Below are 70,707 nucleotides of genomic sequence, written 5' to 3'. Positions count from 1 at the left end.
TATTGGTGAAGCTCTACATAAAGTTTTTATTTAAACTTGTTCTCATTATCTTAGTCTGATTTCCATTTTGTTGAGTTCCTCTTCTACATCATACACCAGTCCCCCTATTTCACTGGGCATCTGTGTTTTCTTGGGGTACTTTCAAGGTTTTTTCTTTTCATTCTTTGAAGAGACATATTCGTCTTCTAAGCTCTTCTTCTAGGATTCCATCTAATTCATTAGAACCAGAGGCCATTACTATAAGATTGATTTTGGAAGAAGTTAGATTTTCTTGACTCTTTTACACTTGCATTTTTATGTTAGGGAGCTAGGTCATTTGTTGAATTTATCATGTATTAACTGATTTTTTTTCTTTCAGAACAAATATTTAAACTGTTGGTAATATACTAGGTTGTTATCCCTGGAGGCAGGGATAGGAGGGAGGGAAGGACACTCACCTGGGTTATGCATGAGGCTAGAAGCCTCCTAGGTATTGTTTTTACTGGAGTGACTGGTAGAACTGATGTGTTCCAGACACATTAACCTCACAGGGCTGTGCTCTCCTGTGCTGTGGTGCGTGGTGGTGTACGAAGTCTTGAAGATACACTGAGAGCAAGCACAGGGGCAATGGCCTAGACTTGCACTTTCTGGATACCACTGTGCTCACCAGAGTGCTTGAGGCTTCATCTTGGACAAAACTTGCTGTGTTGACACATGGGTTAGAGCTCTTCTTGGAAAGGCAGGACTGAGACTCAGATGTGCAGTCCCCACCTGGGTGACAGGTAGGTCTCAACTCTCACAGGAATGCAGTCTCCTTGGGACAATGGGCAGGTGAATGGGTGACCCCAACCTAGCTGTATTACTGAAAAGTCTAAGACCACCATGGGTGTTTACATCCCCATGGCTGTGTGGATGGAGTCCCCACGAATCTAGTGGAATAAAATTCCTTGTTTATTTGAATTCAATACTGAAATCAAGTTCGGCATTAAACTCTTTTGGAAAGTCTTCTTGGTGTAAATCATTTCTAGTGTTTTATAGTTAAATTTTCCCTCCCAGACTATGACTCCAAGGGCATATATTCATCCAGATAATTTTGTCTTTACTACAGTGCATAACACTATACAGCATTGATTTGATAAAAACCTTATTAAATTTGACATTTTTATAGTTAATCTAAAAATCTGCAAGTAAAACTAGGTTTGAAATATAAAGGCTTTGGTTTGACTTAGATGTACAATGTCTCCCATAGGCTAATGTGTTTAAATAGTTGGTTCTCAGCTGGAGACATGATTGGAGGAGGTTGTGAGCTCTAAGAATTTGTGCCTTATTGGAAAATGACTTACTGCTTCACACCATGACCAAAGTCACATTTACTAAAGGCCAAGGAATATTTAGGTGACTGTAGTCTATAAGAGTGAATGTTTTCTTACCTGTCTCAGAAAGAAGCTCTAATATGTGTAGGTCATCTGACTTGGAAGAAGACCCTTCAACAATAAAAATCCATGCTGAAACTTTTTTTAATGGAGTGTAAGAGATACATTAGGTGTTTATTATAATACAGTTTTTTAATTTTGCAATAGCTAACTTATCATAGAAACATTGGGTATATTGTATAGTTTTTGAGACAGCCAAATTTTGCAGGAACTAATCTACTGTATCCTACAGTGGTTTTAACTCAGAGACATCATCTTGCCTCAGCTTTCTTTGTGCTGGGATTTCAGGGATGTGTCACCTTTCCTTGCCTTTTAGCTTTAAAAAACAAAGTTTTAATGAGATTATCCCACCCACAGCTTAAAATAATGAAATGAGGTTAAAATGTTCATCTTCGGAGCAGCAGCAGCGGCTGGTCCAGAGGAAGGGCCATCAGTAGTAGAACCAAGTGGACAGGGTCCAGGCAGACCCTGCGCCCACGACTACTGGCCATCGCTGGCCAGCCAGGCTGCGAGCAGCGGAGGATTTACGGCGCCTTTCACCACACAGAAGCCACATCAGAACTCTGCCTCCCGCCAGTCAGTTACGAGGCCTCCATATTGGTTCTCGGTCACCAGAGAAATCAGACTGAGGTACGCAAATATAACCCGAGACCAACATCGCGGGGGTCTAAGCCCGACGGGCGTTGGGGCCCTGGGCTGATGGGGGGGGCACGCGGTGCAAAACCCAGCCAGGAGGTCCCCCCCCCCCCCCCCCCCCCCCCCCCCCCCCCCCCCCCCCCGCCAGCGCACCGCCGCCATTTTGCCTAAGGGAAGCCAGAGAGACCTAGCAGGCAAAACCAAACCGGCTAACAGGCATAGCCCGAGGCGGACATAGCAGGGGTCTCAGACGGTCAGAGGCCCTGGACTGCCCCCAGGTCCTGGGCTGCTCGGTGGGCCATCTGTGTGCCGACCCAGCCAGGAGCTTGTTTGCCCCGGGCCGGTGCACTCCGCTGCCATTTTGCCTATGGGAAGCCAGAGAGACTAGCAGACAAAACCAAACCAGCTAACAGGCATAGCCCGAGGCGGACATAGCAGGGGTCTCAGACAGTCAGGCCCTGGACTGCCCCCAGGCCCTGGGCTGCTTGGTGGGCCATCTGTGTGCCGACCCGGCCAGGAGGTTGTTTATCCTGGCCAGTTTGCGCACCACCGCCATTTTGCCTACGGGAAGCCAGAGAGACCTAGCAGGCAAAACCAAACCAACTAACAGGCATAGCCCGAGGCGGACATAGCAGGGGTCTCAGACGGTCAGGCCCTGGACTGCCCCCAGGCCCTGGGCTGCTCGGTGGGCCATCTGTGTGCTGACCCCGGCCAGGAGGTCGTTAGCCCAGCAGACTCTCCCAGCACTCTCAGGGAGCGCGCCCACGCCACCATCCTAGCCACCTGACAGACCCAATTAACACTCACAGCTGAGGGGAACTTTGCTCCGACATTGGCCTGCCAGGCTTTTGCCTAGACTCAGGGCCTGAGCAGCTAGGCTAGCCTTGTGTGCACCAACCAGGTTGGGAGTTCTGCTGCCCAGCAGAGAGATCAGCACACAGAAAAGGTCCCTGCAGCATACAGCCTCAGCGTTCCCTGAAGGAGCAAACGGGCACCTTCTGGCTCACAGACACAATCTGGGGCAAAGAACACTAGGGCTACAAGGGCACCCAAGAGGAGGAAAGCACATCAGCAATCTGCAAAAGGGAAAACCCTGCCCTCCAGTGTTGCAGAAATAGCCCTAGAGCCTCTCAGGAGGCTGTAACACCAGCCGGAGACAAGACCAATTAGCTCTAGAGAACAAGATGGCAAAGGGCAAACGCAGGAACGCTACTAACAGAAATCTAGGCAATATGGCAGCATCTGAACCAAACTCTCCAACATCAGCAAGTCCTGGTTATGCCAACACACCAGAGAAACAAGATTTGGATTTAAAATCACTGTTCATGATGCTGCTAGAAGAACACAAAAAGGACATGAATGAATCTCTTAAAGCAATACAGGGGAACATGAATAAGCTAGAAACCCGTTTAATGGAAACACAAAAAACACTTAAAGAAATGCAGGAGAATAAGGCCCAAGAGATAGAAGCCAATAAAGAAGAAAGGCAAAAAAAACTTAAAGAAATGCAGGAGAACTTGAGTCAACAGGCAGAAGTCATGAAAGAGGAAACACAAAAATCTCTTAAAGAATTACAGGAAAACACAGACAAACAAATGATGGAAATGAGCAAAACCATTCTGGACCTAAAAACAGAAGTAGAAACAACTAAGAAATCACAAAGGGAGACAACTTTGGAGATAGAAAACCTTGAGAAAAAAATCAGGGGCCATAGATGCAAATATAAACAACAGAATACAAGAGATGGAAGAAAGAATCTCAGATGCCGAAGATACTATAGAAACCATTGACTCAACTGTCAAAGAAAATGCAAAATGCAAAAAGCTTGTATCCCAGAACATCCAGGAAATCCAGGATACAATGAGAAGACCAAACCTAAGGATTATAGGTATAGATGAGAGTGAAGATTTACAACAGAAAGGGCCAGCAAATATCTTCAACAAAATTATGGAAGAAAACTTTACTAACTTAAAGAGAGAGATGCCTATGAATATACAAGAAGCCTACAGAACTCCAAACAGACTGGACCTGAGCAGAAATACCTCCCGTCACATAATAATCAAAACCCCAAATGCTCTAAACAAAGAAAGAATATTAAAGGCAGTAAGAGAGAAAGGCCAAGTAACATATAAAGGAAGACCTATCAGAATCACACCAGACTTCTCACCAGAGACCATGAAAGCTAGAAGATCCTGGGCAGATCTCATGCAGACTCTAAGAGAACACAAATGTCAGCCAAGACTACTATACCCAGCAAAACTCTCATTCACCATAGATGGAGAAACCAAGATATTCCATGACAAAACCAAATTCACACAATATCTTTCCACAAACCCAGCTCTGCAAAGAATAATAGGAGGAAAACTCCAATACAAGGAGGGAAACTACACACTGGAAAAAGCAAGATAGTTACCTTCCTTCATTAAACCCAAAAGAAGATAACCACTCAAATATAAAAAGAACATCAAAAATGACAGGAAGTAATAATATTCCCTAATATCTCTTAACATCAATGGTCTCAATTCCCCAATAAAAAGGCATAGACTAACAGACTGGATAAGGCAACAGGACCCTACAATTTGCTGTATACAGGAGACACACCTCAGTGTCAAAGATAAAAACTACCTCAGAGTAAAAGGCTGGAAGACAATCTTACAAGCCAATGGTCACAGGAAACGAGCAGGAGTAGCCATTCTAATATCAGATAAAATTGACTTTCAACCTAAAGTCATCAAAAGAGACACAGAAGGACATTTCTTGCTGGTCAAAGGAAAAATCCACCAAGAAGAACTTCAAATTCTGAACATCCATGCGCCAAATCCAAGGGCACCCTCATTCGTAAAAGAAACCTTACTAAAGCTCAAAGCACACATTGCACCTAACACAATAATTGTGGGGGACTTCAACACTCCACTTTCCTCAATGGACCGATCGGGAAAACAGAAACTAAACAGGGACACAGTAAAACTAATTGAAGCTTTGGATCAATTGGATTTGACTGATATTTATAGAACATTTCACCCTAAAGCAAAAGAATATACCTTTTTCTCAGCACCTCATGGTACCTTCTCCAAAATCGACCATATAATTGGACACAAGGCAGACCTCAACAAATATAAGAAGATCGAACTAATCCCATGCCTCCTATCAGATCACTATGGAGTAAAAGTGATCTTCAATAGCAATAAAAACAACAGAAAACCCACATACACGTGGAAACTGAACAATATTCTACTCAATGATACCTTGGTCAAGGAAGAAATAAAGAAATTAAAGACTTTTTAGAACACAATGAAAATGAAAACACAACATACCCAAATCTATGGGACACAATGAAAGCAGCGCTAAGAGGAAAACTCATAGCCCTGAGTGCCTCCAAAAAGAAAATGGAGAGAGCACACATTACCAGCTTAATGACACACCTGAAAGCCCTGGAACAAAAAGAAGCTATTTCACCCAGGAGGAGTAGAAGGCAGGAAATCATCAAACTCAGGGCCGAAAATCAACCAAGTAGAAACAAAGAGAACCATACAAAAAATCAACAAAACCAGGAGCTGGTACTTTGAGAAAATCAACAAGATAGATAAACCCTTAGCCAGACTGACCAAAGGGCACAGAGAAAGTATCCAAATTAACAAACTTAGAAATGAAAAGGGAGATATAACAACGGAAACTGAGGAAATCCAAAAAATCATCAGATCCTACTACAAGAGCCTGTACTCAACACAACTGGAGAATCTGGAGGAAATGGACAAATTCCTTGACAGATACCAAATACCAAAATTAAATCAGGACCAACTAGACCATCTAAACAGTCCCATAATGTCTAAAGAAATAGAAGGAGTCATAGAAAGTCTTCTAACCAAAAAAAGCACAGGACCAGATGGTTTCAGTGCAGAATTCTACCAGACCTTCAAAGAAGAGTTAACACCAATACTCTTCAAACTATTCCACAAAATAGAAACAGAAGGAACACTACCCAATTCCTTCTACGAAGCCACAATTACGCTGATACCAAAGCCACACAAAGATCCAACAAAGAAAGAGAACTTCAGACCAATTTCCCAATATATATAAAGAACTCAAGAAGTTAGACTCCAGAAAACCGAACAATCCTATTAAAAAATGGGGTACAGAGTTAAACAAAGAATTCACACCTGAAGAACTTCGGATGGCGGAGAAGCATCTTAAAAAATGCTCAACTTCATTAGTCATTAGGGAAATGCAAATCAAAACAACCCTGAGATTTCATTTTACACCAGTCAGAATGGCTAAGATTAAAAATTCAGGAGACAGCAGGTGTTGGAGAGGGTGTGGAGAAAGAGGAACACTCCTCCACTGCTGGTGGGGCTGCAAATTGGTACAACCACTCTGGAAATCAGTCTGGCGGTTCCTCCGAAAACTGGGAGGAACTTCCAGAAGATCCTGCTATACTACTCCTGGGCATATACCCAGAGGATTCCCCACCATGTAATAAGGATACATGCTCTACTATGTTCATAGCAGCCCTATTTATAATTGCCAGATGCTGGAAAGAACCCAGGTATCCCTCAACAGAAGAGTGGATACAAAAAATGTGGTATATCTACACAATGGAGTACTATTCAGCCATTAGAAACAATGAATTCATGAAATTCTTAGGCAAATGGATGGAGCTAGAGAACATCATACTAAGTGAGGTAACCCAGACTCAAAAGGTGAATCATGGTATGCACTCACTAATAAGTGGTTATTAACCTAGAAAACTGGAATACCCAAAACATAATCCACACATCAAATGAGGTACAAGGAGAAAGGAGGACTGGCCCCTGGTTCTGGAGAGACTCAGTGAAACAGTATTCGGCAAAACCAGAACAGGGAAGTGGGAAGGGGTGGGTGGGAGGACAGGGAAAGAGAAGGGGACTTAAGGGACTTTCGGGGAGTGGGGGGCTAGAAAAGGGGAAATCATTTGAAATGTAAATAAATTATATCGAATAAAAAAAAATATAGAAGCTAAAAAAAAAAAAAGTTCATCTTCTCCCTAAACTCTCGTCCCCACTCACTCCAAGTTCCTCTGCCCTTCCCTGTTTTTCCCTTCCTAACTCCCTTGCCTTAACCATTTCTACCTTGGAATGTGAGAAACTTTAGGTCAGGCTTTGAGCATAACTATTGAGGCTACTTCCAAGCTGGTGCCTTGGGAAAATGACTTGGGAAAAAGATGATCTTGGTGGAGAATGTAGCCTCTGTGCTGACAACCACCAGACTGCAGCCTTGTTTCAGCTCCTGAGAAGAAATTGCCACTGACACTACAGGTATCCAGGGTATTGGTAACCTATGTCATGTGTGCTCCCATTGCATAGTGTGCTATGGTGTAGTTACTGTACTACAGTATATAGGTACAGTATATTATTATTCTGTATAGTAAGTAGTCTCTAATAGTTGCAGCCTCTGCTTATCTGACTGCTATTAAATTTTCCTTGTAACCAGCTTCTTAGATAGTTTAGCTAGGTATATAAATATTGCATAATGATGCTACTTTAACATCCCACTGCTTGTTGAAATGAAATAAGAATCTAAGATTAATTACTAATACATCATTTTATTGGTAAATATGATTTCTGAATAATAAGCCACTTAGAGTACCACACAGGCCCACATTTTAATTTCTTTGAGCCAAATAAGAAAAATTGCAACATGTTTTAGTGTAAAAATCAATTTATTATACAACAATCACACAGAATGCTTTTCATCTAAAAGAAAAATGGCTTCTGCCTCCCTTTCCACCCGAGTCATGATACTGTGTTCTTCAGATGCCATACTTTCAAAGGAAAACAAAAAGTCCCCAATTTCCAAAGAAGCGACCTCTACTAACATTCTTAAATGACACAGGAATGTTTGGAAGGACTAGAAAAGAAATGGTCTCTAACATACAAAATGCTCTTCTGCCCATTTTGGTAAAAAAAATAATTCTCTGATGTGGGAAGACAGGAACTTATCCACCAATATGTATAAATATAATTCTGATGGGTTGACATTGTCTATGCTTAATTCATTTAGCAAATATTCCATTTTATCTTAAAAGTTGGGGAAATTAAGGTTTTATAGTATCCAAGTACTTTTGTTCTCATGAATAAAAGGGAATTTACTTGGGAAAATACAGTTTTTTATCAGATTATAGAGACAATTTTTTTATTCTATTTTAGAAAATTCACACTAAGAATGAATGGGTTGAAATCTTTCCAGATCTCATTTTCTCAGTGCAGATTTCAAGCTCTGCGTGGTTTGCCAGCCCTTGGGTGGTTTAAGGCTTAGTGCTGCACTGAGCTTTGCTCTGAGAGGTCTAAAGCTGCTGGTACTGTGAGCTGCCATTGTTGATCTGCCATAGGAAGACAACACCCTTTGTGCTACACAGATGTGAGGTCATGAAAACATCCTAATCTGAAGGTATGATGCATAGTGAGACTTTAGTGCCTATCACTGGCAAGCAAGAACAATCTGGTGCAATGACCAGTGATGTCTTGAATCTCATTTTTACCCAGAATTCATTTTAGTTACAGATCTCAGATTGTGTTTGAAACTAAAGCTGAACTCCAGATTCACCAAGGAGTTTGTTCCTTTGGTCTTGTTAAAGAAGGACAATAACATACTCAAAGCTAACCCTTAAAATGAATTCTTGGGAAAGAATAGCACACCAACTTGAGTCTCAATCACCAGAGATGGTGGTAATAAAGCACCTGGGAGCACATCAGTTTGAGAAAATTGCTTAGAAAATGCATTGACGCATAGGTGGTCACCAGACGGGGAGTCTGTTCAACAGGAATGACAGAAATGGCACAGGACATCGGACTTTGTGTGTTTTTCAAAATGCACAAGCAAGAAGGGCATGTATACTTACGAGTTTAAAACATCAGTACAATTTTTAACAGGGGAAAGTTAAAATGAGAGCTTGCCCAGAGAGGGAAGATGGGGTGGGCAGGCCCACTGTTGGCACTCGAGGAAAGCCCACCTGGTGCCCATGCGCTGGATGCCAGTGCCGTGAACCAAGGACATATTTGCTAAAATGGAGGGAAAATAGAGTAAGTTGTGGTTTGTGTATGTTTTGGAAAATGCGCTTTTTCACGCTTGGTATAGTTTAATAGTGGTGATCCATCAGTCTGAGCAGAAATAAGTAATCCAGTGCCTTGGTCTGCCTCTGTACAAGTTTCTCCGTAGACTATGGTTTTAAGCAGGGGAGAGCACTGCCACTTGGGGCAGACACATCATTATAGCTTATTCCCCGCCCATGGGATCTTTCCAAACTATTACTATATCCTTTTCTCCTTTCTGAAACTTAAATTTAACTCATGAAGCTTGATAGCAACTATTTGCAATAATGTTCATGAGCAGACTCAGCAGCCACAGTTGATAAATACGATGTCTATTTTTCTCCTGGGGCTCTGTTGATGATGATTTTTAAGATTCCAGTTGCATTTCTGTGCCAAGGAGAACTGCAAATGGACTCCAGCCTTTGTTCAGAAAGGGTGTGGCAGCTGTATGTAGACACTGGCTTGGGACGTGGGGAACAGAACTCCAGGAATCCAGACTACCAAGGGAGGTAGACGGGAATGGATGCATAAGGGGGCCAGCTGGCACTGAGACACAGCTCTGTCCGGAGCCCCTGAGCTATGATGATTTGGCAAACTTTTTTTTTTTTTTCTGGTTGAGACATGGTCTTGTGCCTGTGTACCCCAGGCTATCTCAATACCCAAATGCTGGACTCACAGATGGGTGCCACCACACCTAGCCCAAGAAGCTGCTCCTTTATAGAATGACTAACCTCCAAACTATGTTGAAGACGAACGAATTTCATTACCACATCACTAAGTGTTAAATCAGAGGTGGTTTTTAAAAAATGTAGCAGATGAGACAGACTCCTGGCTTGAGAGGGGGAGGGGTTTTGCTGGATTCTGTCTCGCTAAGGGTCCCACTTTAATGCGTCCTGGGGCTGCTGCCTCAAGCAACAGTGGACTAATTGATTTAAGCACTGACACTTATTGCTTGACATAGACTAGAACAGACCCTGACATTTACAATACAATTAACATTTTTACACATTTAATCTAAAGAAAATTAACTCTGAAGACTTGCCATGGAAAAGCCCGAGTCTCCTGGTTTTCTACATGAATAAGGCATTACAAAGAGCTCAGGAGAGGGGCTGCGCACCTGGTCTGAGGTTTGTAGAGGTCAGGTCGGCATCGCTCCAGTTAATAGAGTAACCTAATAGCAATATATTATAATACATTCTGGGTACAAATGATTTACAAACTCAAAAGGAATTAGTTTATGCTAAAACATACAACTTTCAATTCAGTCTCTGCTTTAAAACAAGCTCATCTGTCCTGTGCCGCCTCAGTTCCTGCTTCCGGCACTTGAGTTTATTGCGCCTTCTTGTCCATCATGCCGTTAGCCATGAAGCGGGCTTTGGGGAAACCATTCTTCACTTCTTTCCCTGCAGGCTGCTCCTGCAGCTCTTTCTTCGCTGGCTTTTTTCGGTATGTCTGTCAGAGTGTCATCAGGAGAAAAAGCAGGGGAGAGGTTTTAATAAGGCCCCGTCTCTAACCTCCAGCATAGCACGTAGCTAAAGTACTACATGGTTTTCCTTGGCACTGGACCTTCTAATAAGGACTTTTTCACTTTTAAGCCTCTGCTGCAAAGCTCAGGAAAATGACCCACACAGAAACATGACTGTCAGTCAAGGTTATTTCACTTTATCTGTGTGACATAATTTGCTAGTTCGAATCACATTAGTTGTTCACTTGGAAAAACATAACTTCCTTTAAAATTCAAGATAAAAGGGGCTGTTTTTTTTTTTTTATTATTTTGAGATTGTAACTTAATTACATATCCTGATTTTGACAGGGCCTTAGTACTGCAGATGGAATGCAGGGTCTCATGTGCATTAAGTACTCCAACGGCTGCAGAACTCTGTCAGCCTCGGATAGCCCCCTCTGTCATTCTAATGAAATACCTGGTCTGTCATCTCGTGTTTGTTTATTGAGACAAGGTCTCATACAACTCAGGCTGGTCTCCAACTTGCTATGTAACCCACGGTTACCTTGATCTGCTTCTACATCCTTGGTACTAGGATAACGGCATTTTTACAGTTTAGAAAGCAATGCTGGCATTAGCGAGAGCCAAGACTGGAGTGATGAGATCCGAACTAAGATTAGGCCTAAACCAGTGCGTGGAGAGAGCTTTTGCAGCCTTGTTCCTTTTGTGTTCTGATGTGCATGCATGGGTCTGTTTGGTCCTACTGAGGGTTCTTTCTTTATACATCCTCAAAGCAAACTTATTTGTTACAAGAGGCAAAGGCCAGTCAGTCCAGTCCAGAAGCACAAAATTTGAAAGGCTGTCTAAGGCCCAGTTCCCACAGCGGTCCTTCATATAAAAAGCACCATGGAACAAAAACTAAAAAATAAAAGTAATTGTCTGGAGAAGAAAATAGTTGAATAGAACTTCAAAGGTACTGTTTTAATACAACTTTTTTGTTTGTTTGAAGCAGCCTTTCCATTTCTCTAGCCCAGCAATTTAAAATCCATAACTACCTGAGACCTTTCCTACCACAGCCAACGATGCCTTTTATATAACAAAGTCACTTTGAGGGACTCATTTAAATTGTTAATTGAAAAGAAATGTCACTTGACAAAGAAAGAGACAGCATGCCCTTTCCATGCTGGTTTGCCTTAAAGGAATTTTCCCAAACACTGTGTCTAAACCTCAGAGCAGATGACAGAGGCTTTCAGATTATTAATTACCATTGTTCCAAGCCTTTCTCTGCTCCAGCTTTCTCGTTCTGTGTCACTATACCTGTTCAGCCTTCAGATATCCGATTTGGTACCATGATGCCAATGCACATGTAGACATGACACAGTCTTGCCGGACAAGTAAGGCCAACTGAACTGTTAGCGGACTGTTCTTGGAGTAGGAAGATGTGGGGAAAGGACTGTGGAGGTGCTCCCCCTCCTCCTGGGCACACTATTATCGTCCACAGTGCAGTGGGCTATCTGATCCACCGCCCTGAACACTGGAGTCTCACATACCTGAATATAGAAGTTTAAGAAGAGGATGACCAGTGTCATCATATAGGAAGACTGGAAGATGAGACAGCCAAAGGGGAACCCGCAGGGCTTCACCACGGCACTCAGGGTGTGTGTGATGGTGAGTACGAACTGCACCTGGAAGGCAGAGAGGCTGCAGGTGAGGACAGGCCCTGTGGTGGGGTTCTAGAGGTCTACATGTGACTAACTGTCTCAGTGCCCACTGCCCTGCTCAGAAACCTCATTTGAAATTATATAAGTACATATTTGTCTATTTTCTCATGGAAAAGGAGCAGTTGAGATTATTTTGATAAAAATGACCTAAGTTGTACATTAAAGTACTACTTCAAAGAAGAAAAATTCCACTGGAAGCTACTGGTACACACAGAAGATACTCTAATGGCTGAAGTGTGACTCCTCAAGGTCGCGATAGAAATGGGCAACCTTGCCACAGAGACACCCCAGTTGCCTGTTCCTTCACTGTCTGAGAGCCACATGGAGAATCGAAGAAAGGCCGCCGTACCAGCTGAGCCTGCGTGAGGTACTTCTTCCACCAGAGGTACTTGTGCATGGACGGGAACACGGACAGGCCGTAGTAGGAGTACATAAGGATGTGGATGAAACTGTTCAGGGTGGGTCCAAAGAAGCCTGTGGCAGTGGAGAGAGAGAGTCAGTGTTCTCAGAAGAGAGCGCTCCTCCTTCCCCATTATGTGATGGTCTCTGTATCCTGACTAAAAAGGGCTAAGAGGTCTAGACAGTCATGCAACAGCATTCACATAGACACAGCCCTAACTGCTGCCACCTCTCTTATAAAACCACCTAGGCACGAGGTGTGGCCTGGAAGAGGTGTTCAGGCAGACGAACCAGCTGCTCAGTGTCTGCAACTCTACAGCTAATCAGGGAGGCAGAGAAAGATGAGCTTGCGTGTGGCTGGGGGAGTGGCACAGTGTTGTCTAGTGGTTAGTTACATGCTTTTGTAAGCTATTTTCTCATCTTGAAATCTCAGTTCAAAATCAGTTTCCTATTGTACTTCCCCCCCCCCTTTTTTTTAAAGATTTATTTATTTATTATATGTAAGTACACTGTAGCTGTCTTCAGACACACCAGAAGAGGGCATCAGATCTCATTATGGATGGTTGTGAGCCACCATGTGGTTGCTGGGATTTGAACTCAGGACCTTTGGAAGAGCAGTCAGTGCTCTTAACCGCTGAGCCAACTCTCCAGCCCCCCCCCCCTTTTTTTAAGAACTGAAAGCTAGTACTTTAGTGGATCGCACAAAGATGTCTTAATTTTTCAGACTCTGAAGTCAAGAAATCCGCAAGAGCTCAAATGATTAGTGTGTGGCCCATTGAGGTGGTGTCGTGGCAGGCGTTGCCTGAAGTGGCATGGGCCGCCTTCTGTGGAGTTGGCTGGCTCTGCCTGAGGCCGTTGTCTCCATGGCCCTCTGACAGTTGGTGCCTGGTGAAGAAGCAATTTCTTAAATTTAAGGTCTTGATGAGAAACCCAGACACTAGCCACTGGCCAACTGAGCTAGCTGCCTGTGGTGACATGACTTTAGGGGCTCCCATCTCTCCTGAACAGCACATAAGAGGTGAGCTAGTGGCCTTGTAAGACTCATTCATTCCCCAGAGCCAAGAGTTACCACAGTGACTTACTTTGACCACAAGGTATCCAGTTCAAAACACACCACCAGATGTTAAACATGGACGCGTGGTGATAGACATGAAGGAAGGTGATCTGATTGGTCTTTTTTCGAAGAACAAAGAAGATCGTGTCCAGGAACTCCACTAGTTTGGAGAAGTAGTACCACCACAAGACCTTGGCTACCTGTACAAGTTCAAGGCGGGGAGAAAGGTGAGGGCGTGCCGAAGCTCCGCCTCCCTCCAGCCCTCAGCGAACACTGCCAATCTGCTGTCTCCCCCTCAGTTTCCTCTTACACTGCAGTCCTGCCCTCTCTATGAAGGATGGGGTCTTTCACAAACATTCATATGGCCAAGTTACTCCTCCATGCCCACAAGCTGTTCATCTGTGATTCCCACCGAAGCACAGAACCCCCCACCAGCATCCTGCAAGGCTTCCGGTGAGCCCTGAAAGTGGTCTCCTCAGTCTGAATCTGTCCCCCACTGCATCTCAGTGTGGGCCACCCTTCACTAACCCTCCTCTTAGCAGTCACCTCACTCAGGAGCCTTCGCCAGCTGGCTACCCCCAGGTTTTTTCCTCAGAACCTACTCCGTCCCAGGCTGCCTTATGTGCAGTAACGTTGTGACTCCATTAGTATGTTTCACAGCACCAGAGGGCTGCCACCTCATTCAGATGATAAACATTTTTACGAAGTGATGTTCTGATTCGACTGTGACTTAGACATCTCTTTTCTAACAATTTCCCTCTTGTGTATTTGGGGAAAAAAAAATCACATATAGAGACGAGATGTATGCTTAACTCTTTGCCTTAACTTTTTCCTGCAATGACGTGGTGTCATATCAACTTTGAAAAGTAGCACCGACGGTCCCTTCTTCCTTCTAAGGCCTGCATGCACTCCGTGTGGTTGAGCTCATCCCAGGCAGTGGTTTTTTCTGATGCCTGAACTGTCCTTGAGAGCCAATGAGAGGGAGTCTTTCGTGAGTGACCCCAATAGTCATGTGGAGTTCTTTGCTGACGGTCACAGAATGTCCTAGAGTCATTTTATATTTCCTGACCCATACCTGGTACTGGCCATGCCCCTAACAATCCTTATCCCTATGTTAGGTGGCAACTCTGTAAAGTCACGCTGAGTGCTTTCGGCTGTCACAGACTAAAGAGGCCTTTTCTGCAGATAAAGCTATAAAATATGTCTTCTTCCGTGAGGTTAGCTCTGACATTCCCAGTGTGCATCTGTGAATAATGGGTTTATTTTTCACTACTTGAAAAAGGAGGTTTCTGTTTTTTAAAGAACTAGGTTTCACTTGTTAGTTTATTACCCACTTTATCCTTCAGTATCTGCGGCTGAGAGCAGTAATGCACTTTTATTAATAATAGCAACAAAGCACTCTGGATTCTGTCAAGATGCTGCCCACCGGGCGATCCTCTCCATACAGTAAGTTCTGTCAGGCACCTTCCTGTGCATGTGAGTTTATTTACCGTAACCGATTCTAACATTTGGAGGAAGTAACTTGCCTTGTTTCCTTTTAAAACTTTTTACAATTTACATAAGAGAATGATTCCAAAATCAAACACAGCACACAGTGTGCTGAAGGCAGTGTGGCTTCCATCTTACCCCTCACCTGCTGCTTCTACCACCATTTCTCTTTTTAAAATGTGAGTAAATATAAACACTTTCCGTTTATCAGGAATGCTTTGTGAGAGTCTGCAAGTGGCTTGTTTTTAGTTAAATATTTCCTGAGGCAGCACAGGTGGTTCTGAGGCTACCTGCTCTCACTGCATTTGGGGGAGGTGCCCGTTACAGGGATGCGCTCCGGAAGCTCATCACCTGTCATTTCTCAGACATGTGTGTCACTAAGTCTCTCGATGCAGGCCCAGCCTCCCCCTGCACTGTGTGTGTGGCCTCTGCTCTTTCTCGATGGCAATCGTCTCAGGACTCACCCGGACGTCACCTTCTCCTGCGCTGTCGAGATTCTGACACTGCAGGTTGTAGCCTCCTTCCCAGCTGGAGAGGATGAGCTGCCAAAGCACCAAGAAAGGGAAAGAAATGAACACGAGGATGCAACAATAGCAAACAACACTTCCTAACTAACGTCACTTCGCAATCGGGGCAGAAGCGGTCCAGCATCCGCAAGGGCTCACCGCTCACTGCTGGGCGGATCCCAGTCCGCGCTTCTACTCCTTAATGCAGCTGCCTTCTAGCTGTTCAGGTCATCCAAAAGTGAGAGGATCTGCCACATTAGTAAGAGTTATTTAGCTGTCTGTCTCTACAATATAGTGTAGTTTCCTCACATTTGTTTAATTCTAATCCCTTCAGTTTCAACAATTCTATGAGATGTACATTGTAATTTTATAGATATTAAAAGGGGTCAGAAACTTCTTGTATTTCTTCAGTGTCTGTTACTTGATAATCAAATAATTTATGTGACTGACTCATACCTTCCCCACTATCCTCTAATAAAAAGCCGCCATCTACATATCCTTGTCCCACTCCTGGAGATCTCGAGGCAGTGCTGAGCGACGTGCTCAGGGGTTCAGCCAAGGAGTGTGGACACATCACTGTGATTCAGAGCTCCTAACTCATTCTGTTCTGTAACACGAGAAAACAAATCTTAAATGCCTCATCGAAAATTCTACAAAAGCGGTTCTCCCCCTGCAAAAATTTTAACTTCGGAATATAAAGTTTTCCAGGACAAGGCTTAGAATTTCTTCTGCCTTAACGATACTGATGTCTAAGTAGCTGGTGTTTGGAGCCTTAGCCTCTTCACTGTTCTGATGGAGCTGGTGCATCTCCTAACAACAGCACCTCGGGTGATGTGGTTCTGAGGACGAGTGAGGCCAGGGTCTGCAGCAACGCTGGCCAGGTTTCCCAAGGCACTCTAGTGTGAATCGGTGCTGGCAACCTCCTGGGCTTTATGCTCACGTCCCTGAAGCCTACCTGAGGCAGGCTGGAGACCCGGCATCCCAGAAAGGATAGGTACATTGGTCTGTGTGCCGGTACAGTTTTCAGACTAAGAAAGCTACATCGCATACAGATATTTAAACCACCGGAAGGATGAAAGTTGTAGCTGAAGGGTTAAGAATATGCATGTGCTTTCTATACTAACAGTGCCACGTGACCTTAGCGTGACCAGAGGACACTCTGTCAGGCTGTCACCAATCCTGTCCTACCTTTCTAACCACTTAGTAACTGTCGCAGAATTATGATGCAAGCCTCAGGAAGCTGCCTCTTGGGCTGTTCACAATTCTCTAACTACACTGTGTACCACAGCCATTTAATCTAACCTTTATACTGAAAGAAATTAAGCTTGTCAAAGAAGAGTAACCTTAAGCCAGTATGGATGAGGTAACTCCAAACCTCGCCTAAAGTCAGTCTATCGGCTTCAGCCCTTCCTTTCCACCTTAATCCAAATCACTCTCACCCGCAGCCTGCAATGCGGTTGCTTCCAGCCATGTAAAGAAACTAAGTCTCGCATGGCGACACACTTTTATTCCAGCATTAGGGAGGCAGGGGTAGATGAATCTCGACGAGTTCAACCTGGTTTACATAGTGAGTTCCAGGATAGCCAGAGCTACATAGGAAAAGCCTGTGTCAAGAAAAACTAAATAAATGCATCACTTTATCTGACCAGCGTACACTTACCATGCTAAATACACTTTACTAAAGAACCTAAACTTGCCTTTCTGTGTCAGAAGGCATGGCGGGCCCTGTGTGATGAGACACTGGGACTGCTTCCACAGCTTTCTTCTCCTATATTTCCACCCACCAGCACTTCATCTCCGCAATAGCTAATGGCTACTATTAAAATGGTGGACATTAGCTAGTGCACAAAGTCAAGTCACAGTGAGAGACCTGCATTTTAAGACAAGCATGTACCACCTTCTAAAACTCACGGACAGTGGAAAAGTCTGACTTGCATCATAACTAGACATTTATAACCACTTTGGAGGGATGGTTTTATTCTATTTTTTCCTTAAAAATGACTTTTTCTGTCTCCTCTTTATTTTTGCTAGAACAAGTTGAATACTTTTCTATTTCTCTTGGCATTGGGCAAAGTGACCATTACTTCTGCCTTTGGTCTGATGCTTTGCAGGTTGAGAAGTGGGTAAAGGCTTGGTAGGCATCTAGAGCCAACTAGCGTCACGCCAGTCTTGCCAGCACATTCCAAAGGCTGGGCAGGACTCTGCAGGGGGACATCTACATCCCTGTACATGAACCTGAACACTACCTGCAGGTCAAATTTGACTTTTACAATACAGAGGGACTCTTCTAGGCCTTAGAATCATACAGTATACAAGGGAAGAAAAGTGTAAGACATGACCTTCCAAAGTCCTTTTAAGCCAAATCATGACTCTACTTTTAATTTGGCTACAGAACACAGAACCAGGCCCAAACTCGAGGGAGCACAAGGGCTTCTGACACTTTGCTTAGGCAGAGTACCAGTGCAGGAACAACTTTCTCAGGTTCTGGCAGGGCGGTGCAGCACTAACTGCTACCTTGCACAGCTCCGGAAGGTGTGCCTACCCAGCTCTCTCAGTCTGACACTGCTGAGGGAAGCCAGCGGAGTGCATGCCCACGCACTTACCTCCACCAGCATATATGCAGAAAGGAGTGTGATTCCGAGGTTGTACAAGGTGAGGATCCCCCTGAGGGACAGAGCAGGCCTGTTCTTCATGTACTTGTTGCCCAGCCATATCGAGAGCAGATACAGGAGGGTGAGGATGAAGGTGGGAAGGTAGGAGTCCAGCAGGAACCACCCTCGAACTCGAGAGTCTGCAAAGAAGGTTTGCAGTGAGGAGCCCAAGGAGTGATGGTCCCCCATGGTTAGCAACTCCGACACACATGCTCGTGTGTACAGGGGGCGCCGCATCGATGGTGCACATCCCGGTCTCCAGTGAACACAAGTCCTGTCCTCACTGAGCACTCGGCGTTTGAGATGAACTCAGGTTAAGTTGCTTTTCCCTGAACAAATTCTCAGATACCCTGGTTCCTTCTCAGCGTTTTCTTAGTAGGTTGGGGACTTTTACTTTTCACTTAAAGAATGCAGTTTATGGTTTTCTTCATATTAACCAAATGGCTAAAACAGGTGTTACTTTGATACAAGCTCAGTGCAATATACTGGACAAAGGAATAATTTCAGGTTTCAGAAAGGATGTGCTATTTAAAAACAGTAGGTAGTTTTAAACATACAAATTGTTACTTCTGAAAATTTCCATTAAAACTTTTGGGAGTATAGTAGATTGTGGGCAACAGAAACTACAGAACAAAACTTCAGATAAGGGTGGGGGAGGTAGAGAGAGGGGGAGAGAGAGATTGGGGGAGGGGAACAAATCGATCCTGAGTTAAGCAAGCTAGCTTACAGCCAGCTGCATAGTTAAGTTTCTGTGATGCTAATGAGACAATCAGAAGGTTATCAGCTTCATGCGAATGGACACCACAGGCACCTGACCTTTAGTGTGCATACTCATATCCTCACAGTTAAAAAGTAGAAAAAATAAATTTGAAAGTTTTCATGGGCAGGGAGTGCTATATACATCTTTAATCCCAGCACCTAGGAGGCAGGGGTAGGCACATCTTTTACTTCTAGACCAGCCTTGTATACATAAGTCCCTGTCTTAAAAACAAGGACAGAAAACTTGATACTTAAGGGCTGGATAGATGGCTCAGAGGTGAAGAGCACTTGTTCTTGCAGAGTTCTCTGGTTCAGTGCCCAGACCTACAGGGCTACTCATGACCTGTGTGACTCCAGGTCTAGTCTAGGGGCTCTGATGCCTATTCTGACCTCTTCAGGCTCCTGTACACACACATTGCACAGAAGCTCGCTCTCTCTCTCTCTCTCTCTCTCTCTCTCTCTCTCACACACACACACACACACACACACACACACACACACCTTTACATTTACAAAGCTACCATGGAGCAGAGAGCTCCAGCCAGACACTGACCGAGAGAATGGAGGGAGGCAGCTCCTGAGTGCGTCTCATCAGTCACTGCCTTTGTTCATGCTGACACATCTTACGGATGAAAATACACGAAGAAGGCAATACGATGGAGAGCAGCAGTGTCTGCACTGCCACCTCAACCCAGATGCCTTGCTGGGTCCCTCCCGTAGGAAGGATCAAGGGAAGTGGGCACGCCACCATTGTATCATAATCCCTGATGCCTAGAATTTGCACAGGTCCACTGCAGTAAGCCCAATGAGTTCACAGAGTGGTGGCATTCCACAACGGGGAACACGTGGCACTGGTGGCACAAAGGACAAAATGGCACAGCCCGGGACTGGCTGGCCGAGGACAGCCTCCTACCAAGCTGCAGATATAGAGTTGTGTCGGGAGTGGAGGGACAACTGCAGGGACAAGAGCCACGGTTCGCCACACTCCTCCAGAGGGTAAAGATGTGATGCTATATACAAAGCCCACGATGAAGTTCTGTCACAGGGTGAGCCCTGGAAGGGGCTGCACACAAGCGGGATTTGCTTGCTAGCCCCTTTTGCTTAAAAGTTGCTGTGGAATCACAATATTTGCATCCTTTATGTATCCCATGCAGATAGCATAAAAAATGGGTTCTACCACGGGTGTCTCCCTTTCTTGACCTTGCTGCTTCTCCCTGGAATGCCCTACACTGTCTAGTCTGACCTTTTCTTGACACCCTTACAGACTACACTAACGAGGAAAATGCCTTGGTGAGCACCACTGCTGTGCCGGAGAGGATTCTGTAGACAGCTCCCTGGTGACAAGGACAAGAAGATGGGAACTCTGGGATTAGATCGGCTACAGCCTTCCTGACGCCAGCTCACACTCCCCTAGAAGCACATGTGTATGTGTCCTCCTGCCCATCCCTTAAGGCCTACATACAGATGCTACTTTCCGGAGGGAGCCATCTCCCACTCCCTTTCGTAACCTCAGCTTCATTTGCTCAACAAGGGAACGGCCACTTTGTTTTCCTACTGGGGTCTCCTGCCATGCCTAACTGTGATGGGCACTTTCTCCATGTCAGGCACCACCTCAAGCCTTGATATGTTCTGACTGAGTTCTCAAAGCAAGCCTTTTAGAGAGACAACATGGCCATTCCTGGGGGTCCTTTGAGAACCCCAGAGTGGAGCCACAGAGGGCAGAAAGCTCACCGTGGTCAGCTTCCCTACCCAAGTTACAGTGCTGCCTCTGAACCGTGGCCCGCCAAGACACACTCAACTCCTGCTGCTACACATATGGCTTCCCCCTAAGCCGGAGCCCTGCAGTTACAATCACAATCATGGCAAGATGGCATCATTAGGGTGGGCCCAAGCCAGTCAGTTGATATCTTTACAAGACGGACAGAAGATGTAAGGAATGCTATACCAACGACACCAGCCTGCCCAAAACCCTGCACTGGGAGAGCAGCACAGAGGTCACGGGGACAGTGCGAGCCCTATCTGGACGCCAGAACCGCAGGAATGTGTCTGTCACTGTCAAAGCCCCAGTCCTAGGCTATGCAGACTTATGGCCTAGTGTCTTGGCTGCATCCTGTTCCCTGTGCTAGGTGTTCCTCTGCAACCTCCACCTGTGCTCTATGAAAAAGAACCAGTCTCCCTCTCGTCTCACCTGGACTCACAGCCATTGTGTCAGGAGGAGAGTGTGTAAAGTACGTCATCTGACACCTGAATGTCTTTACTGTGCCTGCCATGCTGCTCCCACATGCTATCCTTAAAGGTGATCACACCTGCTGCAGCTAAAACACAGCAGCTAGTGTTCATTGTGGCTTTGGGGTGGGGATGTGGGGATCTGAGTAGCGTTACTGTGTCTGGCATATCCCACAGCACCACTGATGTGGAGTACACAAGATCAAAAAAAGCCAAGGATGCCCCCGAGGTGGCTGGGTGTGGCAGTCACCTTTAGGAAGGCACAAGGATTCTTGATGTGACTGTAGTAACCCAATTCAGTGATCAAATTGTAAATTTCACAATCTCCCTGCTATGAAGCAGAGTGAGCCACTCCAGCTCCCACCAATCTATTGACAGCAGCGTGCAGTGTGAACTTAGTCCAGAGCGATCAATGTTTAACTCTCGGCTGAGAGAATCGAACAGAAAGCTGTGGTCCTGGAGAATGCACAGCTCCTGTGGCCTCCAGCCTACGCAGGAGGCTTTGCCCTTAACTCTGGGTCAGCTCCTCCCCACGTCACTAGAACTGTCAGCAGGGAGAGCAGAAGTTACAGACTGCTAGCCTACCACAAAGGACCCTCAAGGGGAAAGAATGGAACACCCCCCCTACCCCCGCCGAACCTTAGTTTCTATAAATCACTATTCACTTAGCACAGGTTTCAGAGCCTCATCAGAAACTGGGGGATGGTCCAAATGATCTCCAAGCTGTGAGAAGAAGGAAAACCTCCGCCTCCTTCCCTGTCTTCACAGTCTTGAGGACATCCCTTGTGGAAACAAAAGATTTCCAACAAGCTTGCCAATCAACCCATGCTCAAGTGAAGCGAAACATCTGTCTAGACATCATCTAGTTAGAAGTATCAGGTCCTCTGTTCCCGAGCTGTTGACACCTCTGTGATAGATGGCACACAGAGATATGGCTCCTGCTTACATGAGACAAGTGGCGACCAGGAAGCCTGCGCAGGAGAGGGATGAGGAGACTAGAGTAGTGAGGCGCAGCAGAAGGGAAGTCACCCAAGAAAGACAGCCCTCAGCTGCAGCAGGAGCTGACAGAAGGGAAGAGGAAAACAAGAGAGGAGAAGCCCAGGCACAGGAAAGCAGCGAATAAAACCCATTTACATATTTGAGGAGTCCAAGGATGTCTAGAGTGGCCATGTCTATGAGAGTGAGGGAGACAGGCTGTGACTAGAGACTGTGGGTGACGAGAAGGCACTGGCCCAGAGCTGGTACCTTAGAGGAAAACCTGGCCCTCACCCCAGGAGACACAGTGAGGCGGAAGAAACTGGGCTTCCTCTGTTCTGGGAAGGGCCACCTAGTGGAAGGCAGGGTACAGTTCAGAAGGATAGAGGATGCTGCAGTTCTCAGAACCCCAGAGACAAGGATGCTTCCCTCCATGCAAACGGCCTTCTTCCAGCCTGTTCCCAAGCGGCCTACTCACCTCGTGGTCCAAACATGTTGTCCAAGAAAGCATTGACTTCATTATCAAAGGCCTTCAGCTGCTCCTGAAACAGAGGGGAAATTAAGCAGCTTTTCCTTTTTTTAAACTTAGCGTCACCAACCTGTAGCTCCTGAATCTATGTATGCCTCAGCTTCGGGGTCTGTGACTACAGACCGAGAAAGGACAGGAAGCCCAGCCTTGCTGTAACCAGCTCGCAAAGACTGCGGTGGAAACAACCCTCTTGTGTTTCCTCAGTAAGAAGAGTCCCAACACAGATGGACTCAGACACGTGGAGTGGCTCACCTCAGTTCCATTCACCTCTAAAGTGCTCACAGGCAAAGCTCTCACTGGCTGCAATGGGAGGTGCTATAGGAAATGGGGATTCTGTGGCTGGGGAACAGAGTTTTCACCAGGGACTCGGGGCCAAACCCGCAGCTTTAAAGGACGCTTGCTTTTCCAGTTCAGAAAGAAACTGGGCTAATATTAGAACTCTTCTTCTGTCACCTTTGTGTGTGCACCTTAGCAGTAATCAACATTACAGCAAAGAATGTTACTGGGGGGTTGGATTAATTCTTGTCATTCAGCTTGGGGCTAGGCTGTTGCTAAGCATCTTAAGGTGAACACGCTGGCTGCCGCCACCTTGGCCTGCCCCTCACCCTTACTGTCTGCTCATAATGGATGCTCAAGTCTCCCGCCCCCATCACAAAGGTCTGGAACTCCCGCTTCAAGCAATGGGAGATGGAGAATGAGATCCAGGGTTCTGGGAAGGAATTTCAGGTGATGACTTTGGTAGCAGTTGGGTGCGACAGCCTCACAATTGTCTTGTAGGAATGAGCTCCAGATTCAAAGGACAGTGCAGTCAGGACTGCCAAACACCTCACGCCCAGACACCCAGTCGAGCCAGGCTGAGAGGAGGGGGCTGAGGCCTGGCATCTGAGGACAGGACCTGTGTGTTTGTGACTGTGTTGAGACCTAGCCCGATTTGTTTTTTGATCCTAAAATTTCAAGAAAAAGAAAAAGGTCTTTAGGACCCTGAGGAAGCTTGGGAGGGAGGCTGTGGAGTAGACAGCTCTCAGAGCAGCTGCTGCAGAGCCAGTGAGTTACAGTATCTTTTATTTCATAATATCTCTGTAAAAAGTGCTTTGGCTAAAACATGCCTGAACCTTGTAAACAACTTTTTAACCTTTGGCTTCTACGTGGAGTGTCTTAGGATAACTACAGGTCTGAGACAGGGCAGTGACGTGAAGTGACGTGACGTGACCGTGGCATCTTGGTGGGATGGAATGGCGGTGGTGGGGCTATCAGTGTGCAGGCCTGGTCAGGCCTCTCACTCTTCCACAGATAAGGGTACTAACTAACTCACAGATGGACTCGTGGCAGTTGCCACACCGTGAACAAATGTTTAAACTTTTTCAGTTTGTTTGCTAAGGTTCAAAATCCATTTTCTGAAATTTACAGACCTAAGAAAGAAAGCTTCAATTAGGATACAAACTCATTATTGCTGTAAATTAGCAGAATTTTCCTTATAATGTGGAAAGAAACAGAAGACGGGAAGAGGGAGCAGAGGAGAAAAAGGATAAAAGGGTGCTAGTCTTCCATTCCTCATTATCCACTGACTAGCTACCACACACTGGTGCCAGTGCCATGTCAGATGCCACGTGCAGGGTCAGGGCTGCATGCTCCTCAGCTTCCTGGATGTCTCTGTCTAGAGATTAAGTCTTAACTCTTGGACAAAAGAAATATTATGAGGCTCTCAGAACTGTACTAGAACAGGACAGAGGTTTTAACCTAAGCATCCTTGAGACACACCAGGAAGAGATGAGGCTCCTGAGGACAGTGTGTGTGTGTGTGTGTGTGTGTGTGTGTGTGTGTGTGTGTGTGAATATCCTTCAAAATTACAGGTTAAATAATGGTTAAATAAGGACACTTGCACATACACATAAGGGAGCGCCTGTAGGCAGCAGGACTGCACTTCACAGTGTGCTGAAGATGTCTTCAAGCAAAAAGAGAAATGGCGCCGTGTGGAAAGCATGTAAAGAAAGCTGTGAGTGCCATAAGCACTGGGAAGCCATGGTTCTGCACACCTCAAGCAAGCTGGGCCCCCACCTCATCATGTCCACTACTAACACAGTGCTCCCTGTGCGAGCTCTTCCTCCATGCTGCCCTCACCGTGGCCAGCTGGAGGCAGCACTGGCTAAGGCCTGCTTGCTCCTACTTCTCTCGTAAGTGTGAACCCCCCCCCCCCCCAGGAGTGGTGTCCCACTCAGCAGTCCCACTGCACAGACTCCAGAAGCCTTGGCAGCTTGCTTAAGATACACCCTTGCCCACGCCCTCACCACTGGCTTCTGGGAGCACTCAGGGAACCAGAGACCAGAAAGCGTAAACTTAGCTTTCTGCCACGCAGTGCTGACTGGATGCCCACCCATCCCTAACTGCCCCAGTTGGAGGTCAGGTCAAACCAGTTTGTTTTTCCGGCATTTTACAGGTGTGAACAGGCTCACACTCAGGTTGTGGGCTGGTACCGCTGAGCTGTGTCACTAGTTCTGTTTTGCTGACTTGAGTTTCTGTTTATGGTGGCATTATATTTTACCTTAAAAAGTGATTCAGGATCTGGGTGTCTCTTCTGTCTTATTAGCTGAGTTTTTGGAGAATGGTTTAAAGACAGAATAGGAAGTTTCACCAGAAGTTCACTGTTTCTCAAAACAAGGGCATTGAGACCGTAAAACAGATGATTACATTTGAGTGTAAAAATGTAAAAATCTTTACTTTACTTCTCTCTTTATGTGTTTGCAAATACAATAATGCTTGAGAGTTGGGTGACAGTAAGTCAGGAAACAGGATACAACTCCAGTGCCAGAAACTTCCCAAGAGCCTCAAGCCAGAGCTGAGGTGTAGGGAACTCAGGAGGAAACGTGTCCCCTCAGGGGCAAGGGACTGTAGAAAATGAGATCTCTCCCCTCTGCCCAGGGCTTAGGATGGCTGACTGCTGAGCCTGCTGGCCAGCTCCTGGAATTATCCCCACTCAGTAGACTGCAGTAAGGCAAACCAAGGGAGAGCCTATGCAAATGACCCCAACTCCTTGGCATCTAATTGGTCACTTCAACAGGAACTTGCTTTGGTGGCATCCTGCTGTGCAGCGCAGGCTGACCTTGCAGTTCCCTCACCTCAGGGTCCTGAGAGTAGGTATTGTAGACATGCACTGACAGGCTTGGCTCGGGAACTAGCATTCTTACTCTGCATAAAATCTGGAGAATTTTGGAAAATCAAATAATTGTCATTACCTCCTTTGGCTGGCTGGACTAGAGATCAGTGGCCTCCAGCTGTTTCCTTACTCTATGTACCCAGGGCCCTCTGTGGGCCATGTATCCATGTATTGATACTCTGCCCTAGGTATGCCTGATCTTTAGTGATCCTATCACATCACATGCTTCTTCTGTGCCGCTTCATAGAACCTGCTTACTGATACCTGGATGCCTAAGTGAATTTTCTTCTCTCTGTATTTCCCTCCTCCCAAGATACCCCAAAGCCTCTCTGTCTGGCTCACATGAGGGCTCCCCAGCACCTGTGTGATGGCTCTCTTGATGAATGAGTTCTCCAGGCACCCTAGAACTGGGGCTAGCAAACTGTGGGGCTCCACTTCCGACCTCTCTCTCCCTGGTGACAGCACTCCTCATGGCAGGTTTGACGTATGAGGACTGAGCATTAGGAATTTGTCTTTGGCAAATGAATAATGGCTCAGAGAGGAGAGAGGGACTGGAAAGCCTGCGGCAAGCAAGAGTGATGCTGAAGTCGAAGGTACCAGGTCCAATGGAAACCTCCAACTAGACAAGCTGTAAACAAACCAGGAATGGAATCCGAGGTTTTCTAGATTCCTGGCAAGCCCTCTGCTGCTCAACAAGGCCCATGCTTCCCAGTCTTTTTCATTCTAGGTTTTATAGCCATCAGTGCCCAGCATAATCTCAATAATGGACTTTAGAGAACAGTTAGTTTTCTGGAGTGTGACAGGGCATCAGTGTAATCTTCTATCTGCACGCGCTACAGTGGGAGAACTGGCTCTCCCTCTGGCTCTCAGCATCCTCTGGGAACTGCTAGGACAGCCCACTCTGCACAAGAACCCAATGTTCTGAAATGGATTCATCCCAGATTGCTGGACTGGTGGAGAGGTCAGACACTGCCCGCTGAGTGCAGAACACGGGACACAAACGGAGCGATGTCAAAGATAGCGAGGCTCTGTTTCCCAGGATTCCCCGGGGCTGCTTCTCAGGGAACACAGGCAGAAAGACACCGGTGCTCAGAAAGAGTCCCATACAGTGGAGCATGTCTGCAACACCAGCCCCTTCTCCCTGCACCCCTCTCCATGCCCGGGAGACCAGGGAAGGAGGATGGCTGAGTTTAAGGCCAGCCTGGGCTGAGTACTAAGACCCTGCCCAAAAGAAACACTGTACTTTTACTTGCAAAGACACTGGGTTTGCCAGGTAACAATGTTTTATAATCTAAGAACATAAGAGGCTTTCTCCTCAAATTTTCCATAGAAAATGTTCTATGGAAATAGCAGGATATCTGCTATTAAGGGCTACAGGACCAGCACCCAGAAGTCAGGAATACTGGGTGGGGCAATGGTATGGCCACACAGCAGAGTACAGCAACCAATCAGCATCCACAGATGGAAGAGACTGTGGGTGTGGTACTTGCCCAGAAAAGGGTGTGTGAGCAAAAGAAGACAACCTTCCCACAGATGCCCCAAAGCAACAGGCCAAAGTCAGACAGGACTAAAGCTGGTGGCCCCCTGAAAAAGACCTGGTCTGGTACATGTGCCTTTCGGCACTGGATACTTAAGGGAATTTTTAAAGCTGGGGCAAAGAACAGGTGAAACATAAATTACACATGCACACAAGGAATCACAAGGTCGCATCAAGTGGGTATCCATGGAGCACAGGACAGTGCTTGGATATCAAAGACACACCTCAAAAGTAGAGCTTACTAATGTATTTACTGTTCATATTGGCGACTGGATGAAGGGCCTTATGCATACATAGTGGGTAAACTCTCAACACATGAGCATTTGCCCAAGCCAAAAACAGACTTGAAAATATAATTATGAGGCTTAAATGACTTATGTATTAACTCAGGTTAAAGGTATTTTATTAAATGTATTTCATTAAGTATATTTCATAAAAGTTAATATGCAAAATTAGTTTCTTCCTAGTTAATTTAGAAGTCGGGGCTCTTCACTGAATAGCAAAGAAATGCCAATGCAAACTGGTACTGAGACTCCATCTCACCCAAGCCAGATTGGTCTTTAGGAAGACAACAAATGTTAGTGAGGACACACAGTTGATGGGAGTGAGAACTAGTCCATCACTGTGGGAGCCATTGTGGGGATTCCAAGCCAGGAGAAACTAGATCCGTCAGATGGCCTGGGTTCAGGAGCTCAGGAAGGTCCTGGAGGAGCCCAGTCAGCAATCCCAGAGACCCAGACTCACCAGTGTTTACAGAAGCACACCACTTACCTAGCTAAGTAACAGAGCTACCCTGCTGTCCAACAACAGAAGAGTGGGCATAAAACACATGGAAAATGCGCAGGATGACTTTTCCCCAGCAATAATGAAAAACTAAGTTGCTTGCAGGAAAAAGGATCTAACTGGAGATAATCATAGTAAGCAAATTAATCCAATCTTAAATAAAAACAAATATGTTTTTCTCACTGGGGTTGGTATAAATTATATAGATATGTAAAACTGTGCATATATGATGAGAAAATTCCAGAAGAAAGTCGATCAAAGGGAGGAGGATATGGGTGGGAAGAGGGGGTGAGGGAGATGAGCGGGACATGTTCAGTGTATGACGTGTGCCCTATGAAAATGTCCTCATGTAACACAGTACTGTGTGCACTGAACACACACAATCAAATTAATTTAAGTAATTATAAAAAGTGTAAGAATGGAAATAAAATACAAACATTTTTCTTATAACATTTTGGTCTTATTAATAGATACTAAATAACTTATATTAACTGAGTAAAACGAAATCCACTACACATTAAGCGAGAAGCTCCAGTTCACAACAAGTAATTCTACTAGGTCAAGATCTTTGCCACAGCCATTACAACCTCTGCTTCCACAGGAAGTGGGCAGCTACTATAAAACTCCTTGGAGATTAAGCCAAAGCCAGATTTTCTACTCAGAAGAGGCAGATCGGTGCCAGTTTTAGAACTCAGGGACACAGAAAGAAAGAGGCCCTTTCACAAGAGCAGCAGCAATGAAAGGAAATTGTGTTCACATGCGCTCTGGTTGTCAAGTGCTGAGCAGAGGGACGCAGACTGCTTCTCAGGGACAAGCGCTTCTCAGGGACAAGTGCTATCCCTTTGAATGTGAAACAAAGCAAGGCTTCTAATGATTTCATGGGAAAATGTGGGTCAGATTTTAGTCCTCATTTTCTAAGCAAAGGTCATATCCGTATGATTTCTAGGCAGAGCTATATATTATAAAGATATCCACAGCATTCCAATATATTTTTTAAAAATTCAAAGAGATGTCTTTTTAAGCTGCTACCTCTGACAAGAGAACCCGAGAGCCATGTGGCTGGTCTACCTTGTATTAACTCAGGCTGTGAAATCAATTCCTAAAGGACTGCTGGGGAACAGGCTCTAGCCCTGCTGAATGAAACCCTTGGGACACATTCTTCTGTTTGGCAGGGTATCATCACTAAAGTGACAGCTGGCCCTTACTGCAGTCTTTCCTAGAAGGTGAAGGAATATTACACCTCTCCCTTAGCTTTTCCACAGACACAGAGTCAAGTGTGCATCACTAGTGGTCACTGCCAAAAGGCGGAAGGAAGCTTGGCTGTGGGCACAGAGACCGGGAAGTCCATTCCCCTTGGCTTCTGTGACAGGGTACTCAGGCTAACTCTAGGTACTCAGCGTCATAAGGGTGCTAACAGTTCGTGTTTCATTTGTTCGTGACTAAGGGGTCATAAGGCAGTGTGGACAATAGATGTGACCTCTGTGGGTGAGAAGGTGGTGTCAAGTGTCTGTCTATAGACGATGGGAACAGAAGACAGAGCTATCATGAGCTACACACACATGACAAAGCCAAAGTGCCAAAATACTGTCAGACTAATATAAACGCAAGACTTTGATGCCCATGTTCAGAAATCAGCAACATCAGAAGTCCTGTCTTAGGTTTTCTCTTGGTTACTGTTCTGATGCCTTCTAAATAAGAGTGCTAATGAACTCTGACTCCCCTTTCTTACCATAAATATTTCTATTCATTAGGCAGTACAAAGAGCTGGGTAGTACAAAATGATCCTAATTAAACATGATCATTTTATGCCTCTTGTTTGGCCTCTGGAGGCTACTTTTTAAAATTACTGTACAAAAGTTATTCAGTGTTATGAGTTATGTGATCTCCGAGGCCATCTATGGCTCACAGTTTTAAAGAGACAAGCTAACGAATATTCGTTCTCCCATCCTCTTGTTCTTTCTTCTCTGCCAATCTCAAAGCTGGTAGGAAGAGTGCCAGGTTCATACAAGAAGAACTGACCCTGAGATATTGCTGACCAAGTAGCAGCAAGCGCAAAATTATCACAGATTTTGAAACAAACACACACAACTCACAAAAGGAACCTTGAGCTAATTAATAGGCTATGTGAAGAGAGGTCTGTTAACACGAAATGCCTGATAAGTTTGTTCCCAAATCCCACAGGCAAATGTTTCAATTTCTCACCTAGATATTCCAGAGAAATCAATAGACAGTCCTCTGTATCTGCTCTCTGTGTCTTAGAAAATTCAGAGAGAAAAAAATAAAAAAAGTAAAAAGAAAAAAAGAAAAAGAAAAAAAAGAAAAAAGAAAATTCAGAGAGAAGAGAGGGCCCTTCGACCTCGGAAAGAGAATGCTTCTGCGCCCTTATTAGCAGTGGTGTGTGCCACTGTGGTAACATGAATGGCCTTGCAGGGGCTTCAGTGGCCTGCATGGATCCCACCGCACTCCTCCCACACTGGTCAGAAGGGAAAGTTTGGATGTTCTAATAATTTTCTTTAATGTGCTAAGTAAAAACAGCTTCAAGCCCACCCCACCCTATCTCAAAGTTATAAATGCAACATAAAAATTAAAAAAGGAAAAGTCCAGCTGTTCAAAGCCACATGTATAGGAGAGTATAACCAATCCCCTTTGTAAAGCATGTGCCTCAATCTGTTCCCTAGAAGAACCACTGGAAGCTACCTGATTGCTCAAAATAAACATACAATTTGGTATGTCATGATTTTGTGGAATAAAGAGACTGTCTACACAGAATCTTTATCTCATTTTTCAACTCTCAAACTTACTTTTCTTTTCTAAGAACCATACCATTTAGAGCATGTCACTACTGTGGTTAATGCAGGTCTGAAACCTTTGTAGTGTTTTTTCTTCCACCCTGGAAAAGAGAAGACATAAATCCAGTAACATCAACAGGTGGTGGTGACAGACATGAGAGGGAGGAGGGAGAGCCCTGCCTGGCTCCCCCTTCAGCAGAAACGGTTCCAGGACAGGGGGCTTTGTTGGTGCTATCTCTGCCTGACCAGTGTTCTAGCTGTTTCTCCAATAGGAGCCAAAATTAGTCTCTGGAGAAGCAGGGGCTTGAAGTTTCTATCTGATTGGGTAAAGAAAATGTGTGCTGGGTTTAGGTATACTAGAAAAGCCAAAGAAAAAGATGCTAGACAATATTTTCTCAAACTATTGCTGGTGTGGAAAGAGAGAGGCAAACTCATAAGCAGAGCTTTAATAAAACAGCCCAAGGGTCAAAGTGGAGCTGGCCGTGGCAGCCAGCAGCAAGCCTGGCAGGAAGGTCAGGCTGGGCAGATGAGCTGCCAGGGCAGGTGCCCTCTGGGACTCACAGGAAGTTCAGGGGCAATCCCACTTACAGCTGAAGCTTGGCCAGGGCTGCATGCTCCACCACGCATATCTGAAACTGATTTTAAGTGGAGTCTCCTCTGCTGCTCCTGACAAGCAGGCAGTGTGGGAGGATTCAGCTGGCTACTGCGCTGTCCCCATGCCCAGTCTCACTGGTACAGGGCCTCTGTCTATAAAAGAATTAGGGAGAAGAGAGGGCCTTGCGGTGCTTACCACACAGTTGCTTCTCACCAAATTGTTCATCTTAGTCTGTTCTTCCCCAGCCTTTAGACTCCTCTAATGGAGGGCTCATTCAATGTCAAAGACAGCCACTTGACCACGCCAATGGTGCTTACTCCTACCTAGGAAACATCCTTAGAGTGAAGGCTATTTCTGTTAAGCCCTGTAAGTCTCTCAGCTTACATACATTTAACGGGAAGTTAGGATACAGAGGGGTACAATCTCTCATATAACAAATAAAATTCTGCATAGTCACACAGCTTCTCCTAATTCCACCGGAGCCTTGAAGAGGAGCGCTTCACTGTGACACTGTGACAAGGCAGAAGCGCCAGTATAGGAATCAACAGATCCAGGGTCCCCTCTGGACTCCGGGTGGGAGCTGTGTGGCCTTGGACTTCAGTTATCTTTTCTATAGAAGTGGAAGCAGCTGCTGCTAAAACATTTCTCACCAGGAACAGGGATCTTTTCTTTTTTTTAATTAAGAGTTCATGGAACTCCAATGTGCATCACGACATCCAGCTCTACCTCAGAGTCACTAAGAAAGTACCCTTCTGTGTCATCTTCACACGCACTTCTAACACGGCCGCTGACTCGGATATGACCTCTGCTTTTACCAGTGCCAGCAATGGAAACCAGAGGACATGATTATCACCAGTCTGCAGACAGTAGTCCAATTACATGTGGACTTTACATACAGTATTATTACCAGCATAGCTAAAGATTAAGCCATCCTTACATTCAGATTTATATTTTGGATTTATAATTCTACTTGTCAACAACATAAGCAAACACTTTGAGAGAGGGGTAGAACTCTCTTGTTCTAAGTACCACATTTCTATGGATAGAACCAATTCCTTTGCCTAAACCTAAAACTCACTCCCTAACATTCTTCCTTCAAATGGACCTAAGTAGGACTGGATGTAGGGTGGGGCTATAGACAGATTTTGCTCACATCCACCAAGCCAATTTTGACTGCAGAGCTCCTCAGTAACTGCTGTTTCTCTCAGAGGATGTTTCTTCCTGGGGATTTGGCTCCTAGCTTTTTAACTGTATGCAGCATGTCAACTCTACAGTAGATGCTACCCTAGAAAAACACATACATGTCAACTCTACAGTAGATGCTACCCTAGAAAAACACACACATGTCAACTCTACAGTAGATGCTACCCTACCTACCCACATCTGCTATGACTCCTTTCTCTGCTCCTTCTGCTTCCCAAGGAGGTATTACCGTTGGCTGGAAGCAGGCGTGGGTCCATGACTGAATGTCTCCAGCCACAGCCACCATCTCCATCGGACGGGTCAGGTGTCCCTGCCATGCACTAGTGGCTGTAGGATTTGCTTTCCTTACCTTTCACATTTTCACTGGTGAATAAAGAGCTGTTAATTCTCCCGTATTAGCTCCTTACAGCCATCAAGAGCCCACTTCCTCTACTTGGTTCATTCTAAGGTGAGGTTTCAGAGTTCTAGGGCGCACATATGACTGACAACACTAGCTCAAAGTGTCCGCGGTGTATTCAAATGAGGCACTGACTATAGCACAGACCACACTGTATTCAGTCGCTCTCCGTCAGACAGGCATCACTGTCCCTCCTTGACAAGTGAGAAGCAAGGCTTAAGCAAGGAAACTCCCCTGCTCCCTTCACAGCCACGAGCAGCTGCTGTCTGCGGGAATGCCGCTTCTGCTCGCCACCCACCCACAAAGAACCTCGAACCCGTGCTCTACCATGAAGAGTACACTCGGGGGGCGGGGGGAAACATTCTGAGTGGTCCCCTTATTCTCTCTGAGATAAAAGTCACCACCACACAACAGCATGACTGGGAGACTAAATAATTTGCATTTTTGTAAAACCACCTAAAACTGCTCAAGACACCAAGTTGGCATGGAGGAGACAGGCATTTAAGTGTTCTACATTTTCAACTCTCAACGAGGGGCACACTGTCTCTGCCTTATAGCTCTACCACCATGCGAATTAGATACAAAAAGGAATGTTATTGTAGAAGAGGATTAGCCTTTAATAGCAGCTCATCTCAAAAGTGATGATCTTAAGTCATTTTAATGAATAACTTAATAAGTTACTACTACTACTATTACTACTACTACTACTATTATTATTATTATTGTCACTATTGTGGAGGCATGAGTGTGTTGGGGCATATGCAGAAGTCAGAGGATAACTTTATAGTCCTCCTTCCACCTTTCCATGGGCTCTGGGATTGGAATTGGGTCATGAGGCTTGTGTAGAAAATGCTTTTACATGCTGAACTAATGTCTAGCCCTCAACAGTGATGTCCTTAAACAAATCGAGAGAGAAACTGCAGTGGTGTAACAAGGAGAGGCAGACATTCCAGGTGAAGTATCGTGCTGCTTTGGTTTTTGGTTGCTGGCCTCACTCCAGGGCCCTGTGCCTGCTAGTTAAGTGTTCTAACCCCAGGACACATTCTCAGCTCTCCAGTTTAACTGGGGAAGGCAGCCATTACTGTTCTCAAAACCAACACAGTGGAAAAATTGTGGAGGAGAACAGAGAGAAGACATGGCTTCCTCTCTCCTTGTTCTATGACACCCTTTCTACAGCTTACCTCAGTTTCTCTGTCAATAATTAACTCCCAGAATGCTGTGGGAGTGATAAGTATGGTTCTCATCGCTAAGATGAGATTAGTTACTTGTCTTTCTGGTCACTTTCTTTCTATATAGGGGACAGTTAGCATGTCAACCATGTCCAGTTTTCTATAATTTCCCTTTAGACACTGATCCAGCCAAGAGGCCAGGCTAGAGTCCACAGGCAAAAGGCAGCCTCCTGGCCCTGGCCATCCTTCTCAGATGTGCTTTAGTCAGGGCAGACCTTGGACCTCAGGCATAACATGGATCCTAAACTTAATCTGCCAAGTTTAACCTTGGCAGAAAGATGCACCTGTGTAAATGTAGAGGATGAACGACGTCAGGGTTGGGGGGCTAGTTCAGACACTAAAGTGACCAGCTGCAGCAGTCCCTGAAATGCCAGCCCCGGGGAGGTGGGCCGGCCAGATCCCTGGAATTTTCTGGCCAGCCAGGCTAACCTACTTGGCGTGTTCCAGGCCAGTTAGAGTCTTGTCTCGGAGATGGAGATAGACAGCTCCTGAGGAACAGCTTGAGGTTGTCCCCTGGCCTCCACATGTGCATGCATACATTCACACACATACATGCACAAAATATATCTCATGCATGTGCTTATATTCTGTCACAATTACTTCAAACCTTTTAAAATTAATTCGGCAAACATTTGCCTCTCTGATCAGTTAAGGGTGAATGGCACAAGAGACGAAGCTGCTGTTTGTCCCTTTGCTCAGCTCTCCAGCCTGTGACAGACGACATGACGGTCAAAACGAGCAGCTGTGTGGAGGCTCCACACACTGTCACAGCTCAGCAAAATACGTGTCTCCACAGTGTGTTCTGTCACTCAGTATCTGATGGGATCTGCTCATGGCGAAACCTGCAATTCAGTCCATTCATCCTTGGGCTGTATTTTACCACAGGAATCAAATACATATTTCCTGATGGAAGGTTGTTTCCAACTCTCTGTTATTACCAAAAATGCTGCTTTATATAAAATCTTCACTACTCCTAGGTAAAGGTTTCCCTGGGGAAAATCTAGATGTGCAATTGCTATGCTGTTTAGGAAATGCATTTAACTTTTTTCTGTGGAAGTGACCATATTGCTCTAAAATATTTATGAAATTTGCTAGTGTCAATGTTTAATCTTGCCAGTTTCATGGGTGTGACGTGTGTGAGTTTGCATTTCCATATCATTGCAGCACTTGTGCATGTCCTTCCAGAGTTATTAGCATGCTACCAAAGCTGCTTCTGCAGTGAGCTGTCATTTCCATGACTGTCTTCCATGCGTCTCACCGGCTGCTGGTCCTCCTGATTTAAATTCCTCATGTATCCTGCTTGCTACCTCTTTGGTACAGTCACTAAAATTCCTTCCCATCATCCTCATCATAAAAGCTTGGCCTGTGGCATCTTCTCACCCACACTAGGCACACTCCCACTGAGCAGCAGTCCCAGCTTAAATATCATGTTTGTGTCAAGAAATTACCCATCCCACAGCCTCTCTTTCTAACAGTTTTAAATTATCATTTTCCTTTAGCCTTTTTAATGAGCTAGAATTTACATACTGTCAGGTGGAGAGCTGATTGCCCTGCCCCCCTGATTCCATGTTCCTCTGTGACACCACACTTCTCTCCTTGGCATCAATACCTGGCCACCCTTTCCCCTCTGCCAGCCTCATCTGGTTGTCTACTGAGACCTTTCCATGCTGTTAGAGCAAAACCAAGAATGTTCCTTCCTGTGAAAATCATGACCAGAAGAAGTCAGGTCCGAGTTGTCAATGTGCTAGACATGCCCTTGTGCTTTAGCTCACCCATAGGCACAGATGTATACGTTCATCCACTTGTTCCTTAGAAGAGGTCTCGGCCATGAAGGCACTTGAAGGTCCAAAGAAAGTTTCCCACCAATCCTAAGTCACAGAACTCTGTCTCCCAAATGACTATCCAAACTGATTTTCACATCTACACAATCTGGATAAAAGTTGTCCCTAAAATATTGAAAAGTGAAGAGACTGAATTGGACTATACAGTAGCACAAAAAACAAACAAACAAACAAACAAACAAACAAAAAACCAGTGCTAACTTGTTTTTTCCCCAACGATGTATATCAAGTCTCAGGAATTTCAAATACAGTATACTTTCACAATACATAAACATCCTACACGTGATTACAGAGTATATAGTTTTCAAGATACCCGTGCTGCTAGCAAGCTGGCCTAGGTTAGCACATTGTTTAGGAAAGGCGTTTTCCAGCATGCAGGTACAGTACTCAGATTTACTTCTGGAAGGAAGAAAAAGTACAAATAAAATTCCTCTATGAAAAATTTTTTCATTTTTCTTTCTGCATGCATGTCCATTAGAATATTGGACATATAAGCAGTAATGTGTTATTCTGGAGGGCAGTATGGACTTTGTCCAGAGACCCAGAGTCCATGCTGCATGGCTCAAAGCCCTCCCAATCCTTGTCTTCCCCCAGTTCTTATACAAAAACTTCACTCTAGCAGGCTGCTCTGCCCTGTTCTGGCTTCCAGAACACATTTCCAACAATCCTCCAAGATAAAAGCCTCTTGCCCTCCACTTCTTTCGTTCCCTCACATCTTAAATGTCTCCCCAATGGTCATCACCTCTACCCCGACAAGACGAGAGAAGCAACGCGCACTCTCTCCATAACACACAAATCCAATTATCTGCTATGCTTAGATTTAGTAACTGAAAGAGCGAGAGTCTGGTGGGAAAGGCGGAGAATGGAAGAACTGTTCTCTAGAAGCCTGTTTTTAGGGGTTAAGGCCTCAGGCTAAGCACCATTAAGAAGCTCAAGTCAGGCAATGTGATGTGGTGGTTGAGTAAAGAGCTGTGGCTTAGTCTGATTACCAGAGGCTTCTCCGATGCCTAAAGCTGTTATTCAAATCCATGGTAGTTTTCAAAAAAGCAGACACTTGGCTAAGGCATGAGTGCCTCTCTGGGAGAACCACTCAGTACGAAGAAGGTTTTGAAGAAGCACATGTGAGTGAGCTGTGGTCCCGGTTTTCCTTTTCCACCAGTCACTTTAAAATAATTTTTGAAGCCTTGGGAATCTGAAGAGGAGACAATGAAACCTTCTGACAGTTTTCATTCTTGGGGTGGGTGGGGTGGGGGCTCCTGAGTGTTAAATTTAATATCACCTACATAGGGATATAACATTTTGAAAATGTAAATGTATTTAGATAATCAAGAAAGGTAAAAACCTCTCTAGTTCCTGCATACATGAGGTCACAGCAGTAAAGAAGGATCTGCCTTTGCCGCAGTGAGCAATAGCCCACTCCTATCCGGAAGGGCTTTACCCGCCGCCGTCTTATCTGATTGACTCTTCACTCTGTAGGACATTCTAGAAAGGAGACTGCTGAGCTTCAATGGCTAAACAACTTGGGAGACCTGGAGATCAAGGAACTAAACCCAAGAGTGTGCAACTGAAGAAAGAATGAAAAAAAAAAAACTGAATCATGAAAAAAAAAGTAAAAAGAATCAACATATTAGCTCAGCCTCTATATAACCCCATCCTGATGTTCACAGTATGATGACTAGATCGACTTCCCTAAACAACCGCCTCAGTACACAACCATTCTCTACCTCCTCTGATGTCATACAACACCTTACACTTCAGCTTATCACTTGTGTCAGTCTGGCCTGATTCATCTCTCCCTGTCATGAGGCCCACAATGTCTACATTAAAGACCTTACCAAACTAGCACAAGCTAGGCTTTGTGTAGACACAAAGTGCTCCCAGGATAATGTCTCTCAAATCCTCTTGGGTCATTACCTTCTAGGCCTTAGCGGGTTGTTTCTTCTACCTGTGATGTTCCTGTCACATCTACATTAATGTCTTTTCCCACACATCGGAATCAACCCAGCCACGATCCAGGATGGATGCCGACTCCTTGACATACACACTGAACACTTTGACAACCAGTGCCTCTTATCGTTTGAGCTCTAGAGCACCAGATTTTAAATTTATCTGCACCTGGGTACTGGCCTGCAGAGCCCAGGCTCTTCATGCTTGTATGTTTCTCTGAAAGCGGTTTTAAAAAATAAGTTACTCGGTTACAGAGAGTGTGCTTCACTCCATCCAAGGAAAAAAAGCAACCTATTCACTCCAAAGTCTGCACTGAGGACTGGGGACCATTACAAACGCTGGTTCAGCCTGAAGGAGGCAAGTGCTGAAAAGATTAGAGTTCTCTGCAGAAAGTCCTGACAGAAGGATGTTTCCACTGTTTCAGTTGTAAGAGGAAAGACAGGAGCTAGCTGACAGTGTCTAGCAGCAGGGGTAGGACTTTCCCCGCTGCTGCTGCTGCTGCTGCTGCTGCATTTGAAACCGACTTCATGTTGTGAATCGCAAAATGACTTGTGATGAATGTCATTTCCTTTTAGTAGTCAGAACCCAATAAAGGCCAGACAGGAACCTGAGAGTCCTGCCAAGAAAAGGAATGACAGCTGTTCAGCCTCCAGAGTAGGGTGGGAAAGGCCCAGGAAGGATTTGGGTGGGCTGCCCTAGAGGGTTTCTCCAGTGCCGAAAGCGCCCTCCCCAGGGCCTCTGACCTACCAAGGGCTAAGGAGTTAGATCTTCAAACCAGGAAAACCGTGGCTGTGGTGGAGGCTTCCTTTAGACAGTCTAAGAAAGGCCCCAAGAACTGGGGCAGGGGGGGTTCCAGCACAGGCTGCTTCTTTCTCCAGACACAGAGAGGAGAGTCAGCTCAAGAGATCAGGGAAATAGCTCAGCCACCAGCCATGGCGTGTGCACACACGTCATCCCAGCACTGGGGAGGCTGAGGTAGAGACACAAGTTCCAGGCCAGCCAGACTTGTAAACTGAGACCGCCTCAAAACAAAATAGAGCGAAGCCAAACGAACAAGGTTTCTGAACTCCAGACACACTCATATTCTTTAAAGGCATGAGTTCATTTAAGTCTAACACCTTGGTGTGATGGCCAATAGATGTTCTGGTCCTGTCAAGTAAATGAGAGTCTCCAAGTAGCCCAAATGCCTACGGAATTCAAAGATCTCACTAAGTTCTGCTTAATCACATGAAAAAACAAATCAATGTATTTATATCTTTAAAGCACCAGAATTAAGACCAAATGATAAACTCTTAAGACACGAAACATTTGCAAAGCTACCATTGTCCTTTCTGGCAGTCTTAATATTACAGTCACTCCAATCAAACCCATGACTACCTGATTTCATTAGAAAGCTGTTTGTCTACTATATGGCTGCTCCTGTGTGTTACACTTGTGTGTTCCACTTCTGTGTATACGAGCTGAGATTTGAATGCTTACTTATTAATTAAATGTGTATATATATAAGTAATCTATAAATAATAATATATCAATATAAAGATAATAGGGTTGACTATCTAAAACATTTTAAGTGCTAACATAATGCCACAGTAGAATATTCCACACTTGACCCCATGCAATAGTTGAAAGATAAGTATTTGTAAAAAATATGTGTAAAATGACCCTCAGGCTGTGTACAAGGTAGGTTTTAAAAAATAAACAAGTTCTGTTTTTCATCCATGTAACTCACAGGGTGGAAATGACCCAGGAAACTTGCTTGCTTTGCCATAAATGTTGACTTTTTATAAACATGTAGGAAAGCACATTCAAACTAGCTAGTGTATATGGAGTAGGGAGAAAGGTGTGTCGGGACCAGAGAGTTCAGACCTTCACATGCGAGCTTGAACAAAGCATTTCTCTTCTTCCAAACTCAACTTTCTTACCTATGATGTAAGCTTAGTGCTGCAGAATTTAACTTTCTTCAAAAGTTATGTATAGAAATGCAGTGAAAGACATCTGATGTTTTAGCTATATTAAAGCCTAATTATGTTTAAATGAGTCCAAATGTAAAATAATCACTAATATAAATTAGTACTGCCATACTTGCAGAGGGGAACACAGGCTCATATCAGCGGCCTTCCTACATTGTAGCCATCCCTCCCCCCTCCCCCCCCTCCCCCCCCCAACCCCCCCCCCCCCCCCCCCCCCCCCCCCGTGTTTATAGAGTCAGGGTCTCTCACTGAATCTGGCACTTTCCAGTCAGATTGGCTGGCCAACAAGTCCCGGGAATCTCCATTCAGGTCCTCAGGCTTGCACAGAAGCCCTTTACTGACTAGCCATCTCCCTAGCCTACAGTGTATTTAAGTTAATTAGATGATCAACTACCATAAAATAATGTAAAGTGAAAAGCTACTCAGAAAACCCATGGATCATGGCTTTGCCTATATTAAGAAAAATACTCATTTTTAATCTTTGTAACAAAGTAGCACTACAAATTTCACTATATATAAACAAGAGTGTAACCTGGTCTCTTCTGCAAATTATATTATTACAATTGCAGAAATGCATGTTTTGCTTTCAGTCAGCACTTATGATTATAGATTTTGTTGTTTAAAGTAGTAGTATGACCACAAATGTGACATGCAAATGCAGCTTCAGGATGAAATACAGGTTACTTATTAAACATAATTCAGGCATAGGCCTGGCTGCACTGTGCTAAATCAAATGTTTCTGAGGGCTAAGACATGCGGCAAGTGGGCTGGAGGAGGATTCATTCTGTGATTTTGCAAAGCAAGCGGTTATCTCTTGGTACACCCTCACAGATAAGGAGAGGGAGAATCCGTGTGGGAATCAGGAGTTCTGACCTTCAGACTCTCAACATGCAACAATGTTTAGTGCTTGTCATGTGCCAGCCTTATGATCACCCAATATTTGACACATTACTGAGTGACACAGACAAAGTCTATTCTCACCGAGTTTGAATTCAGCAAGAGCCTCAAAGACAAAACAATACCACTAGTAAGCGCAGGATTAGAAGGGGCCAAGAGTGCTGGAGCGGACTGTTGGGTAGTCATGCTGAGGTGTGAGAGGGTCTGGTGTGTGTGGAGAAGGTATGGGTCCCGTTTTCAGTAGCATGGTTACAGGAGGTCCAACCACAGATGCTGTGAGAAGACAGCCCTGCCGGGGGAACCCACAGCTACAGGACAGAGTCCCATTTGATGCTTACAAAATAATCTTATGCAAAAGATTAACCCCACTTAGAAAGTGGGTGAACAGTGGGGTCAGAGTGACCTGACCAGGGAGAGGGAACTTGTGGGTAATCCAGCCGGCACTGAAAGCTGGACTTACTGACTACCTGTTGGAGTATCTTGCTTCTTTGTATCTTTGTTCATGCAGCACAGAGGGGAACACTCTATTTCTCACAAGGTATTAGTGAGAGGTCACCACTGTAGTAATGATTATCATTAGTTGAGGCCACTGATGTCTCTTCAAAGATTAAATAAAACTCACATTCTTTAATGTTTTTAAAGTTCTAAGATCAATTTCATTTTTTTTTCTTTCTGTGTCTCATTTTTTTTTCTTTTCTTGGGTGGATCACCATAATACAAACGTTGTCATTTAAAGTAATGATTAGTCTTTGAATATTCGAAATGAGCTCTAAACGGAAGGAGACAGGGGCCCAGTGATTCCGCATTTCTCAGCAGAGGAAAGACGTCAAAAATCAAAAAAGTAGAGATCTGTAAGGAAAAATATGGAAGAAAAGGAGCTGGAGTAGACTTGAAAAAGGCAAAAAAAGAAAAAAAAAAACATTTTTCAAACAAAACCTGAGAATATTGGACAAAAAAAAAAAATGGACCAAGAATCGGATTTCTGACATAGTAACCTAGACAGCCGGTGGAATTACCAGTAGCCAGGGGTGGAGGCTGAAAGGGGAGAAGCTTCATTTGCCTCGTGCTGGGTCTAAGGTGGCAGCCAGGTTCTCACCAGTGGAAAGGGTCTCAGAGATAAGAGATAAGTTTGGATGTGTGTGTGTGTGTGTGTGTGTGTGTGTGTGCTACTGAGAGCTGTCTGTCCAATCTGGTGACCTCCAAAGCATCTGCCTATGAGCAACCAAAATATAGCCACCCTGACCCAGTATGTGCTATGAGTATAAACACACTAGAATTTTTTTAAAAAAAATGGGAGGGGGTGTTTGTTTTAGATAGGATCCCTCTTTATAGCCTAGGGAAACCTTGAACTCACAATCCCTCAGTCTCCTAAGTGCTGGGATTACAAGCGTCAACCACCATGCCCAGGGCATGATTTGGAAGATTTTGCATGAAAAAAGAATTGTGTAAAATTCCTTAACTTTTTTTGTATTAGTTGCAAGTGGGAGTAACACTTGCCCAAAGAGGGTTAAATGTTAAAATGTATTTTGAGTCTCTACTTTGTCAAATGTACCTACCAGAAGTTGAAAGTTACCTATATGCTTTCTGTTCTATTTCTACTAGATATAATGAACTCATGAAGTAGGTGGTCTTACTTATTCATCCTCCAAACCTTGTAACATTGTATTCTGAGACAGTCACTGCTGCTCTGTCTGGCCTTTAACTCCTATGGATGACCCAGGCTGGTCTCAATCTCTAAACTCTCCTGCATCAGCTTCCCACGTACGAGATTTCCAGGCGCTTCCATGTCCTGCTTTTTATGGAAGAAAATACCGAGGTCTATGGAATCACATAGTTCAATATGGGGCTGAGATTCAAACTCAGGAATGACACTAGATCACATCAACCTAGAAACAAACTGTCCTAAGTTACTAAGAGGTTACAATTTAAATGGTGGAAGTATCAGTCCATTAGAATGGCTCCTTGCCAGAGTTAGTGACAACCTAATATTATTTCTAATTGAAAACCAAAACAGGTAAACATGTTACAGAAACAACAGAAAGGCCCTGATTTCTGATCAAAACTGGATGCATGACACAGGCGCACTTAACACATTTCCAGCAGGCTTTCAGACTACAGCATCTGAACTTCCCCAAGTAAAATGCATTTCCCTCAACCCTTCACTGAAGAATCAAGATGCTGAGCTTGCCCAGCTGGATAATTTAAGAATACACCATGTCTATAATATGGTTCCTCCTGTAAAGCCCAGCACTCGGGATGCAGAGCCAGGAGGGTTGAGAGTTTGAAGCTAGCCTGAACTATGAGGCTGTCTCAATAAATAAATTATAAAACCTTCTTCCTGTTTGCTAGAATCCTAACAGTAAAACCTCCCGCAAATATGAACTGAAATACAAAATTAAGCACCATTAATTTATGTTTAGTTCATCGGTCTTAATTTCAAAAACAAAGCTTTCAATTCTTCTACCTATCTGGACAAGGGTAGCTGAGGACCACCAGGCTGTACAGTCTTAGCTCTATCACCTTCAAAATTCCTCATGTAAATGCCCTTCAGGCAGTGCATCTCCTGTTATAATAAACACACTTCCCTTCACAAACCACCAATACACATTGCCATCGGGCAAGTGGGGGAAAAGGAAAACTCAAATAGTATTTTTTTGCAATAAGACTAGTTAGCAGAGACATCTTGGCATGGGTATAGAAGAGGTATATCACCTGACCCACTTACTTACCAACCCAGCCCCCCCCCCCCACTCACTCTTTCTGCCTCTTTTCCCCATTTCTCAAAAAGTGATACCGCTTGATTTGGACACAGATTTGAAAATGCTTACTGAGCTCCCAATGATAAAGGATAAAGACTGTAAGGCTTGCCCTTGCCCTTGGCTGCTTCAGGTTAATGCCCACTGACTTTCATTGAGTTGAATTATTCTTGGAAGTTTTCCCTCACCAAAATCTCTGTCTACTGTGGAACCAAGATTCAGAACCTAGAGAGAGAGAGAGAGCCAGTTAGCGCTGAAAATGCTCTGTCCACTCAGAAGATGTGAGGAGACTCAAGTGGCTGAGGAAGCAAGAAAGCGGCCGGCCACCAACATTCTGATCAGCGTGCCTCTCCTGTCCAAGAGAAGAACGCGTCTCTCCTCCCACACTGCACTTTAGATTCTGATCGCTCCTATTAAGTAGACAGTTCTTGTAGTGGTTCACTTCCAGGAGACAGCTATCTCCTACTTAGCATAACATAAAGTATTTTACTTTAAAAAAAAAAAATGATGTGAGCCAGGCACTGTTGACAAAGACCATTCACCCAAACTTGCATTTTGGTGAAGGAGACATTCAATACACTAAAAAACCAGATTATAGCATGCTTACATAGAGAAAACGAGACGGAGGAGGGGCGTAGAATAAGAAAGGTGTGGGCTGGAATTTTAGTGCTAAGACGATATCCAACCAAGAAGAGACAGTGAGCTGAAAACTGTGTGGGAAGAGGGGGACAATCTAGGGCTGACTGGTGCCAGGTGGGACAAGGAAAGGGCCATGCCCTTCACTTAATAGCAAGCCCTGAAGTGGAGGCGAAAAGACAAAGACCAATGAAGACAAATGCGGATCTGAAGACAAACGCAGGATTTGCGGCTTTCTTTAACGCGGAGGTGGGTTTTTTGTTTTTTTTTTTTTTTGAGACAGGGTGTCTCACCGTGGCCCAGGCTGGCCTCGAACTCTCGGCAATCCTCCTGCCTCAGCTCCTTCAGGGCTGGGATCACTGCCCGCCCAGGACCGGCGGGCTCCCTGCGAGTTCAGCAGCACACAAGTCTCCGCCTTTGTGCCCAGGCGCCGGGTTTCGCGGGGTCCCTCGGCGAGCGGCTCACGGGGTGGGGGAGAGCGTTGGGCCCCGGCTGCAGCGCCGACACGCCCCCGCGCCCGGTTTACCCGCCGGTGCCCCGGCCCTGCGCCCGCACACCCCGGCCCCAACGTCCGCCGCCCTCCGGGACGAGGCGCGCGGCCCCACTCACTCACCATGGCCGCGCGGCCGCGATGCGCTGTCCAGGGTAGTCGCCTTGCTTCTGCGCCGCGCCACGCGCCTCCCGCGCTAGTCACTCGCCCCCGCCCCCGCCCCCGCCCCGCGCGCCGCCCGCCTCCCCGCCCCCTCGGGCGCGCGCCGCGCCCTGCCCGCTCCGGGCCGTTTCCTCCGCCCCGCGCCGCTGGCCCTCGGGGAAGAAGACCACGGAGGGGGAGGAGCCCCGGAGCCGGCCGGCCGCGAGACCCGGGCCCCAGAGGCCTGCGCGCCTCCGCTCCGCGCGCGCCCCCCGCCGGCGCCGGCGCGGCGCCCCCTACCGGCCGGGCTGGGATTTGCGTACGCCAATCCCAACACCAGACTCCTAGAGAAGCCACCTGCAGCTCCTCCGCTAGTCCTGGGGAGTGGCTGGGCGAGCGCTAGATGATTTAAATTGGGCACACTGGTTTGCCGGTTTGCCGGGATGGCCAAGGGCTGGGCTGGGCTTAGGGGTGGTGCACACTTGTATAATCCCAGCACTTGGGGAGCAGAGCCCGGAGGAATCCGAAAAGAGTTCAAGGTCAGCTTTGGCTTCTTAGGGAATTCAGCGCCAACCCGAGTTTCGTGAGACCCTACTTCAAATAAGTAAACAAATAAGCAAACGATAACTATTCATTCTGGGTACCGCCGCCGGGAGCAGATGAGCACCAATACTCAGTCTAAACTGACTTTTACAGAGCTTACTACCAGAGAGGGTCAGGGGCTCGGATGGGGTATTCAATGCTTTGATTACAGTGTACAGAACTAGAGTCAAATGACTGCTTTCCATATTGCCTTCAGAATGAGCACGAATTTTTCTTAGACAGCAGATGTGGTAAACTTGGAACGCACACACAGATGTTAGTAGGTACTTCTATGGACAAAGAGAAAAAAATGATCCTTAAAAAAAAAACCTTGGAAATACAGACCTTCTCTCGTTTTTTGCAAACGTATATTTCACACCGGACAGTCTATCTGATAGAACTTAGGACTGAGAGCCAGTAGGAGACAGTGCTAAACCACAAACCCCTGCAATCCAGAACTAGAATCCACTTTATCTCCATGGCTACCCGTAACCACCATCATCAAAATGGGGAAGTAAAGGCACTAGCTGATGTCTTTTTTTTTTCACAGTTTTCATCGGAAGCATCTCTTCCTTTGATACCTTCTGTGATAGTTTGTCTTTCCTGCCGATTTACCACGTCTTAGAATCACCTAGGAGACCCACCCCTAGACATGTCTGTGATGATATTTCCAGAGAGTTTTAGACCATATGGAAAAACAAACTCTAAATGTCTATAGATACATCTTAACCATGGACACAGTGAGATCAACTGTCTCACAATCTTGCTACCATGGTTTTCCACTATGCTGGACTATCCCTTGGAAACATGAGCCAAAATAAACTTTGGTTCTTGTCTTAATTAGGATTTCTATTGCTTCCATAAAAATGCCATGAGCATTATCAACTTGGGGAGGAAAGGGTTAATTCCCCTTATACTTTCATGTCAAAGTCCATCTTGCCCCTTTCAGGCTACCTTAGCTCTGTAGCTCCGTAGAGCACTCAGGACCACCAGCCCAGGGATCTACCCAAAATGAGCTGGGTGTTCTCACAACAATCATCAATCAAGAAAATGCCCTACAGGCTAGCCCTTAGTATAATCTGGTGGAGATATTTTCTCCATTGAGGGGTTTTATTCCCAAAGGACTCTAAGTGAAGTTGATATAAAACTAGCCAGCATAGAGGTAAACATGATTCATCTTAGTATGTTATTAACATTTTTATTGTCCAATGAATTAATGAATGTAGAGATGAAAAACCTAATGTCATTCAATGATTTGAAGAGCCTTGCTGGCTGCCTACCAGAACCCCATGGTTGAAGATATCACAAGCTTGGGTTGCAGGACACAAAGAAATCAAGTGGAACTGATCTGGAAGCCTCCTCCCTGGTAGCTAGCTTTCTTAAGGCCGGAATGTGCTGCCCACGCTACTGGGGAAGAACATTCCTTTATGATCTTACCCAGAAGTGGATCTGGGTACCACAATACTGAATTTCGGGGCAAAACGTGACCACTATTACAATAGTAGTGTCCCCATAAACTCACGTGTTTGAATGCTTGGCCCATAGGGAGTGGCATTCTTAGGAGGTGTGGTCTTGATGGAGAAAGTGTGTCACTGTGGAGGAGGGCTTTGGGGTCTCGGATGCTCGAGTTAGGCCTAGTATGGCAGCCTCCTGCTACCTGAAGTTCAAGATGTAGGACTCTCGGCTCCTCCAACACCATGTCTGCCTGCACACTGACATGTCTCCCGCCATGATGATAATGGACTAAACCTCTGAAACTGTAAGCCAGCCCCAATTAAATGTTTTCTTGTATAAGAGTTGCTATGGTCATGGTATCTCTTCACTGCAATAGAAACTAAACTAAGACAAGTGGCCACGACTGTCCTGGGTATAACTAATGACTTTATGATTTAAGACCCATTGTACAGGAACAAATCCATACCATTGTATGAATTCATTGTAAATCTTGTCAAAAGCCAGTATGTTGGGGGATCATAGGCCCTAGGAGAGAATCTGCCGCTATTGTTTTGGTAAATGTACCTGTCTGTTGCCCAGCTGCGTTCCATGTATTTATGTTTATGCCCATATATTAGAGCTACATTCAGCCTTGATCAGGGTTCTAGTTTGCCTTCTGTTTCTGTGATATAATACTCTGACTGAAATCAACTTGGGGAAGAGTTTATTTGGACTACATTTCCAGGCCACAGGCCATCGCTGAGGGAAACCAGACTAGGAATTGAAGTAGAAAATATGGTTGCTGTTGACTGGCTTGCTCTCCAGCTCACTCAGCTGGCTTTCTTACGCATCCCAGACCCACCTGCCCAGGATGGAAGCCACCCAAAGTGAGCTGCTCTCTCTAACATCGATCACCAATCAAAACAACTTTCAGATGTGGCCACAGGCCAATCTAATCGAGGCGATTCTTTCAACCCAGGTTCTGTCTTCCTAAGTGATGTCATAAGAACTAACCGGTGCAGTTGGAGAAACTTCTTTGGGCAGAGGCAATGGTTAATGCAGAGATTCATCACTGCTCAAAATGCTAAGAAAGGTGACTGTTGAATACTCAACCCTAAATGTGACATTGGTGTCACTCCTACCCACAAAGCACCCAAGACCCAGGGAACATCACAGAAGAGGGGTCAGCAAGACAGTTAACACTGGAGGATGGAGAGGAGACCCATGCAATGGTATCTTCTAGACAAACCATGGCTGTTAGACTCACGAACTACAACAGCTACAGTCACTTGCACAAGACCTTTACAAGATCACAATTTTGAGCCCTTCTACACACACAGGAGAGGGCTTCCTGAGGCCCCATCTCCAGCTGAAAAGCTGCTGGGAGGTAAAAGCTGCTGGAGTGATGAGAGACAGCTTTCTCTAAAAAGCACGGTCACAGATAAGATCATTTCAGTAACCTACACTTGTGCTCACTGACTGACTGAACCTTAGCGGGTCACTAAACTAAAGACACGGAAGTAGGAGGGGCCATGTTGGATAACAGTCAAGGAGGGTGATGGAGGTTAGTTGGAAGGGGACTAGAGTCAACGGAGATTGTATGCATATGTGAAATTGTCAAAACATGTTTTGTTTTTTTAAAAAAAAGAAGAGTGTGAAGGGTCTGTTCCTCAGCACATGGTACAACCATACACAGCTACATTGCAACCTGAGACCTCAGAGTCAATGTCTGAGAAATGGGGGACACAGAGATCTAAGTTAACGCAAAGTCATAGCAGAGAGCCCCACCCTCATTTTTCAAGTGAAATGTGGTGTTTTCTGGTAACTGTTGAGTTACCAGAGTGTATCGGTCCAACCACGCTAAGTGACTTACGGCAGTTTAGTAACACTAGCCCCCCACCCCACCTCCCCGCGCTGGCCTGACTGTGTCCACTTCTTCCATTCCGGCTAGCCAGGCCCATTGCTGGACTGGATTGAGGGAAGTTTAGCAACTGGGGGGTGATCTTGTTTCAGTGGTGAGTACGTTGGTTAGGAATACACACCTGGAAACAGCTTTGGAGAGCTGGTTCAGTTTAATGGGGGAGGGGTATTGATGACCCTGCGAAGGTAGTCAGGGTTTCTGGGGTGAGGGTGGTATGGCCGAGACACAGGTGTTGGAAGATGCTTCATCTGCCGGTGGGGAGCCGTATGAGGTCACACATGGAGCGAAGTCTGATGAATGTCAGGGTAATAAATTCTTATTAGGGTTGATGGTGGGGCAGCCAACTTCATGGCGCCAGGTTGGGGTGGGGGACAGAGCCAACTCCTGCCATCCTCATCTGAAATATCCAGGGCTGAATCTTTCTTCAACCCTTCCTCTGTAGTCCTGGACCATTACAATCCCATAGCCCCATTGTACAGTAAAGGAAACTGAGGTTTGGGGAGGCCAAATAAGGTCACACAGGCCGTTGAATATTGGGGAATCCAGGATTCACCCAAAGGCGTGTTGGGTACTTTTGATACCATGCTCTCCTGAGCAAGCTTATCTTTAAGAAAAGGGATTGGGAAGATGGCTCAGTGGTTAGTGTGCCTACTCTCTCCAGGACCCGAGTAAAAGCGGAGTGTAGCCATGTGTTTCTCTAACCCTAGTCCTCGGGGGTGGACCCAGAGATGGGATGATTCTGAGAACTCACTGGTCAGCCAGGGTAGCTGAGAGAGCATGCTCTGGGTTCAGTGAGCAACCTTGTCTTCAGATAAGGTGAAGAAATGATTGTGGAGGCTATGAAACACCCACCACTCTCACACACATGAGCGCGCGCGCGCACGCACACACACACAGAGGGGAAGGCCTTACCAATTTGGCAGATCAAATCATCTTCCAAGATCATTTGTTCATTTACTTCTTGGCAGATGCTTCTGTGATGCTTAGCCCCAGTGACTCTAGGAGAGTCTCACAGCATTGCTTCAAGGGTTGGGTTGGAGTGAAAGGGACAGCTCTACCTACACAGCTTAAAGATGACAGCCGCAGAGCTCCAGATGAGTTCTGTACCCATAGCAAAGTGGAGATTCTACAGGATGGCCGAGGTCCGTAACATAAGCTCCTGTGCTCTTTGATAGCTTGGTCGGCAGAGGGGGACTGCGAACTTCAGCCCATGTCACTGCTGTACTCTGGCTGTGAACACTGCAGGCTAGAAGAACCACGGAAGTGTGTGACTTCGAGTGGTTTCCTTTCCTCTCATTATGGAACTCTTTAAAAGTGGACAGAACACCCGGGCCTGGTGGCACATTCTTGTGATCTCACTCTTGGAGGTGGAGGCAGGAGGCTATTTCCAGGTGAGCCCAAGCTGTACAATGAGGCCCTATCTCAAAACACAACGAAAGCTAGACAAAATCCCAAGATGGGACACTCAGACAGAGTCATAATGAACCCCGGGGCTTTATCTATCACCCATTTTCAAGGACTGGCAAGGTGGGACCAATCTGGTTTCATCTGCATCTGGAGTATCTACTACCATGCTGTGATTTTGAAGCAAACCCCGGATGTAATATCTTACCTGTAAGTATCTTAGTGTGTCCCAGAAGATGAAGTTATTTTATTTACAGAGCCACAGTCATAATACCAGGTGACGTCTTGACAATTGGTCCTAATATCGCACCATCATTAAACACAGACAAGGGATACACAACTTCCCAATTGTGATACATCCCCTTTCTAACACGGTGCTCAGTTCTTACGTCTCCGAGCCTCTCTTAACCTCATTTCTCATCCATCTTTTCATTTTTTTCTAAATGAATAAATTGTTTATTTATTCATATGGACTGGAGCCTCTCCAGCTGTGCCGATTCCACTGCCAGCACCCCACTCAAATGAGCTTCTGCGCTCATTTGTGCACTGCTGTCTCTACCTAGAGTTTGATCAGATTCAAGTTAGAATGTTTTCAACGGGAATACTTAACGAGGCAGTGTTTTTCCCAAAAAATAAGGGGAAAAATAAACAACACAAAACCAACCAAACAAAAAAACTGATTGTCACTCTTCTCATGATGCTAAAGTAACAGCAAATGCTTACACCCAGTGATTCATTAGTGCTACGTCTGAAGTATTCTATAAGCCCTACACTTCTTTTTCATGCTGGAAAAGAATCACCCTCTCATCTACTCTTCAATTACCCGGGGAATACAATGTATGTAGGAAAGCAAGGTAAGATGAAAAGCAGATTCACTAACAGTGCGAACAATGCTTATAGCAAGTCCATAACTGAGTCATGAAGACAGATCAAGGATAAAGGGTATTTCCCCTAGTCTGGGATGGTGACACATGCCTGTTTTCCTACCATTTGAGAGGTGTGAGGCCAGCTGGTGATTGTACAGCAAGACTCTTGTCTCCAAAGGAAAAAGAACTAGAAAGAATAAATAGTATTTGGAAACGCCTGCCCGTGTCAACACTGCCACGTCAGCTGCGCTTGCCCAACATGTTTTTGCTTCTTTTCTGTCCATTCTGAAAACAGAGTGACTCTCTCAAAGAAAGCTTAAGTGGGGGTGGGGGCAGGAAGGACCAGAAGATTCTACTGTGATTGATGCCTTTAAAGGGATCAGCATGCACCGGAGGGGGGGGTGAGTCACGGAGATGGTTTTATTCATTTTAGTTTCTAATAAAATCCTGCTGGGCTGCCTCTCTAACGTGGGCAGATGATAGAATTCCTGGGATGAAATACAGCCTAGTCTCAGCGTAAAACTTGTTCTGCTAAAGGAAAATTTAGTAATGGGTTAGTTTAGTGTTTACCTGAAAATGTAAACTGCCAACTGTCTTAGACATTCAGTTCCTATTGGAGACAGACCGATGGTCATTTTCTGTTTCCTTTTATTCCATGCCACCCAAGGTTCCCGTGGCAGTCTAAAAATTGGGCTCAGAGATCTTTCAAAAGTATACTGATTTTATTTGTTAATAGAACCATAGTTCCAAAATAAATGCTAACTTAATGAAGCAGTTTACACAAGAGATATTAAACAAATGTGGCTATTACTCCTTCAAGGTCTGTACAATGCAGAGCAGACACATTTGCAGGAAGAGAAATGGATGCATGACTCCAGTTATCACAGAGATTGGACAAAAGATATGGGAAAAAAAAACCAGTTAAGTCACACAAAACCAAAACTGCAAAAATAATTGTTCCGGTCATTTAGCACATTTGAAGTTTGTGTTTTCTAGGGTTTAGCACTTTCTCAGATGTAGTACCAGCAGTGAGGAAACCACAGTGCCACCTGGTGCCTACAGGATCTGTCCTTCATTCACTGAGCTGGGGCCCACACATTAGGGTGAGCTGGCAAGGGAGGAGCTAAGTCATGGATTCTGTTTCCTGTCCTTCAGTGGACACACACATCTTAGGGATCTGTCTCAATCATTTTCCCGGATGTAAAACTGGGTGAAACCTGGTGACGTTTCCAGTTCAAATTTGAGCTCAATGGCTTATTTTAGATTGATGCTTGCAGCTTCAAAGGCAGCAGGACATGTAGTCCATTGTACCTAAGGAGCCGAAGTCAGTAAATCTTGACCTTTGATTCACAGAAGTCTTTACCAGCCCAGCGTTTAGAAAGTTGTCTTTTATTATGCAACTTTGAACTCACCCATTTCCCCTGATCCTCCTCCCATCCCCTGTCTCCCTAGCAAACATTGCACAGTTTTGGACTTTGCTAGGTGAACACCTGATGTGGTACACAATTTTATCTCCCGCCTTAAGTGCCAGACACGCCTTCCTACAACATTTCTCACAAGATACAACATAACCGTAAATGCAACTGTCTAGCCATATTCTAGATTCTTTTTTTACAAACAGACACTAATTTACATCCTTCAAGGAACAAGACAACAGCTCTTATTCAAGTAAAAAGCCAAGTTTTTTTTTTAAAGCAAAATACCTATACTTTTGATGTTGTCTTTGTTGTTGTTTTGCTTGTGCTTTGTTTTGAGACAGTCTTGCTATGCAGTGAGAGATGGCCTGGTACTTCGTGTGTGGCCCAGCTTGGCCTCCAACTTGCAGCAATCTTCCTACTTCAGCCTCCCAAATCAGGCTTACGGGTGGGAGTCACTGGTCCAGTGTCCACCTGTATTTTAATGAGAGTCGTTTAAATCTTTATTTTCCCAGAAGGGAAGTTGCAGATTAAAAATTTAAAACATGAAAAAACAGCCAGGTGTGGTGGTGCATGCTAATAATCTCAGCCCGAGAGAGAGAGAGAGAGAGAGAGAGAGAGAGAAGGCAAGACAGGGAATTCAAGGCTAGCCTTGCCTACATAGCAAGTTCAAGATACCCTAGGATATATGTGTATATGTGTATATGTGTATGTGTATATGTGTATTGTGTATATGTGTATTGTGTATATGTGTATATGTGTATTGTGTATATGTGCATTGTGTATATGTGTATATGTGTATATGTGTATTGTGTATATGTGTATTGTGTATATGTGTATTGTGTATATGTGTATTGTGTATATATGTATATATGTATACACGTATACACACACACACACACACATATATATATAATGCCAAGTCTCTAAAGAAGTGGAAGAGAAGGCTGGAGAGATGGCTCAGTGGGTCAATGCTTGCTGTGCAAGCATGGGAATCCAGGTTCGGATGCCAGAACCCATGTAGAGCCAAGACACAGTAGTAAGCAGCTACGATCTAAGCACTCTCGTGGAGGGATGGGCTGAGAAGAGAGGAGAGCCCCCGTAAGCTCCCAGGCCAGTTAGCCTGGAGTATGAATAGAGAAACACAGACCTCATCCAAAACAAGGGAGAAAGCAAGTGCCAACGCCCACGTTTGCTCTCTGACCTCACTCACACCTTGGCAGATTCACACCTTTAAGGTCTCTCATGGTGAGCGATCTCTGTCTATGTAAAATGAACACATATTTTCCCCCATTGAGTTAGGTATTTATTTTATCCACTTTAAGTTAAATCACTTTGCTTACAGTGTTAGGTCTTCTACCTACTCGTAATGCCCTAACCTGATATTAATCACGATCGATCTTCAAATAATATCAAACTACTTCTCAATTAATAAAGAACTCTAAAAGCCAGTTGTGAAGGAGTGGTCCTAATATCCTGGCACTTACTTGGGAGAGTGAGGCAGGACATTTGTGTGAAGGACAGAACAATTTGGACTGAATGGGAAACCATGTTTCCAACAACCAAGCAACTAGCTGGCCATGGTAGCCAGCACTTTGGAGGTGGAAGCCAGAGGGAAATGAGTTCAAAGCCAGCCTGGGTCACACGAGACTGTTTCAAAACAAATCAATCAGCCAATTCAAGAAGCAAACAAAACCCCTTTATAACAGTATACTCTCATTGCTGGGAAGTATACTGTCTTGTTTTCACTTTTATTATTGGTGTGTATTTTACTGTTATATATTCTGCTATCCTATAAGCCATTGACCTTCTTTTTGCCTTAGATAATCAATGAACTTTTGGAACATTTAGACCCACTAAATGAAAGTGTCTCTTTCTCTTTCTTTTTTGTGGTTACAGATTAACTAATTAGCTTTATTTATTTGGGAAGATCCAACTTACCACCTACCCCCATATTTTCCTGTGAGTAAAATTTCCTTGACAATTTCTTTTAGTACAAATTGTCCAGTAGCGAGTTCTCTAACTCAATTGTCCCATATGCGTGCGAGATTTTGAATGTATTACTTGAGACAGATTAGTCTCTAAAGATGCATGGTGCTAATTTCTTCTCATCCCTGAGCACACCAGGAAGTAGAATCTATGTCCCTTCTCCTTAAGTCTGGTCTGACCATGTGGTTAGATGTGACCAATAAACACGGCAGAGATCCCCACACACTCGTCAGTGCTGTGTCTGGGCTTCAGTGTTCCAGCAGCAGCTGCTTTTGCTTGAGGAAGTCAGACACCTTGAGCTCAGGTAAACTTGAATTATGAATCATAGTGTGGGAAGAGAAAAGCCAGTGCAAAGGAAGAAGGGATGGGAGACATTTGAGCAAGACCTTCTTGGACTTTCCATTCCAGCCCATGAACCTACTAAATTTAGTTGTGGCAGTGATCTTAGCTGGTTCCCTGAAGAGCAGAGTATGGTGCAGTGGATCCCTGCCAAAACTCCTGATCTTATCACACTGAAAAAGAAAAATCAGTAAAATGTCTAATGCATTACAAGCTATCTGCCAGACAATTGCCCCTTGGTCTAGAGCGGACAGAGCTGAGTCCCCTACAGTGATATGCCAGTGGGGAAGAGTGTTTGGGGATTAATTTCTATGGTCAGCTTGGCTGGATTTAGGGTCATTTAGGAGACCAGTGGGGCACATCTCCGGTCATTTATAAGATCGTTTCCTAAGAAGGTAACATCCATGGACCAGAGTCCTAGAGAGAAGGTGGGGGGGGGGGGGGAAGGAGTCAATGGCAGAACACAGGAATTCCCACTCTGATTCCTGACCTCCATGGTAACTCTCCAGATAACAGAACTGAACACTCTAAAGCCAAGAGCTAAAATAAAGTTCTTTGGCCAGGCATGTCCATCATAACTATGAAAAAAAGTTGCTAGTACAGAATGAAAAGTTTAAAACTATATGGGATTAGCTTCACTGTTTAATATTAATTCGTGGTTATTCCATATCTAGAAGTCATATGTGTAAACTAACAATAGTAATTTTTCAACGTGCATCTGATTAATAGAATTTCATCAAATATCTTTGCTCTGAATACTCCTAACAAGACTTTAGATATTCAGAATCTACAGGCATTTTTATTGAATTAAAAAAAATACTTTTTCCCCCCATTCAAACATTTTAAGTAATTGTACACTGTGGCAAACGGGAATGAATACTGTCGCCTTGGCTGAAACTGAATCACCACCTTTTGGCTGTAAGCCTTCCTCTGGAGATGCACACAGATGGCTCTGGGCTCCACAAGCCGGGACTTTCTTGTGTGATGGAATGGGCAGACCGCCAGTCAGACACAGGAGGAAGTAACACTGAATGAGACAATGTGTTAATTACTGTGGCTATCGAGGAATCTTCAGTGTTTTTGTTTACTTCCCCTGGCTTCTTCTCAAAGATGGTTTAAAGAGCAAATTAGCCATTAACACGCCTTGCTAATCAGCTTTCTGTTGCTCTGCAAAAAAACAAAACAAAAAACAAAAAAAGCAAAACAAACAAACAAACAAAAACAAAAAGCAAAAACAAAACCAACCAAAACAAAACAAAACCATCCGGGGCTCGGTCCATGATGGGCTGGCTCTGCAGCTTCTGGGTTTGTGGGGAGGGACATCCTGTCAGTGTGAGCATGATGGAGTGAGAAAAAGAGATGAGGGTCTCTTGACCTAAAACCTCCCACTAGGCTCCACCTTTTAAAGGCCCCACCACCTTCCCCAGCGTGCCAGGCTGAAGATAAAGTCCCTAATGCGGGAACCTTTGAGGAACATTCAAGATCCAAATCCCAGCACAACCTAAGGAAGCCCTTGAGCACATCCGCCCTCACTGAGAGCCATTTGTAGAATCTCAGAAAAGCTTTCTTGTAATACCACTAATAACTGGTAGATTGACTAGCAAAGACTTCCTTAAATATGGAAAAAGCTAAGGGTCTGCTGGGGCTGAGGCATCCAGATGAAAAGGATATTCCAGAGCGGGAACAAAATGGCCGGTAAGGCCTCGTGGCTGGGAAGAAGGCCAGGCCAGCATAGCCAGGTTAGAACAGCTCAGAGCCTTCCCTGCTTAGTGCTTGTAGCTTGTTAATAACGGCAGGCTCTCTGTGTCATTTATTTGGGAACAAGGGGATGTGCCTGTGATTCCAGCACTGGAGAGGTGGAGACAGAAGGATCCCCAGAGCTCCCTGTTGAGCTGTGTGAGCCTAATTGGTGAGCACCAGGCAGATGGTGACTTTGTTTATAAGAACAAAGTAGAAGAACAAACAAGAAGAAAGGAAGAGTGGCCCCTGGTTCTGGAAAGACTCAGTGAAGCAGTATTCAGCAAAACCAGAACGGGGAAGTGGGAAGGGGTGGGTGGGAGGACAGGGGGAGAGAAGGGGGCTTACGGGACTTTCGGGGAGTGGGGGGCTAGAAAAGGGGAAATCATTTGAAATGTAAATAAAAAATATATCGAATAAAAAATTTTTAAACAAAAAAAATAAAAAAAGTGTACATATTAAAAAAAAAAAAAAGAAAGAAAGAAAAAAGAAAGCTCCCTTAAGTGCCAAACCCTCAATATGACAAGTAAGCTTTTATTTTGATTACCGTGTTCCTTGATATCATGTCTTTTAGGCATTCTATCTGCTGGTTTCAAATAAAAATATGTGATATCCTAAAAAAAAAAAAAAAAAAGAACAAAGTAGACTGCACTGAAGTTGATATCTACCCTCCATGCTCATATGCACACCGGCACAAACCCATACACGCAAAGAGAGGCAAAGTCCTGCTTCAGCCATCCCTGGTTTCTAGTACTGGACAATATTCAGCACTATCCATCATCACGTTAGGTGCCCATGTCTGTGAGTCTCAGCTTCGGAGCACCAGGTGTGTTTGCCCTGGAGCGCTGCCCCAGCGGAAGCCGAAGCTGGAGCAAAACCTTGGTCTGACCTCACTGTTCCTCAACTGACATTGTCCCCACATGCTCCCAGGAGCAGAGAGTGCCACCCAGCTCCCTTGCCCTAGTTCTAATGGCCCTCCAGGGGCTGGACTGGTTCCATTGTCCAGTCTCTCTCTCTCTCTCTCTCTCTCTCTCTCTCTCTCTCTCTCTCTCTCTCTCTCTCTCTCTCTCTCTCATTCTCTCTCTCTCTCATTCTCTCTCATTCTCTCTCTCTTTCATTCTCTCTCATTCTCTCTCTCATTCTCATTCTCTCTCTCATTCTCTCTTATTCTCTCTCTCATTCTCTCTCTCATTCTCTCTCTTTCTCTCTCTCATTCTCTCTCTCATTCTCTCTCTCTCATTCTCTCTCTCTCATTCTCTTATTCTCTCTCTCATTCTCTCTCTCATTCTCTCTCTCATTCTCTCTCATTCTCTCTCTCTTGCTCTCCGCTCTCCTCTTTCCTCTTCTCTCTCTTCTCTTTTCTTTCTAGCTTCTCTGTCTCAATCTGTCTCCCCCACCCCCACATACACACATATAGAGGGATGGAGGGAGGAAGGAAGGAGGGAGGAGGGAGGAGGGAGGAGGGAGGGAGAGCGGGAGAAAGGAAAAAGCTCCTGCTCCTTACAGCACTTATTTTTCATTTGCTTCCCAAAGGTAACCCACCCACATTAAATAAATCTGACTGGGGGTGTGTCCCTCCTAAGCCCAAGTGTGGATATTAGTCCACAAGGTGATGGGATTAAGTGGGCCCTTTGGGAGCTAAGTGGGTGCTGAGTGGAGCTCTATTAATCCCCACTCTGAGGCGACAGAATGCTCAATGATAGCTTCATGGGGACAGCTGGCTTTATTTTGGCCAACAAGCTGAAGGGCACAGAGGAGGTGTGGTGGGGAGAGAGGCCATAGCTGTGGCAGCAGGAGTGTGTGACAGCTGATCACACTGCGTCTGCTCCAGGAAGCAGGGAGGTGGGTGCTGGCTTCCTCCTTTCCCTCTTTATTCAGACCTGGACCCTAAGCTATGGCATGGGGCCATGTACATTGAGGATGGGTCTTCCCTCTTGGTACATACATGTCCAGAGCGTATCTCCTAAGTGATTCCAAAGCCAACTCAGCTGACGGTGAGGAGAAACCACCACAAGAACTCTGCATCACATTTGAGATTGGGATTTGTATAAAACAGAGCCCAGAGATTGCCCTGATCCTTCTGCCTGAGAAGATTCAGCAAATCAATGTGACCTACTGGGCCAGTGAGGTGATTCCTTAGAGAAAATAGCTTACTGTGCATACGGGACATCCTGAGTCCAACCCCTAGGACCCACGTGGGAAGGAGAGAGCAGACTCCCAAAGAACCTGGGGCCTTCTGGTGCATGGACACACACACACTCTCTCTATATATATATAATTATATATATACATGTGTATATATACATGTATATATACTATTTACACACATACTATTAACACACAACACATACTATACACACACCGCACATCTATATTATATAAATACACAATATTCACAACACACACTCTACATATGCACACTATATACACACATACTACATATATACATACTACATAATACAGTAATAATAAATACAATTTTAAAAGAAAAAAGTAATGTGATCTACGGGTTTGAAAGGGGGTTCCCATGACATACCAATTTACTAGTACTTCAAGTTTAAGACTTCTTAGCATCCAGAATTTAGGCCGATATTTCTGTTGTGCAGAAGCCACTCCTGTCGTGTTTTATTATAGGAGCACAAAGGGACTGAATATCAACTTGATGGCCAGTCTTGAATCACTAAAACACCTCATCACTTGCCCTTCTTCGTCCTATCTTAGCTTAGAGCAAATCCGTTAAAAATTCTAATCTGTGAACATAGCAGCTTGTCTCTCCCCTTGTCCATACTTAATGACTCTTTGAGGAAACACATGGTCGGTGTTCATATAGAATCTGTGTAGTGGGAAGTGCCCTTGCACACGAGCTTGACCAAGTGTGCTCACGACTGTGCACACCTGTGCACGCCTGCTTAAGGGTACATGCGTGCAGGTGCCCATGGTGAACAGAAGAAGGTGTCAAACCCCCTGGAAATGGAGTCACAGCTGTCGTGAGGCGCCCTGTGTTGGTGCTGGGACTGAGCTTTGGTCCTATGCCAGAGCAGCAAGTGCTCTTAGCCGCTGGTCTGTCTCTCTAGCCCCCGGGGTGTTTTTAATTAATCAATTAATCAATCGATTAATTATATAGTGGTGCTAGGGATGGAACCTGGGGTCTTCTGCATCATGGGCAAGTGCTCATCTTCAGCCCTCAAAAACTTCTCTTAAAACACAGTGATCTCTATATGATTCAAACATTGTAAATTGGCCATGATTCCTTATACCATCTGTTGACGCTTAGTTTGAATCAGGATCTAATAAAATCCTGTGCACTGCAATGGACTGGTGTGTCTTTTCATCTTCTTTTGATGTATAGTTTCTGTCCTTTTTTCCCCAATTCGATACAATATGCCTTTCGAAGTTAATTATTATTGTACTTTAGGTCTCAGTCTTATGAATTTCATTATATTCTAATAATGGCTGTTTTGAGGTATTTGGACAAGTCAGGCATTTTTTTTTTTTTGGAAGTACTCTGCATATTTTCTCATCTTGCCTATTTTTTCTTCCAAGCTGAGGATTCGAACCCTTGGCTTCCTGCTTACTAGGCACGCTCCTTACCATTGAGCTCCCTTGCCTTCTCTTGTCTCACTCAGTCCTGAGCACAACCCACTGAGCTGTCAGTCTCATCTTACAGACAGAAAGCCAAGGGTTAAAGAGGGGACGTGGTTTTCCTGGGAACGTTAATAAGAAACCGAGCAGAGATCGGCGCCCACGTCACCTGAGTTCCAAAGTCCATGTCCTTAACCCGCAGCCTCAACACCTGAGTAAGCAGTCTGAAAATGAATACGGTGCTACGTTATTTTCGCTATTTCGTGCGTATTTAAGAAGTATTTTTTTAATGTCAACAAAGGAAACAGGATGCTATCCTAAAACAGCCACCTAGCCAAAGACGAGCCAACAGACATGTATTGATCAACGGGTCAATGGAACTAGGTGGGTGCTGGGGGAAAAGTCCGAGAGTGAGCCAGGTGAGGACCGTCTCCCTCCCACTCACCTCCCAGAGACTGAAGACAGACAGATACCGTTCATTCAGAAAACACTAGGAGCTAGGAGGGCTTGAGGGATTCTATGGAGGAGATCGGAGCTGAGAGAAGGTGTCTCGATGAGGTCACCGGTTACCTCAGAGGTTACCTCAGACAGCAGGCTCTTCCGCTTAGACAAGGTGAGGAGGGGGAGAAGCCACCAAAGCTGAGGTCATGAGGACTACCTGCTGAAGGAGCTCACCCACCGGGCTTCTGGTTCTCTCAGCACTTCTGTGGAAAGGCTCCACACACTCACTGCAACCCAATGAGATGCTGTGTAGGCCCATGGGAGCCAGGTCCTTTCTCTACCCTGGCTGTCTTTCCTGTGAGGACCCCAGCACGTTGCCTATTCATGAAAACTGCCAGTTCTCTTTGGCAATGTTTTTATTAAAACCCCGGAATTTTCTTTGACTTGGTAGTAGCTATGGTCCCTTTGACTCCTGCTGCTGTCTGTGTCCCTAACACACGGACACAACACAGCTTTCAGCTTCCTGCTGGTTAGGCGCTTGCCAGTTCTGTCTTGGCAGGAGAGTCTAGGTTCCCACCATGACCAGTCAGGAGCCTCTCTGATTACAGCGATTACAGTGGGCAGGAAGTGCACAGCAGGAGGCCGTAGCCTGGACTCAGCAACAGACCATGTGAGAGTCCTCTCCTGTCTGCTATGGTAGAGATCATATTCTCTTCCAGACCTGGGAGTAAGCGCTACTTTCACCTCTTTGTCACAGACACTCGCTACTCTGGACACTAAGCAAGAAGTGTCTGCTGAACAGACATTTCCATTCCTTCTTGGCCCCTGACTGCATCAGAAGCTCATCTCCAGGGTTATTGGTCCTTTGCTCTGTGTCCGGTGTCTTTTTTTTCTTTCTCACACTTGAAGGCAGTATATTCAAAGAGCTTTGTGCATGAATTAGAGCAATAATCCCAGACCTTCCCAAGCTGTGTTCCTCCAGTTGTGGTGAATCCCCGTCCCCACCCCCAACCATAAAATCATTCTTGCTGCTACTGTTAGGAATCGTAATGAAAACATTTGCCATGCAGGATACCTGAAATGTGATCCCCGTGGTGAATCGTGAAAGGGCCATTAGACAACCAAGGGGTCGGGACCCACAGGTTGAGAAGCACTGACCTAGAACCCCGCCTAAGCTGGGAAATAATCTAGCGCCTATTCTAGCCCATCAATCATACACAGCAGCAGATTCAAAAGCCCAAACCAAGAGCTACTCACCACCCGTGTCACCAGCGCTCATGGCTGGGCAGCAACGTGGAGTTAGCGAGTGTAGCCCATGGGCGCTCATTTTGAAGATACTAAGATGACCTCCAACCCAGGTTTGCTCTTCTGCCTCTGGTGACACTTTTAAAATTTCAGCAGTTTTTTTTTTTTTTTTTTAAATTGGTTCTTTGTGAATTTCACATCACGCACCCCCAATCCCACTCATCCATCCCCCATCCCTTTATACCCACTAACCGACCTCCACTCTCCCCCAACTGAGAAAAAAAATCCTCATTGTGGAAGCTGTAGTGTGCCACAGTGCCACTACACCCTTTTGTCCACATTTCTTTGCCTGTGAGTGTTCATTTGCAATGACTTGTTGGTCTGGTACGAGGCCTCCGGCATCTGCTACACTATGGATACTGGAACCTCACCGAGACTCCTCCAGCAGTTCACTGATAGTCGTGAGGCGGGCGAACTCAAAGCCCTGCATCTGGGCCTGAGAGGTGTCTGAGATGCTCGCCGACCAGCTCTCCGGTTCCCATGGCCTTTGGATTGGCTCAACAGCAACCCCCTCTACCGGAGGGTGGGGAGCTCTACTGGCTACCTAGGAGAGGTGCAAGGCAACCTTTCCCCTATTGGTGACAGGGGGTGGGGCGGAGGGGGGAGTTCTCCTGCCTGCCCTAGGTGGTGAGGGGCTGGGGGGGGGGGGGGTCATCTTTTCCTTGTGCATATCACCACACAGCAAACAAGTGTCAGGGCCAGTTCTCGCTCTCACCCTCGGGGCCAGCTTGTCCGCTCCTCCCCCCAGGGCCACCAGGCTCAGCTCTGCTGTTTCTGATTAGCGCATTAGTGGTAGTTGTGAGTGTGATCCTCCAGGTGCCTCTGGGTCTCCTCCCAGGAGCACAGTAAGGTTGCAGTTCCGAAGCTCCGAAGTATGGGTAGCTGCGTAATTTCCTTAAGACCCCTGGGAATCGGGTATGGCTCTGTCGGTGGAATGCCTAACTAGCGTATCGGAAGCCCTGGATTTGACCTCCAGTACCACATAACCCAGGCGTGGTGGGACATGCTGTAATCCCAGCACGTGGGAGGTGAATTCAAAGCTCAAGACCATCCTCTGCTACATAGCAAGTTCTGGACTAGCCTTGGGTAAATGAGACCGTGTCTCAAAAAAGAGTATGTGTCAGGGAAGTGGGAGAAGGCTTAGTGGACAAAGTATCTGAGTTGATCCCTAGCACTAATGTAAAAGAGACAGATAAATTAGAAAAATAAAAAAAATAAAAAAACTTTAGTTCAATGACCTCCTATGCCTTATATTTTTCAAGACTGGCTTTAGGAACCTGACAATGCTGAATCTCTAGTATTCCCCCAAAATAGGCGGAACGTCATTGTGCTGAAGTTATGTTTGAGCGCCCTCTGCTGGAAAAACTAGGTATAGCTTAGTTGTTTTTTTTTTTTTTTTTTTTTTGTCTTGTACCTTTTAAATACAAGCTCAGAAGAAAATTTTATCTAGAATCTACGCTCAAAGAAGTCTACCCTTTAAACAAACGCTCTATGACTACCAGCAATGTACCAATGATATTCATCTTTTGCAGATCTGGAAGGAAATGAAATTTAGGTACATACATAGTCACGAACAGATACCTAGTTGACACATTTAAAAACCTAAAACACAGTACAGATGAGAACAGCACTATACTACTCCTTCCTCCCTCACAAACACCTGTGCTACCCACACTCACGGGCAAACAAATATACACCGCTGCCAGGCTGCAATGCCTTCCAATTTATTGGCCAAATCTCACTCAGTCTAGATTCTGCCAGCCCTGTTTATTCTCTCAGAAAGCCAGGCTCCAGACACACTGAGTGATGGAAATCCATTATTGCATCAGCAGGGGATCTTGCCTATCTTCAGGAAGCCCACAGCCTTCCAGGGAAGCTGGGGAGAGATCAAGAAGCCTCTGTGTGACTGTGAGCTGTGTGAGGGAGGCCTCCATGTGAAGATGGGACCTGGTTAGGATGGCTGCCAGGAACAGGACCGGCAAGCCTGGCGGTTTGGACACCGGGACTTGGGGCACTGGGGAAAGAAGACATCAAATGCAGGGTCCTCTTAAAATGTATAGTGAGCTGCCGGGTTACACAAAAACAAGCCGAGAAGCGAAGGGAAGGGAAGTGGAAGAAAGGGAGGGAAAAGAAAGGAAGTGGGAAGAGGAACGGAGACAAGAGAAGTCCCAAACATCCCATAAGCTCTCAGAACAGTGTCACCAGCGGGAACCAAAGTGTTCACACCAGACGAGCCTGTGGAAGGGCTTTGAACCAATTGCCGGCGGGTCTCCAGCGATGATGGAATATTACAACTCACTTTTCAACCGTTTGAAAATTTAGTTATTATTTTATGTTTCAGCGTTTCCTCTGTGATGTGCTCCTGTAACTCCATTTGCAGACAATGTAATACTTTCTCTGTTCCCTCCCCCTCCAGCAACCAGGCACGGACATTCGGACATTCGTGAGAGGCCGTGGCTTCTTTAGGAGGTGGATCCTAAATGGAGAGACTGGGTTGTTGGGACAATAGACGTTGAGGTTTACAGCCCAGTCCCACTGCCTGCACCTCTCTGCCTTCTCTTCTACCAAGATGTGAGCAAGCAGCCTCCTTTCAGCTGCCGCAGCGGCTGCGAGCTAATCCTATGGCCACGCCTTCTCCATGGCCACGCCCTCCCTACCGCCACGCCTCCATACCACGCTTCCCTTACCACCATGCCTCCCCTACCACCACGCCTCCCTACCACAATGGACATAATTTTCATACTGAGAGCCAGAATAAATCCTTCTTCCTCTTTTGGTTGTTGTCAGGCCGTTGGTCCCAACAATGGCAAAGGTTAGTGGGGAAAAAAAAAAAAGAGGTAAAAATCTATTGGAGATGTAGGGCCCGTAATCGGAAAACACAAAATCCCGCTGCTCTGAAATCTAAACCTTTAAGCATCATCCTGACACTACAAATAGGGAGCTCCACATCTGACCACACACGAGAGTCTACTGATGAATACAAACACAAATTTGCTAAAAGGGTGTATAAAATTATCTTCAGGCTGTGCGTATAAGGTAGGTATGAAATGTAAATTGGATTTTGGGTTTCACTTGGCTCCCGTTCACCCCTAACATACTTTCCTGTGTGAGTACAAATTTTCCCAAATCCCGATAACCCTCAGCCACAGTGGTCCTCGGCATTTCAGCTACGGGATACCCAGTCTGTAAGCTGATTAGTTCCATAGAGAAACTGACACAATTAGAGCCTAGTAACGGTAGAGGGAAATATTTAAAAAACGACCACCCACCAACTCTCCTGCCCCACCAGGCCTCAGCACCAAGTCCTGGAGGGGTCCAGTTCAGCGTGGTTCTCTCTGCTGCCTCTGAGCCAGTCTCTCCCAGCTAGTTCCTACAGCACCCCAGCTGTGTTTCCTCTCCATCCTGGAATCTGCAGACCCACATTCCAGTAACCACGGGCCACCAGTTCTCCGCCATGGGTGGACCCACATTATAGTAACCAAGTAAATCAAAACTCTTAATGCTTAGTTAGCCAATTCGATTTATGTATATTATAAACACAATTTCAAGACGTCAATTTACAACGATAAAAATCTTATCCCAGTATTTCTAACCTATGAAGCACACAGAAAAAAAAGTCACAAGTCATTGTTCATCAACTCCTGCCTCGACCTCTCTTTACACACGCCTGCATGCCCTTCCTCTGCAACTCCTAGCTCCGCCCCTTTTCCCTTGTCCCATCACAGGCCTCTCTGCTCTGATGTAATGTTACAAGAAAATTCCTGTGAACAACTAACAACTTGGCCAACACATCTCTAACAACGGGTTAGAACTTTAAACAGGTTTCCATGAGGTCATAATGGAAGGAGCAGGATAGGTTATTTGAAGTCATAGTCTGTGTCTAATTAAGGTCTGTGTTAGCCTTCCATCACCGTGACAAAATACAAAAGATAAAGGGGCTTATTTTGGCTCATAGTTTCATAGGACGATATATATATAGATAGGATCTCTACGTTAATATTTGCAATGGTTGCTGTCTATTGCTCTGGGTAGGAGAAGGTAGCAGCTGGCACCAGTGGTGTAGTGAAGAGAGAATCAAGTTTCCTTCCCCAGCTCAAACAGATGCAAGGGAACACAGCACAGGATCTAAAACAGGTCACTGGGCTAGTGCTGTACCACTGAGCCAAACCCTCAGCCTTCTTCTAAACTGTCAGCTGCTCACAGCGGTTCACGCCAGGAATCCCAGCACAGGGAGGGACAGGACAGGGACTAAGGCAAGAGAGTCACTGTGGGTGTGACGTCAGTCTGGGCTGAAGACTTTTTAAAAGAGAAAACATTTTCTTTCTATACCATATACGTAATTATATAAAGATTCTGTTGTTAAACTTCAGCTAGGAAATTTCCATCTGTCTGGTACTAATTGGTTGTTTTTCAGTACTAATTGGGAAATGGTGTATTTTTATTGTTTTATAAATAGAGTAAAAACCAACAGAAACTGTTGGGGGAAATTTAAACAGGGAAAACAACTCTATGTCCCTGCTTGACACCAGTTTGTCCCAGAGGTGACACAATTGTGTAGTTTTTTTTTTTAAAAAAACATTGGAAATTTATATATATGAGACAAAATCCCACTGTGTATCCCTGGCTAACTTAGAGCTCACTATAGGAATCAGGCTGGGCTTTAATGCACAGAGATCGGCCTTTGCCTACTGAGTGGTGGGACTAAACATTCACACCACCACACACAGCCTTCTCTCCAAGGGGCAAATATCTTTGAAGCAACTTCTTCATTTATTGGCCATATTGATCCCAGACCGTGTGTGTGTGTGTGTGTGTGTGTGTGTGTGTGTGTATCTAGATACCAGTTGGTGCAGACTACACCAGGTAAGGTCCTCCTTCCATGAAATTGTTCCTTGTTCCTACTTCAGTGGCTAGTCTGAGCCTCTTGTACTTGTAAACAACTGGCTGTAAACTGGGAATTCCCATAATCTTCAGCCCCATAATTATCATGGTGATTTGCAACCCATAGCTCATGTTTGAGATATCCTGAATATCAGATATTTATATTATGATTCATAACAGTAACAGAATTATAGTTCTGAAGTAGTAATGAAAATAATTTTATAGTTGGGGTCACCACGACATGAAGAACTGTATTCAATGGCTTCAGTATTAGGAAGGTTGAGAACCACTGAGTTATTAGATTATTTCATGGACCATGGAGATGCTGTCTACTTTCATCTATTGTTTATTACAAAAGATGTAGAGACTCATAGATATAAAAATAGATGATAGAAAGATAGAAAGTTAGGTGGAAAGATAGAAAGATAAAAAGATGATGGAAAGAAATAGATAGGTAGATAGACAGACAAAAAGATGAGGGATGAAGATAAAAAGATGAGGAAAGATGGATAAATAGATGGATGATCAATAGATGATAGATGATAGAAAGATGATAGAAAGACATGATAGAAAGATAGAAAAAAGAAAGAAAAAGAAAGAAAGATAGATGAGAGATATTACAGAACACCTGACAGGACCAACTTACCGGGGGAGGCTTTATTTCGGCTCCGTTTCAGAGGTTTTAGAACTGTTCAGCTCACAACAGCCAGGAAGCAGAGCAAGGACAGAAAGAGGCAGGTGAGGGTTCTTCCAAAGGTCCTGCTTCCTCCAACCAGAACCCACCGACAGTTTCCCGCATGCCCATACCTAAACCAGAGAAAACATCAAGCATTCATAAGGCCAGAGGCCTCATGATCTATCCCCCTGGAAACCCCCCAAAGACAGGTACCCCCCAAAGACAGGTATCCCCACTCCCCTCACCTTACAACTGCCACCCCAAAGGTGAGCTTTACTGATGGAAATGCTTCTCCATCCATTCAATGGGTAATAAGATTAACCACCACAGTGGGAGGCGAGGTCTTAGGAAGGTGTGCTTGTTGAATCTTGTATGACTGGTGTTTTATGGAGAGAAGAAATACATTGTCTTAATTAGGGTTTCCATTGCTGTGAAGGGACACCATGACCAAGGCAACCCTTATAAAGGACAACATTTAATCGAGGCTGGTTGGGTTTACAGTTCAGAGGTTCAGTCCATTATCAGCATATCGGGAAGCATGGCAGCATCTAGGTAGGCATGGTGCAGGAGTAACTGAGATCTTGTTCTAAAGGCAAACAGCAGAAGAATGGTTTCCAGGCAGCCAGGAGAAGGGACTTAAAAGCCACCCCCACAGTGACACACTTCCTCCAAAAAGGGCCACACCCACTTCAATATGACCACACCCACTCCAACATGACCACACCCACTCCAACATGGCCACACCTCCCAATAGTGCCTCTCCCAGGGCCAAGCCTATTCAAACCAACACATTTATGTACTGTATACATACCATTTTTTTAAAAAAATTTTTTTGAAACTGTAGTTAGTGATAGATGCCTACAATCCCCGCACTCAGTGTGAGTAAGAGTGTAGTGGAACTACCAAACTAGACCACTCCCTGGGTAGAAGGAAAGGTTTATTAGGGATGAAATTGCCAAGGTTATCTCTCAGGTGGTGAGTGGAACAGAGAGAAACAAGATGACTGGAAAGGAAGCAGATGTGAGTCATGGGGTTGGGGGTCTTTGAGCTGACACAGGCTGTGTGGCTAAACCTGGGAATTAGATGTCCTGCCTGAGGTAGTTGAGTACGAGAGGTACTGGGAAACAGGAACCCACCTTATGAGATTGCTGAGGAATGCTGAATTTAGTCCTGTTTCCCCAGTAACAATCCTGTCTACTGGGCCAGAGTTCTTTTGTTTAGGACATTGTCATCAGCACGGCTATTTTGGGAGACCCAATATGGATCTAATACTCAGGAGTAGAGCAGAAGGATCTTGAGTTCAAAGCCAGCTTTTAAGTGTGCTACATAAGACCTTGTCTTTAAACACACCACACACACATGCACAGGCACACACACACACATACAGCACAAGTTTGAACGTGTGCATGAAGTCATGTCGGAAGTTATTTATAGAAGTAATTTGAGGTCTAGGACAACTGCTTCTTGGTTTATGTCTCTCAGGCCTCAGGGCTATACTAATCCAGGATTTCCTTAATCCAATTTCAGAATGTGACTGTTTCTAGGTCACAGGATCAGACAAAGCTGACCCAGGTTGCAGGGTTATTTTTGGTGCCTTTCTTCCTGTACCACGGCCCTTGGCTGTCTCAGCCCTGCGTGCCTTCCAGTCGCCAGTGCCCGTGCCCTAGCCCAGAGGTCCACTATATCTCCACACGGAGAAGCTGTGGACAGCAGCATTCAGCATGCCTAGGTCTCCCTCCCCCACCCAGAACATTTCTTCTTCCATTTCTCTTCTATCTTTTTTCCAGTCACGGCCCTGCTGTTCCTCCTTATCTTATTGGCTGTTTGATATTGGCAGGGAGATTTATTTTTATTTTTTTAATTGTGTCCAACCAGAGGATGGCCCTTTTCTGTATTGTCTATCTTAAGCAAAAGCACAGTCACAACACATGTAGAGGGAACTCGTTTCCAGGTTTGTGCAGAGAACTGAAAGAGAAGGTCTCATGTAAATTGCCAAGTAGCAAGATAACTTTTTTCGAAGCTACGTGATAATGTTAAAGAGGGACACACTGCCAAGTTTGACAGAGGGCCACATGATTGAGGGCACTTAAGGCTTTAATTACTGTTTGGGGCTTTCTTTTTATAGGGTTCAGAGATATTTAGTTATTAAAGAGAGTGGGGAGGGTGGTTCTCTGTTTTGATTGACATGTAACATTTTTTTTCCTATTGAGCATGTCCTTTTCCATAATGCATCTGATTTTAATTATATGTACATCTAATTAATTATACATGAGCACAAGATAGTAAATAGGAGATTCTCCCTAAAAGTTCACTTGTTGAAACAGTTTTGCCTTACTGGGCATATAGCCCAAACCAGTTCAAACTGGACCAGCCTTTTCATTGTTTCTACCCTGATAAATTGGGAATACTTGCTAATAGAAGCAACACAAATCTCTTTTTAGGGTTGTAAAAACTTACACAGAGGGGTGTGAGGATGTTCTGAGGTTGCTACGTGCATTGTTTGGAGATGGATGTGGTGTGTGCAGGTGAAGAGACAAGGGTGTCAACTTGGACTGATTGACTGATTGGTTTGCATTCTCCCATCCCCAATAGGATCAATCCCCAGTCTCAGGTAACGTCTCGCCTACTCCTAATTTCTATGTGTTTGACTATATTAGGTTCCAAGTGAGATCACACCTGCTGCTAAAATCTCTTCCCTCAGAGAGACATAAATAACATCTCTTCCTCTTCCAACAAACCGAGGAGCTGGTCCGTGGAGTTTACTCTGGGGAATCAATGAGTTTATTAAGCTTGATTACAGAACAATGGGCAAGAGGTGACAGGCAGGAGGCTTTTGAACAGCCACAGCAGCACGTCTGAATCTAGCAGTCATGCTGACTCTCACACAGATGCATAGACAGAGCCTGCTT

The 70,707-nt window shown here is 45.1% G+C and overlaps 1 protein-coding gene across 1 annotated transcript; it reads right to left on the bottom strand.

The window, feature by feature from the left end:
* Nucleotides 1-10,388: 10,388 nt before the first annotated feature.
* On the bottom strand, nt 10,389-45,211 carry Elovl2 (ELOVL fatty acid elongase 2). The gene is made up of 8 exons (XM_052156595.1): nt 44,930-45,211; nt 22,814-22,877; nt 18,328-18,515; nt 15,683-15,760; nt 13,759-13,930; nt 12,627-12,751; nt 12,107-12,241; nt 10,389-10,564 (listed from the first exon to the last, which is right to left on the bottom strand). Exons 1-8 carry the CDS (start codon nt 45,209-45,211, stop codon nt 10,442-10,444), a joined length of 1,167 nt encoding a protein of 388 aa, XP_052012555.1. The 3' UTR covers nt 10,389-10,441.
* Between the last annotated feature and the right edge of the window lie 25,496 nt (nt 45,212-70,707).

The sequence above is a fragment of the Apodemus sylvaticus genome, chromosome 14, assembly GCF_947179515.1.
Source record: "Apodemus sylvaticus chromosome 14, mApoSyl1.1, whole genome shotgun sequence".
In the NCBI taxonomy this organism is placed as follows: domain Eukaryota; kingdom Metazoa; phylum Chordata; class Mammalia; order Rodentia; family Muridae; genus Apodemus; species Apodemus sylvaticus.
The sequence above is the reverse complement of the archived record's forward strand: the minus strand, read 5'-3'. Positions and strand labels throughout refer to the sequence as shown.

Coding starts and splice junctions, on each gene's coding strand:
- Elovl2 (XM_052156595.1), bottom strand. CDS start 45,211: ATGGTGAGTGAGTGGGGCCGCGCGCCTCGTCCCGGAGGGCGGCGGACG. Junction 22,878..44,929: donor CCAGCCCTGAAGGAGCTGAG/GCAGGAGGATTG, acceptor CCTCTGTTTCAG/GAGCAGCTGAAGGCCTTTGA. Junction 12,242..12,626: donor ACCTCACGCAGGCTCAGCTG/GTACGGCGGCCT, acceptor TCTGCCTTCCAG/GTGCAGTTCGTACTCACCAT.